Source organism: Miscanthus floridulus, chromosome 10 (genome assembly GCF_019320115.1).
Source record: "Miscanthus floridulus cultivar M001 chromosome 10, ASM1932011v1, whole genome shotgun sequence".
NCBI classification, from domain to species: Eukaryota; Viridiplantae; Streptophyta; class Magnoliopsida; order Poales; family Poaceae; genus Miscanthus; species Miscanthus floridulus.
Window position 1 is genome coordinate 49,839,887 of NC_089589.1, and position 71,321 is coordinate 49,911,207.

Here is a 71,321-nt window from a genome sequence, read left to right on the forward strand (position 1 = left end):
CAAAGAGTGAGGAAAAAGAAATTTATTTCAATGCTAGAGCTAAAAATTGCTTGTTTGAATCTTTTAGCATGGATGTGTTTAACCAAGTGTTCACTTTAAATATGGCACATAAAATTTGGTTAAAACTCCAAGAACTCCATGACGGCACAACTAATGTCCGTGAGCAAAAACATTGTCTAGCTAAACAAAATGATGATTCCTTTAAAATGAATGATGATGAGCTAGTTCATGATATGTATTCTCGTTTGAATCTAATTATCAATGAGCTCCATTCAATAGGATTAACAAAGCTAGATGATGTAGACATCGTGAGGAAGATCATCTCTGTGCTACCACAAAAGAAATATGCAAGCATCATCACCATCCTTCACAATATGGAGGACTTGAGCACCATGACCCCGGCTATAGTCATTGGCAAGATAGTGGCATTTAAAATGTCACGCAAGATTGGTCAAGAAGAAGCATCTTCATCAAGCAAAGGCAAAACTCTCCCATGTAGTGAGAAAAAGAAGATGAAGGGCAAGCAAGTTGAGACAAGCTCAAGCTCAAGCTCCTCAAGTAAAGATGAAGAAGAAGATGATGATGATGACGATGAAGAATCAAGTGATGATGATCAATCTTCCTCCTCCACCTCTGACCTTGATGAAGAATCTATCAAGCTTATCAACAAGGTGGAGAAGATGATCCAAAAACTCAATGTCAAGAGTGTGCCCATCCAAATTCAAGATTTCATCTTCACCAATCAAAGAAATGAGCAAAGAAAGAAATGATGCTATAGATGTGGCAAGTTGGGGCACTTTGTGAAAGTTTATTCAAACAAGCCCACGCCCAAGACAAAGAAGAAGGCATGCAAGGACAAAGCTCTCACATCAATAAGGTCATGGGACGATTCTTCAAGTGAAGAAGAAGACCACCACAGGAGGCGCGGGCACAAGCACTCATCATAAAGCACTTCATGTGTGTGCCTTATGGCACGAGGTAACAAAAAGCCTATCCCTAGTGATAGTGACAATGATAGTGATAGTGATGATGAGCTATCTTCTTATGATTTAATTGTGCAACAAAATCTTAACTTTGCTAAAATTTGCACTAGTCAACAAATGAAGATTGAAAAATTAAAAGAAAAAACTAGATATCTCACAACAAGCTTATGCTACTTTGCTTGAACAATATAAAACTTTTGCCAATCTTAATATGTAGCTATCTACTAAAATTGAGCAACTTGAGACTAGTGCAAACATAAATAATTGCACAATCAATGATGGGCAACTTATAAAGAAAAATGAAAAATTAAAGAAAAAGTTAGCTAGCTCACAAGATGATTATAAAAAGTTTGCTCGCTAAAATGGAAACCATATGCAAACATTGTGATGAGCTAACAAATAAAGTGGTTAATCTTGAAGTCGTCGGTACTACCCCCACGGAGGCACCAAAAAAGAAAAGTTTTACCTTTGACATGCCTAAAAAGAATGCCTCTACTTTTTGCAATGATTTCTGTTTAGACTCATCCTTGTGCAACCAAGTTCATATTGAGAAAGTTGTTGTAGATACATCACACAAGAGGTCACAATGGAGAATGAGCAACTCAAGCAAGAAGTGGCTCACCTTACCAAGGACTTGACTCAAGTAAAAGGCAAAACAAAGCAAGCCCAACTTCATCAAGATAACACCATCAAGGGAGTGAAGAAGCTTGATGAAGGACAAACCATGGTTTGCTATATATGCCACAAGGAAGGCCACAAGTCCTATGAATGTAAGGTGAAGAATAGGGAAGGAGCTAAGAAGAAAGAGAAAAAAAGGAAACAAGCAAGCTCTCCAACACCCGCACCAACAAGGTGGACAAAAAGACCTCCACACCTTATATCTTGAAGAAGAAGAAAATGATAAGGTGGTGGCCATCAAGGTGAACAAGCAAGCCAATAATGGGGCCAAACGCATTTGGGTGCCAAAAGAGATAATTTTCAACATGAAGAGCACTAAAAATGTTTGGATCCTGAAAGGGAAGTGAGAAGTCCGATGGACTTTGGGGAATTTGGAGACGTGGCAAAGTATGGGTGCATTTCAAGGGGTGCATCATTATGGACAAGGTAATTGCCAAGTGGGTTAGTGAAAACTATGGACCCGAATTCCCCTTCCCATGTTAGGTAACTAGATATAATTTCTTGCAATTTCAATTAGCATCTAGTTTCTTTTCATGCCTAGGTTTGCATTTGCATGCTTAAATCCTTTGTCATGTATACACTAGGTATATCTTATGGTAGGCTTGCTCGGTCTCATTCTTAACCCTTGGAGCAAACATACATGGTTTAAATTGTTTAGGAGCACGACACATAGCTTGTTTTACAATTATTCATCTAATATGTGTCAAAGTTCAAATTGTAGATAATTTCTCCGGAATATCACCTTCAAAAATAATTCTCACATTCATGTGATGTCATCTTTCAAGTGGTATTTTTTATTCTAAAATCAATGTACATGTCTCCTACAAGTATTCCATACTTGTGTGCATAAATTTAGGGGGATGTTACTCTATAAGTTGGATGCTTTAAGACTAACACCTTTTCAAGCTTATCATGTGTATAGTAGTCTCATTGTAAGAAAAATAGAGTCCCCGGAGTTAAGCATCATACTTCAAATATCCACCACCTATTACAAGTGGTATAAATAAAATTGTTTTCCACATGTGGTATTTCTAAACCGATATCATCATGTTGATTTTACTTTGGTATTTATATGCTTTCTCCATGCATAATATAGATTAAACTCCATTGAGCATTAATTTACCAATTATGCATAAACTATATTCTCCATCATATGTATGTATATATTTAGGGGGAGCTTAGTCTATGTAATGTGAGAGTCAAATTTTGTGACCTATTCCACTCCACACACAAAGAATCATAAAGTTTGACCCTCCCTTGTGCTACTAATTCAGCTCCGAATTACAAATGTAAAGCTATTTCTATTTTCCATGGAAAATCTAAACCCCGATTTCGGCCCACGCAGCGCAACGCGTGCGCGCGCGTGAGCGCGCGGCGGCCCACAGGCGAGGCGTGACCCACGTGCGGAGGCGGCCCGCGACAAGGCGGCCTGCGCGCGCTGGCACATATGCAAAAATGCCCCTGGACTATGAGCAAAACAACCTGCAGTCCATGTAACTATTCCTATAGAAACCACTTATGCAAGAGAACCCTCGGACCATTCTCCTCTTTACAACGGTGAGGCCCTCGGCCATCCTCGCGCGCTCCGGCGCGACGAGCAGTGGCACAGGCGCCTACGCTGTCCATACGGGACCCCCACTGACCTAGCTACGACGCCGACGCTCACCTAAGGTTCGACATGAGATGATGGGCGGCGGTTGCACGAGCCAGGACGACGTAGAAAGACCTCTCCACGATGGCGGACACCCTGCGGCAATGGCACCAACGTTCATGTGAGCTACAGCAACAATCAAGGAAGTAGGGCAGCGGGTGAGCAACGACAACTCACCGGTGACCATACCAAGAAGCCGGTTCGGCCGGAGACGACTTGAGTGAGGCTGGCTGCGTGTGCGCGGCGAGGCGAACGGAGGACAACTAAGGCACGGTCGCGTCAGCGGCAAGGAGGCGTCACAAAAGCTACGACTAGCGTGCGCACAACGAAGAGGAAGCCAAGATGAGCTAACGATGCAAAGGAATTAACACGAGGTAAAGTGGTGGAGACTGACCACGACGCGGGCGGCGACGAGCCTTAACGGCATGGCGGCGGCAAGATTCCAAAATTGGAGCTTGGCGCGATGCGAGTCAAGGCGGGCCGAGGTCGGATGGAGAGGGGCATGAAGGCGGAGACGCGAGCACGAGGAATTGACGAGAGGTGCTTGCTCTCTGGCCTCATCGTGACGCGACACGACGACGACGGAAAGGAGAGGGAGGGAGAGACGCGCGCGGCAGTGGGTTCGGCTCGTCCACGCCTTGGCGGGACTGGGAGGCCCATGTGCCGGCGATAGCCGACGGGCGTGCGCGCCCGACCTGCGTGGCCCGCGCGGCCGAAGTGCCATAAATGGCAAAGCGACGGCAGCGCGCACGGCCATGTGCGGACGGCACCCAACCGGGCTAGGGAGGGGCAGCACGATGCAGCATGCGTACTGGAGCGACACGACGGCAGCAGGAACGTTGCGATGCGAGGCAGCAGTGGCGGACACGACGACAGTGCAGCACGGGATGGGGCAGGGCAACGACGGCGTGATGGCGCATGGTCGGGAGCTAGTGGCGGGGTAGTAGCGCGACAGTGAGGTGGGGCAGCCGCGCGCCAGGGCTGTCGGCCACAGCGGCCTGCTAAGCGCGGTCAGGCGCGCGCGCAGGCGGCCGACGCGTCGACGTCGTGGCTCAGGGGCGCGGTGACCGCGCCTACGCGAGGAAACCGACAGACGACGTGACATGCACGCTTTTTAAAGCGTCCAAAACAACTAATCGGTTGGCCAAACACCCAAACCATCTTCACCCTACTTTAGAGGGTACATAAGGCTACTAAAATAGGCCATGACACTACTATGCTTCTTAACTAAATTTTTCTACAAAAATTGATGAACAAAGCAATGTCTACCCTTTCCAAAGTTGAAGAAATTTTCAAAGTTCTGAGTTGAAATCTATTTTAAATTGTATTTCTAAGCTATTGGAAATCTTAGCTAGTAATATTATTTTCGACCACAGGTATTTAATTGTCATCTACAAAGTTTATACTTTAAACTTTATTCAAGTATCACATACATGTATCTATAGCATTTTTGCTTAATAAAAATTGGTTTTAAACCCTAAGTGATATGACATGACTATGGAATTAACTTTCATATCGCATTTCCGTTGATCATTTTGAGTTACGAAAATTGATCTATATATGCTATTACATACATTAACACATAAATATAATATTCATGACATATTTTTAGTAAACCGAGACGGTTACAATTGAACCACTGAATCCTCCGATGGACCCTCGGCTTTGTCCTCCACGCAATGCGAAATTCAACCATGGAATGCTGCCGTGCCGTCGTCCCCTCTCTAAGGCTGTCCGCACCGGGCACCTGTATGCCGCCCTGCATGTCCGCATAGCGGAAGAAATCGCCGCAGCGCAGGCCTGTATCCTGCACTGGGAAATAAGGGGAGGAGAGAGGAACGCGAAATACAGAGAGCGTACGGCGAAACGGTAAAGGCGAGGTGGGCCCCATGCACGTGCTCGGTGGGAGGGAGGGGAGAGAGGGAGAGGGATTAAAAATTTAGAGAAAATGGGATAGAGTTTGATATAGAGAGAATATGGGTGCGGGAGATGGTACTGTAAGTAGGTGACTAAGACGAGAATATTTCTTTGGAGGTGGAATTTAGAGGGATAGCAGTGCGGACAGCCTAAACGATAATGACTGTTTGATTGAAAAGGAGTCATATACACACACAAACCTTGACCGGGTTTCCGGAAGAATCACAACTGCCTCAAGGCTAGTAGGTCCATGGAAGGAAAGGAAGCAGCAGCCGACAGAGTGGCGAAGAAGCCCACCAACCCAAAACACTTAAGAAAATTGCCCCAAACCCCCCACACACCACGTCGCGTACTGAAAGTAGTTGGCCTTGGCGCGCTGATTCTGCGCAGAATTCGCACTCCACGCGCCAACCCAGCTCATCCCTCCCCCCTCCGCATTTCCCCATCTCCCTCCTCCCCCATCTGATCCTCTCCTCTCCCGCCGCCATGACCATGCCGCCGGCGGAGGACGAGTCGGCGGGGGACCACCCGGGCGTCGCGGAGTGCCTGCGGCTGCTGGACGCGGTGCCCGCCGCGGCGGCCTCCTCCCCGGCGTTCCGCCGCCACTGGCCGTCCATCTCCGCGTCGCTCGCCGCGCTGTCGGCGTCCCTCGCCAGCCCGGCCTTCCCGCCCGCCGCGCCGCTGCTGGCCCCGCTCGCCGCCGCGCTCCGCGCGCTGCTCTCCGTGTCCGCCGCGGGGGACGCGCACGCGCCCAGGCTCGGCCACCTCCACACCGTCTCGCTGCTCTCCTCCACCGCCGCCGAGCTCTCCCAGCTCGCCGCCGACGCGCGCCTCCTCGCCTCCGCGCCCGCGCCGGCCCACTCCTCCTCCTCCTCCGGTTCCGCCGCGGAAGACGCGCTCGTCTCCCGGCTCCGCCTGGGGTCCGCGGCCTCCCGCGCCGCCGCGCTGGAGGAGCTAGCGACCACCGCCACCACTCTGCCAGCGCCATCCGCGGCCGCGGCCGTCTCCGCGGTGGCGGCGCTGCTCGACTCCGCCGCCGGCGGCGGCGGAGGCGACCTCCGCGAGCGCGCCGTGGCCGCGCTGGCCGCCCTCGCGGTCTCCGACGCCGCGCGCCCTGCCCTCGCGCAGGAGGCCGGCGCCGTGGTGCCGCACCTGTGCCGCGCGCTGGAGTCCGGGTCCGCCGCCGAGCACGCGTGCGCGGCGCTGCTCCCGCTGACGTCGTCGTCGCGGGACGCGGCGGCAGCCGTGGCCGCGCGCGGCGGGGTGGCGGCGCTCCTGTCCGCCTGCGCCGGCGGGACACCCGCGGCGCAGGCGTCCGCGGCCGGGGTGCTCCGCAACCTCGCGGCCTTCCCGGACCTCCTGCCGGCGTTCCGCGACGAGGGCGGCGCAGTGCCGCTGCTGCTCCTGCAGCTGGTCTCCCTGGGCACGCCGCGCGCGCAGGAGCAGGCGCTCGGGTGCCTGCAGCGCCTCACCGCGGGGGACGGCGACGAGGCGCAGCGGCTCAAGGTGGACGTCTTCCAGGCGGGCGCGCTGGCGTGCGTCAGGGACTTCCTCGACGGCGGCAGCAGCAGCAGCGGCGACGAGCCGCCGGGGCTGGCACCCGCGCTGGGCCTCCTCCGCAACATGGCCTCGTTCCGGTACATCGCCGAGATTGCCGCTGCGTCCGGCTCCGGCGGCGGCGGCAGCTTCGTGGCGCATGTGGCCGCCGCGCTCGGCAGCGACCGGTCCGACACGCGCACGGAGGCCGCGCTGGCGCTCGCGGAGCTCTGCGTTAACGCAGGAGGTGGCAGGATAGGCAAGGCCGCGCGGCGGCAGCAGCAGCAGCACTACGAGGCCATCGTCGCGGACGCCGCCGTCCCGCGGCTGGTGTGGATGCTGGAGGCGAAGGCCGCGGGCGAGCGCGACGCCGCGGCGCGCGCGCTGGTGGCTGTCCTGGCCGCGTCGAGCGCGTGCCGCAAGGCGTTCCGGAAGGACGAGCGCGGCGTGGTGAACGCGGTGCAGCTGCTTGGGGACCCGTCCGGGTCTGGCGTGGAGGAGAGGCGGTTCCCCGTGTGGGTGCTGCTGGCGGTGGCGCAGTCCCGGCGGTGCCGGAAGCAGATGGTGGCCGCGGGCGCGTGCGGGTTCCTGCAGGGCCTGGTGGCCGCCGAGGTGGAGGGCGCCAAGCGCCTCGCCGAGTGCCTAGGCAAGGGCAAGATGCTGGGCGTGTTCCCGCGGACGTGACGCTGGTGACGGCGTGGTCTGTTCCTCGGTGTTCCTCTAGAGCTGCTGCTCCGGCTGCTCCCTCAGTTCAACTGTATGTATGTGCAGCTACTGCTGCTACTTCTACTGCTATAACCGAATCTGATTCCCCCTGCCCCGGTTCACCTTGTGCTTCTGCTTCTGCTTCTTGTACATGTCGGCGTGCGTGCTGCTGTTGGATAGATTATTACGAGTGTTGATGCTGGAAACAATAAGAAGATGGAAACATTCTTGTATGTAGTAGCAATCTGAATGATTTCTGATTCAGTTTTCTGACCGACTCATATGGTGCGCATGTACTGTTCACTGCTCGTCTTCTCCGTATCGAATTCGAAGCAGCTTCAGTTGGCTACTGGCTGGTGATCTGAAGAAACAAATACTATGCATCTACCGGTGTTTGATACTAACAATCTGCAGCCTGTTTGGTTGTAAATCATCGTAAGGGGTCGTAAATCGTCGTAAATTTTTAGTTATAATAGTATTTTTCTCACGATAATCCACATATACGATCGCATCGCACCAGGCTGCTGGCAGTTGGTTGGTTCTCCTGTTTCATCAGGGTGTCAAATCAAATCATGCGAGGTACTAGTAGCAGAAGTAGTTGTAGCTTTGATTCGGCCAACGATTTCTCCAGGCTGCAGAGGCTATGGCATCCGGTGTCACTGTCGCGGCGATGTGCCGATGTTCATGAAGCTGACCGCACCGCGCCGATAATTGCGGATCAGCAGTAGTGGTTATGGTTAGCGTTTGCCTCCTCGTCTTGACGGTGGTCAGGTCAGCACTCACCACTGCACTGTTCAGCAGGCAGCAGCACCGTTGCTTGGGAGGGCAAGGGCACACAGCACAGGTCCCGACGGCCGGGGCCATTGTGCCTTGCCGCATGAATGAAAAGGAGTCGAGGTTATACGACTGGTGCAGTGTTTAGATTAGGGCTAGGAATCAATATTTGGCACTGTAGCACTATCGTTTGTATTTGATAATTATTGTCCAATCATAGCCTAACTAACTAGACTCAAAAGATTCGTTTTGTAATTTACAATCAAACTATATAATTAGTTATTTTTTTTATCTATATTTAATACTCCATACATGTATCAAAGATTTGATGTAACAAAGAGAGTAAAAAAACTTTCGATGTAAACCAGGCCCGGGTGAAGCCATACAATGGAGTGGTACTCCGTATTAGTACTGGCTTTCTGCAGGCCGGAGTCTTGAATACGTGTCCCCTCATTTGCCTGGCAGGACACACGTCCCTGCCCTGCTCGTGCGTTGACGGACGACCTTGTCGGTGAAGCTGTTACCGTAACCGCCGTGTTAGCTCGGCTAAAGGTCCATCCATGATCCATCCATTGCTAAACCTGTATGGGATGGGACTGGAGTGAACCCACTACTAAGGTACCGTTTACATGGCAAAATTTTTGGCGAAATGACACTTAGCACTTTCGTTGTTATTTAGCAATTAGTATTCAATCATAGTCTAATTAAGCTTAAAAGATTCGTCTCGTGAATTACGTCTAAACTGTGTAATTAGTTTTATTTTTTATTTATATTTAATGCTTCATACATACGTCTAAAGATTCGATGTGACAGAAAATTTTAAAAAAATTGGGATTTTGAAGTGGAACTAAAGAGGGCCTAACCGCTGCTAGTACCATGTGCTAGCAACAGCCCATTCCCATGACGGTGATCCATCCGTCTAGGCAGGCGAGGCGAGCGGCGTTCAATCATGCAGGGGATCATGGCATCAGGGAGCGACATCATGCATGCCCTTCCCTTCATTTCTTGCAAAATTTTTCAAGATTCCTCGTCACATCGAATCTTTGGAATGCATGCATGAAACATTAAATATAAATAAAAAATAAAACTAATTACACAATTTAGATGAAATTCACGAGACGAATCTTTTAAGCCTAATTAGACTATGATTGGACACTAATTGTCAAATAACAACGAAAAGTGCTACAGTGGCATTTTGCAAAAAAATTCGCCATCTAAACATGCCCCATATATCGCGATGGGTTCTGTTCTCGGCTGTCACTTGTCAGCTCCGGAGGACCGTAGCCGTGGCGGTCGCTACCAAGTGCTGTAGCTCTGTCTGTAGCGGCGGCGGCGGCGGCGGCTCATGCTCTGCACCGCAAGGCAACCGCTGCAGCGGTTTCATTGCGCATCCGTGCCTCGTCAAGGGCCTGTATCTGGGCTCCTGCTCCAACATGTGTGCCGGGGTCACCATTTCTGTTGTACTCCTACTAGGCAGGGGAAATGGCCCAACAAGGGAGAGAAAAAACAAAATAAACTCTACAAACCTTCCCCATCCATCTCTATTAGCCTGCTCTGCCGCGCCAAACGTCCATAAATAATAGTCTAGGTTTAGAAAATCAATCGCGCGGAAGCACGAGCGCGCGACACGGTGCATCGTCTTCTTCCTCGCGACCCCGCCACGTCGTCTTCAACCTCTGTTCGGGAATCTATGCCCGGCGGGCATAGAAGGAGGAGTGGGGGTGTGGGGGTGTGTGTGTGTGGTGGTGGGGGGCTTAGGCGGCGGGCAGCCCGGCATGGTGGCAGGTTGACGGATAGCGAGCGAGGCGGCAGGGGACAACTGGATGGGCGGAGCGGACGGTAGGGGCGAGATGCTCGAGCTCTGGCTCCTCCGGAAAGGGGAGGTCGGGCTAGAGCGGCAGGATGGGCGGTGGGCGGCGCGGCCAGCGGTGAGGGAGCGGCTGGCTGGAGGCGGCGATGGAGGCTGGGGGAGCGAGCACACTTGAGCGACAAAGATCCGGACGAAGTTAGGGGAGGGCGGGGTTGATGGACGGGGGCGGGAGGTGGGTGGCGTGGCCAAAGGCGAGGCAGCCGATGGCCGAGGGCGGCGAACGAGAAAGGCGGGCATGGACGCACAAGGAGGAAGACGAAAAGGAGCTGGGATCGCGCACTCCCCTATTATGTGACTGGTTGCATGATATCTGCCTCCTTCTAGGTTCACTCATAAAAAGTTCATTCTTTGAATATCGAACACATAATAAAATTTTGAGGTACGGGAACGGCAGTGCTAGCGCCCGGACATCCGAACAGATGCCGTGTGCTGCACTCCGTTTCGCATGCTCCATGTGGGGCCCGCGCCACCCGAGCGACAAGAGGGGAAGGGGGCAGCGCCTCCAATTCAGATGGACCCAGCTGCAGCATCGTATGGATGCCGTGCCGACGCCGGGAGGAGGACACAATAAGACGATGCAGCAGAAGGCGAGGAGAAGAGGCAACACTCGATCTGCTTTCAAAACATCCAAATACAACAGTTGCAACATGCATCTAAAGGCAGATGAAACACTTGAAAACATGCTTCTAAAACACTTGAAAAAAACACACCAGAAAACAATTGAAAACCACTGCAACCATACGCAACATCCAGATAAATCACATGCAACGTATGTGTGAAACATATGCAACATCCAGATAAACGCACTTGCAACATGTGTCCGTACAACACAGATAAAACATTGGTAACAAATATTTGCAACATACGTGTACAACCATTGCAACATCCTGGTCTACTTTTGCAATATGCATCTGAAACACTTGCAACATACCTTTAAACATTTGAAACACTCGAAAAATACGCTTGCAACATACGTTTTTAGCAAAACATGGCAGTCCGACGGGCGCCGCACGGCACATCGGGATCCTGGCTGTGCGGGCGCGGTGGAGAAGGAAGATGGCACACGGGCGGCTGTGCGGCCCTTGGCGATAGGGCACACGCGGTGCCCGTGATGGAGGCAACAGCAACAGTCGGGTGGTGCGGCCTCGTGCGGTGAGCACACCGTGGCGGTGCGAGCGCGGCGGCGATTGAGAGAAAGGCCGGCGGGAGGCGCGGTAGAGAAGGAGGCGTGTGGGAGCCGTGGTGGAGCCGATCAGGGAGCGGAGGTGACTGGAGGGAACGGATAGAACAACAACTTCTGGACGTCAGGTGCCGTACGTGGGAAAAGCATGTCAAAGTTATGCTCCGGGCCGGCTAAACGAAACCCATAGTTTGGCCAGGGCCTACCGTACTTACCGAGTTCAGACTTTCGCTTTCCTCAATAAAAAATATTAAAGCTTTCCAAAAAAACAAATTATCAGCTTTCGGCTGGGCTTTTCTTAATGGGCTTTCGTATCTTGGGCTTCATCAACAAAGCTTGTCCCCGCTTCATCTGGACCACCACCGTTAGTGGGCACTTGGACAGAGTTGGACCTATCAGCACAAACTAGCAACGCGCTTTTGCCTCCCCACAAAATAAAATAAATATATTAAACACACACACGTAAGGATGAAAACGGTCGAATTCGGTCGAAAAACTCAACCGTTTTCTACTTTTACATTTGAAATACGAAAGCGAAATCGAAAGCGGACAAGCCGGACATGAAAACGAACAAGAATTTACGGAATATCTAGAATTTCGGAAACGAACCAATTCGAGCGGAATTATGTCGAACACGGTCGGTATGTGAAAATTCAATACGAAATACCGACCCACAGTGCATAACATTAAACAAGTGCACGACCAAATACATAACAAGTTCACAACTAACAAGTGCATGATCTAGTTCAAGTGCATAGCATTAAACAAGTGCACGACCAAATACATAATAAGAGAGATGAGGCTGAGCGCCGTCTATAAGAGAGGACAGCTAGCCACCAGTAGAAAGAATGCAGCTGCGTGGTGAGCAGCCTGTAATTGGGCTGTATGACCTGTGCAGTTGGCCAAATTCGGTTTAAAACCGAATTTTGAATTCGGAATGTTTCAAATTAAAAGTAGAAAAGTAGAAAACGGTCGAAAAATGTGTAAACCGTTTTCTACTTTTACATTTGAAATACGAAACATCTCAAATGCGAAAGCGAAAACGGTAAAGTCGGACAAGAAAATGCGGATTCGATCGGATTAAATATAGAAAACGATACGGTTCGGTTCGGGATATTTCCGTTCCATTTTCATCCTTACACACCAGTGCCGTCTCAGAGAATTTGGAGACATCGAGCGAAATTAAATGGGACCTGAATAAGTGTCAAATTAAAATAATAACGATGTTAAATTGTACTGTATTGTATAAAAAAATACTCCATTTGTTTTAAATTGCAGGACGTTTTGATTTTTTTTAGATGCGTAGTTTTTGCTATCCAACACTATGTCTACATATATAACAAAAAGTAATATATCTAGAATAGCTAAAACGTCTTATAATTTGGAACAGAGAAGTTAGAATAGTATGGGTTCAAGGAGGACGAATGATCGTCAATTACAACTAGACCATTCCTTCATAAAAGAATTACAACTGGACCTCAAGTGCCTATTTCCTTGATGCATTTGCCAAGAGCCGAGAAGCACGACACACAGACGTAGAAACTATCAATCGCCACAATACACTGTATTAGACTTTGCTTGGAGCTGTTAGGCTTTACGGATGGATGAGACAAAGTCTAGTACATAACATATACTTATAGTGCACTTATATTATCATGGGTCACCTTGTATTTCGAGGTATCAAACAGTCCCACAACCTGCTCAGCCTAAGGACGCCTCTCACACACACTACTACGTAAAAGATTTGTAGTAGGGACTGAGAAGTCTAGGCTGCCAACTGCCTCTACCTCTCTGTCTCTATAAATTAGCGATTTTTTAGGGTGGTTTGTGTTTTCAGCCACATCTACAAATCAACTTGGTAGATATGGCTCTCACCTCAGCCACCTCTACAAATTATTTTTTAAAAAATTATAAATTGGGCATAAAAATAACAATTTTTTTTAATTTGGGGAAATCACAAGTCACATGCATGATTTTTTGTGCAAAATATGCACATGTGCGGTTGCCATCTTGCTGGGGATAGAAAATCACAACTTCAGGTCTCACGTGTTACTTCCCTTACCACAAAACCTCAAATTCAGCTATCATTGAATAGTAGGTACATTCCTTTTGTATTCACTATACTGAATATTGTAATGCATATTTGAGATCATAAATAAATTTAAATGAAAAAGGTCTGAAATGGAAAGTTGTAGATATCGTTGAGTACTACAACTTTGGTTTTGGTTATTTGTCCATTCGAGGTCATTTAAAACATTTGAATTTAAAATATGATAACTTCAAATACAATTTCCTTGGATAAATGATTTCAAACGAAAAAGTTGACAAGTAAAAAATTGCATAACTTTTTGAAATATACAACATTGGTTTTTTTTTAAATTTCTTCGTCTAAGGTTGTTTGAAAATTTTGAATTTCAAGATGATAGGACTTAAAACTGAATTTTGGGACTGTAGATTATTTCAAATAAAAAGTTGTCAACTTCAATGTTTTAAATCTTTTAGAGATCGATCTATAGCTTTGGTTTTTATTATTTCTCCATCCGATGTCGTTTAGAAAATTCAAGCAATTTGAATTTCAAAATGTGTGAGAACTTCAAACGAAATCTATAGGATATAAATTATTTCAAATGAAAAGTCCCAACTACAAAGTTGTTGCTCTCTTCGAGATATACAACTCCGATATAAAGTTTTTGTCTTCATCCGACTTTGTTACAAAAAGGTGTATAAATTTTACTGTGATGCGACTATTTTTAGAGACGGTTATAAATTCAGCCGCCTCTGTAAAACAATTTCTAGAGACTACTCTCCTCTACTAATTAATTTTTAGAGGCAGCACTAGATCTAACTTCCATTAAAGATAGGGTATTTTTAGAGGTGGTTGAAAGTGCTAGACACCTCTACAAATCAATTTGTAGATATGACTCTCCTCTACAAATCGATTTTTAGAGGCGGCAAGATCCGACTGCCTTTAAAGATAGGGACTTTTTTAGAGGCGACTGAAAATGTCAGTCTCCTCTCGAAAAATGGGTTTCTAGAAGCGGCTTGTTTCAGAAATCATTTTTGAGAGGATTTTAATTAAGCCGCCTCTAAAAAAATGCCTCCATTAAAGGATAGACCCAGTGCCGGAGGCTCCCACATGAGTGGAGTCTGGGAAAGGGAAAAACCGAGGCAAGCCTTCTCTCCGTAAAAATCTACGGAGAGGCTGCTTCGAACCCACGACCTGATGACTCAGTGAGACAGCTCTCACCACTGCACCAGGCCTCCATTGCTAAAAGATTTTTTTCTAGTAGTGTTACACACACTTGATGGCCAAGCTAGCATGCATGAACAAGATTCATTTTAATATTGAGATGTATACAAATCAATCTCGCTCAACCTAAATTATTGTAATGAAACATGTTGAGTAAAGACCAAAATTGTTTCCCCTAGCTTCATGCTACTCTTCCTCCATCCTTATCCTCCTAGCTAATCTATAACAGGCGATCATGGGTCTTTCTTGCCATGCAATTGACCCCTCATGTGATGAATGAGCTGAGTCATCTCAATCTTTAATCAACTTGCACTAATACATTTGGTCGAGTCCATGCGTATGTATCTAACGAGATCAATACAGCAGTCAGTACACGCTATATATAGGAGTATGTGCTACTTGGCTAAGTTTAATTCGATATATATACTGTAAAGTACAGATACGTGCATGTAATGCATGTGTCTCAACTTGACAGCTGGGGAGATCTGGTACGAAGATCTGCAAGCCAATTGACGTATGCGCACACACAAATGACATGGGGACCTACATTCCTCTTGTTCATACATATGCATGCATATGGCATTTCTTGATCCTGCAAAAGGTAGCAACACCCAGTTAAATACTGCACTGGCTTAGAACTTACGCCAGTCGTCTCATCGGTAGATTCCAATGGAATAATATATAGTACTTATTAATATATATATATATATATATATATATATATATATATATATATATATATATATATATGTGTGTGTGTGTGTGTGTGTGTGTATGTATATATATATACTACATCCATCCAAAAAGAATGTAAATATCACTTCACGAAGAGTCAAAAAACTCTTAAATTTAACTAAGTTTATCGAAGATATTATTTATATTTAGATCTCCGATTAGATTTATTATGAAAATATATTTTATGTTTAATCTAATTATATTTATTACGCATCATAAATATTAATACTTTATTATATATGTATGGTCAAAATTAAGATTTTTTTACTTCCTGAGAAGCGAGATTTACTTTTTTTTTTTGGGAACGGAGGGAGCATATTCATATATGTGCATATGCATCGTGAATGCATTGTTCTGTATGTGTATGCCCAATAATATTTGTACTACTTCCTTTTTTTTATGTTGATGATCTCGGCTACTTGTACCACTTGAATAGATGTGAATAGATGAAGATACAGTACACTGCACTGTCACATTTTTTTTTTAATTTCTGAAAAGGAGAAAAACGCCACACTTGAATTCGTCCTGTATGCATGCATCTGTGTACAGGTGTGCGCAAGACATGTTCACACTTCACAGTGATCCAGGTGATGATCTCAAAAGAAAAGATCAATAGCAGCTTTAGCATCCAAAGCATATATCTTTCTAGGGCCATGAGCGACTGTAGAAAAGTGGTCCTTAATAACAACACAGTAAGATACAAACTATTGAGAGAGAGAAAGCCAAGGTGTGGTGAGATTCTTCTTCTTCTTCTTCTTCCGGTGTACGCAAGTGGCCGGAGTGGCTGGCTTCGTCCTAGGCATAGCTGTGGCTGCACTTTGCAATTTGCAACCCCATCTGAACCTTTCAACGTGGCTGCATGCGGAGGTATCAGCTGGTGGTGTTTCTATCTGCAGCAGCAAGGACGATCCGCTTGGCGCTTGCCAATCACCTTGCATGGGATTATCTGGCTCTCGGATCTCCTGCAGTACGTGGCCCTGATCCAACAAATAGTGGCATGTACTATCAGTGGCTAGTCTAATTCAGATTCTACTGTGCGCTTTATATTGATATTATTTTGGTGTCCCTTGCATGGTTGTGCTGATGGGCGGTCTGTTAACAAAAATCACAGAAAAAAAAAAAGAATATCGGGAAAGGCTAGTGCCGGACGCCCGCGCTGCAAGCATGCTTCACATGGGTTCCGCGCCGCTCCGTGTCCTAGGCCTGCTCTGTGTCCCGCTCCGTGTCGATCTGTGCCGACACTCCCCTGCTCGTTTGGGCTGGTCTGGCTTATAAGCCATGGCTGAAAAGTACTGTTGATTGGTTTGGTGTGAGAGAAAAATAATATTCATTGGCTTATAAGCTATAAGCCAGATACGAGCAAGCGAACAGGCTGACAGTTTCCCGCACCTACCGCTTGCGTCCCCTCCACACCCACGCACATATAGTGTAACAGAACCGACCAATTATACGAAATTAAGTAAGAAAATCATCCGTCAGAGCAGACGATTTAGCAAACTTAAGCCCGTATAACCCGGTAGTCCATGAAATCACGAAGGATTTCAAACCAACTCACATACCAGCCAAGATCGTAATAAGTTTAGCGGTCACCATCATAAATTATATAAAATTTCGCATCTCAGATACATCAGAGTTTAAACATAGTTATTACAAAACGAGTTCAAATAGAAGTAGCGGAAGTCATTTGTTCAAAACCACACACACTCACACGGAGTTCAAATACAGTGCCAGCTAATGATCATCTCCAACAAAAGCATCAGACGAGACGTAAGGAATGATCATGCCCATGGTCCTAAGCATCACCCATCGTAGGATAAAGGCAGTTGATACAATAGCCGTAATACATCTACCCATCTGCAACAAGTGGAAATAAAACCCTGAGTACGAGAAGGTACTCAGCTAGACTTACCCGACATAACCGAAAATAAAGTGACACCAATGATTATGAAGGGCTTTATAGTGGGTAGCTGACTCATTTGCAAAAAGAGGTATTTTTAGTATTTCAAGAACCTTTCCAAAAGCATTATTGTCAAGTTAATTATTATTAACCTGTCGACTACATTTGCACCTATACTAAAGCAAGCATGTGATTAAGCAAATAATGATAACCAATGATCATTAACAACTTTCATAATGTCATATTCATTATAATTGTCCAAGTGTTCCATCAACATTACTACGATGAAGTCACTCAAGTCAAGTGCTCACTATCTAGGAGCGATGGCGATTCGAATCGATTCCTAATCAGCTGGTTATTTATTCCTTACATAAACCTCACTCACCCTCTAAAGTAAGGTATCGGTCACCGAGTCAACTATCCAGGAAAATCTCGAGTTTGTCAGGAACCACCTGCACCCGGGGGCCGACCGACTGCCCTTTGGTCTTATCATCGCGCCCCCATGTCCTACCACACCTGCTCCGGTACAGTGCGCTGCGAGCAATCTACTCGGCCTGAATAATCTCCTAGCTTCGCGGTCGAAAGGTACTTTATTCGGCCAGCTAAATGTAAGGCATGCGTTCAACATGACCTGAGGCCCAATAACGATCGGTCCTTAATCGACACAGACAAAAAGCACTACAGTCCAAAACTCTGTAAGTCTCCGTCCGGTCTCAACTTCATTTAACACTTAGTTATACCATGACTACATAGTTCTCCAAACAGATCCAGGTAACCACCTATAGCTCGTAGGTGACAGGAAATCACCCGACTTCTACCAGTCTAAGCCAGCTAAGCATTGACTCGACTACGGATATCAGGGTAACAAGGATATAGTATAACAAAGGTAGACAAGGTATAATGCAACAACGGTTGCAAACAACTCCTGAACGTAATGCATCAATTAAAGTAAAGCATTGAATTAATAATTGCAAACCGGGGAGAAAAATGCTCCGGGGCTTGCCTCTCTCGAAGGAGCTTGGGCGGTGATTGGGGCACTCCGAAAGTTCCTCAACGTCCTCCTCGTCTGCTTCGGTCACTTCCTACGGCTACACCTTGAGCTGCTCCTCGGGCTCCTCGGGTATGACGACTGGGCTCTCGGTTTGCGATCCTTGCTCAAATGGTGTCCCTGCAGTGAGCACTAGGTGCCGGGGAGCGAGGCGGAGCGACGTGTGCTCGATTGTGGGCAATGGTGGACCACCGGCGGCCAATTTTGCCGGCGGGGCTGCGGTGGCGATGGCGGCGCGAGCAGAGCTCGGTGTGGGGCGAGGCAGAGACACAGCGCGGGAGAGGAAAAATGAGAAGTGCTGGGAAAAGCGGAGCTGCGGTGGCTTGAAAACGGCGAGGCGCGCTTGCTTGCGGGGGCCATGGGACGCCACCCGGCCGGCGTCGTCGGCATGCGCTCGCCACGCGGCGTGGCGTGCCTGACGCGGTCGGACGCGTACGTGCGCGAGGGGAAAGAAGGAAGATAGCGCGCGAGGTGGGCTGGGCCGAGGCAAAGGCGTGGGCACAGGGAGGATTGCTGGGCCGGCTTCGGCTGGTGGGCCAGAAGTGAGGCGGCGGCCCGTTAAAAGAGAGAAACAATTTTTCAAATTCTAATTTCAATGAATTTTCAAATATCAGTTTTCAAGTACCCTTTTGAGCAAGAAAATGACTTCTTTTGAAAATGGCCCAAAAATAAAAGTTGCTTAGAATTTAATCCTCTACAACTTTGCTTTAGGGACCAACTAAAAATGCATAGATTTTGAATTGGGAAGCAAAAGCTAAATAGAGGGGATTTTTGACCTTTTCCAATAATAATTTCAAAAGCATATTTTGTCAAAAGTTTGAATACAAACTTTGCTCCAAAAATTGTGCTAAATAATTCTAGATGATTTACAATTATAGCCAAACATGTTTTACTAACCTAGCAAGCACAATTAGGGCAAAATAACTCTAAACAAGTGTGTGCAACATTCATGTTTCACGAGCATGTTTCATATGTTTCGAAGCACTGTTTCAGTTACTATTTACATGATTAGGCATGTATGATTAGGATGCTTGATGATGCATAATATGCATGATTTGCAGTGCCTAAATGCTTGCATAACACCGGGGTGTTACAGCCCTCCCCCCTTATAAAAATCTCGTCCCGAGATTTGGGTTACGGACTATTTGTTATAAAAATCTTCATATGCTTTTTGTAGATATTCTCCCGTTTCCCAAGTTGCATCTCCCTCATCATAATGATTCCACTGTATTTTGTATGTTTTCACCACACTATTCCGAGTAGCACGTTCTTTAGTGTCTAACACACGGACCGGTTGCTCACGATACACCAAATCTGATTTGAGTTTGATGCCCCGAGGTTCTATTCTTTCCTCCAGAACACGCAAACACTTCTTGAGATGTGATACATGGAAAACTGGGAAGACAGTACTCATTGTCTCAGGTAACTCTAACTTATAAGCTACTGGACCTCTTCTTTCCAAGATCTTGTATGGTCCTATGTATCTAGCGGCAAGCTTTCTTTGGACTCCAAATTATTTCTTCTTCATTGGCGTGACCTTCAGATAAACATAGTCACCAACTTCAAACACAAGGGGTCTCCTTCTTCTGTCTGCATAACTTTTCTGATGCGATTGGGTCGCCTTCATATTTTGTTGAATAATATGAACTTTCCTCTCGGCCTCTTTTACAAAGTCAATGCCATAATACCTTCTTTCTCCTGGCTCGACCCAATTTAGTGGTGTTCTATATTTTCTGCCATACAAAGCTTCGAATGGAGCCATCTTGATACTTTCTTGATAACTATTATTGTAGGCAAACTCAGCTAATGGTAACCATGACTCCCATGAACCCCCTAGAAGACAACACGCATGCTCTTAACATATCCTCTAGAACAACATTAACTCGTTCAGTCTGACCATCTGTTTGAGGATGATAAGTGGTACTACGAATCAAACTAGTTCCTAAGCCTTTGTGCAAATGTTCCCAAAAGTGAGCCATGAACTGTGGCCCTCTATTAGATACTATAGTCTTTGGTATACCATGCAACCTCACAATATCTGCAATATACTTCTCAGCATATTGAGGTGGTCAATAAGTTGTCTTGACAGGTAAGAAATGAGTGGTCTTGGTAAGACGATCCACAATCACCCAAATCGAATCATGTCCCTTTTGAGTAGTGGGCAAACCCGAGATGAAATCCATACTTATATCATCCCACTTCCAACTAGGTACGGACAAAGGTTGCAACAAACCGGTAGGTTTCATATGAATAGCTTTCACTCTACAACACGTGTCACATCTGGCAACATATGCTGTAACTTCTTTCTTCATTTTGGTCCACCAATAACGAGGTCTTAGTTCTTGATACATCTTACTACTTCCCGGATGGATAGATAGCTTAGAAAGGTGAGCTTCATCCATGAGTTTATTCATAAGCTCTCGATCCTTGGGAACCACAAGACGGTCGTCAAACCACAACATGCCCTATTCATCCACTTTAAAGTGCTTAGACGGCTTTTCTTTTTATTTTCTCTTTGATGTGGAATATTCCCTTGTCTGTTTTCTAGCCTTCTATTATCTTACTCTCCAAAGAGCAACTAATCTGAATACTATGTAACACAGTAGGATGCATCAGATCGGACCCATATTCAAGTAATGGCTGCACATTCAAGCAATGTGACTTTCTACTCAAAGCATCTGCCACTACATTAGCCTTTCCAGGATGATATTGCACATTCAAGTTATAATCTTTGATCAATTCCAACCATCTACGCTATCTTATGTTCAGCTTGGGTTGGGTAAAGATGTACTTAAGACTCTTGTGATCTATGAAAATATTGCACACATTACCAAGTAGATAATGTCTTCAAATTTTTAGGGCATGCACAACTGCAGTAAGTTCAAGATCATGTGTCGGATAGTTGCCCTCATGCTTTCTCAATTAACGTGAGGCATAAGCAATGACTCTTCCTTCTTGCATAAGAACACAGCCCAAACCAGTTTTTGATGCATCACAAAATACATCAAATGGTTTCTCAATGTCCGGTTGTGCGAGAACAGGAGCAGTGGTCAAATAGTTTTCGCAAGGTGTGGAAAGCTGCTTCACACTCCTCTGTCTACATGAACTTGTGATCTTTTTGTAGCAGACTTGTCATTGGCTTAGCAATCTTCGAGAAGTCCGGTATAAAATGACGATAGTAACCGGCTAATCTTAAGAAACTTCTAATCTCAGGAACTGTGGTCGGTGCCTTCCAATCCATAACCTCTTGCACCTTACTTGGATCGACTGAAACTCTATTTTCTGACAGAATGTGACCAAGGAAAGGAACTTTCTTCAACCAGAATTCATATTTGCTAAACTTAGCATATAGCTTATGATCTCTAAGTCTAGTCAAGACAATTCTCAGATGCTCTTCATGATCCTTCTCGTTCTCGAAGTACACCTGAATGTCATCAACGAACACAACCACGAACTTATCCAATTCTGGCATGAAAACTGTATTCATCAAAAACATAAAGTATGCATGAGCATTTGTCAAGCCAAAGGACATGACAAGATACTCATACAACCCATATCTGGTGGAAAATACAGTTTTCGATATATCTTGTGGCCTAATCATGATCTGATGATAACCGGATCTCAAATCTATCTTTGAGAACACCTTAGCCTTGGCTAACTGGTCAAATAGAATATCAATATGAGGTAAGGGATACTTATTCTTGATGGTTACAGTGTTAAGTGGCCTATAATCTACGCATGTTCTCAACGTGCCCTCTTTCTTCTTCTTCACAAACAAGACGGGATATCCCCATTCAGACTTGCTTGGCCGGATAAACCCCTTTTTTGATAACTCTTCTAGTTGCTTCTTTAGCTCAACTAATTCATCTGGAGGCATCCGATAGGGTCTCCTTGAAATCAGAGCTGTTCCGAGGATTAACTCAATTCCAAACTCAATATCTCTATCTGGTGGAAGACCAGGTAGCTCATCCGGGAATACATCCGGAAACTCACACACTACCGGAATTTGATGAATAGGAATAACTTTAGTAGCACATGTCACACTTATAAGGTCTGTTCTCCGAGGCAATGGTACTTGGAAAGTACCCTCACCTAGGGGATCCTTAAGGGTAAGTACCCGACTTCCGGTATCTATAACTGCTCCCCAATCCTTCATCCAATTCATCCCTATAATAACATCCAGAACTAGTCCAGGCATAACTATCAAGTTTACTCGAAACTTTCTACTACCTAATTCAAGGGTTGCCCCTCGAACCATCCGATTGGTCAAAACATCAGCCCCTGCTGAACTTATACGGTAACCATAACCCAATTTTGTGCATAGTTGTTCATGTTTTTGTGCAAATGCTTGACTCATAAAAGAATGTGATGATCCAGAATTAAATAGAACAACTACAGGGTTTTGGTTGACAGGAAACTTACCAGCGGTTACGGGCTCTCCCTCAGGAATCTCATCCATAGTCGTACTATGCACCCGAGCATTATAGATCTGCTGCTTCTTCTTGGGCAGATAAGGACAGAACCTTGAGAAGTGGTCGGGTTGATCACAATTGTAGCAGGGTCTCCTTATTGTACCAGCAGATCCCACAACTCCCTTGGAACTGCCCTGTACCACAGTTGCGGCTGCCTTGTTAGACTATACTGCCATCTTGTAAGGCTTCTGGGGTCCCCAGAAATTCTGACCTCTCTACTATGGTGGCTTGAACCTAGCGCCAGGTGCAGATGGACGATAGGGAGGACGACCTCTCGTAGGTGCTCTTGCTTGGGACAGACCACCTTTTAGGGCTTTCTTGTGAGTTTTGGCTGCGGTGCTGGCGTTGTTGTTCTTTTCCTACTACAGGCAATCACTGATGAAGTCATTGAATCTAGCACGGGTTTTGGTACCCACATGCTTCATCATCTTTGGATTGAGTCCTCTCTTGAAACTGGCAATTCTCTTAGCATCAGTGTCAACCATGTCGGGTGCATAACGACACAAGTTATTGAAAGCATGCAAATATTGCGTCACAGTCTTGGTGCCTTGATTCAACGCCAAGAACTCTCTCAACTTCATCTCGGTCAGGCCGGGGGGATATAAACTCCACGAAAGGCCTCAGCGAACTCTCTCCATGTAATCTGAGCATTTGGAGGGAAGGTTGTGCGATGGTGCTTCCACCATATTCCCGCTGGTCCTTGCAACTGATGTGCAGCATACTCAGTTTTCAATACCTCAGTCATCCTCAACACACGGAATTTATCTTCCATAGTGTTGATCCATTCTTCAGCATCGAGTGGTTCTGTTGCTTCCTTGAATATTGGTGGCCTAGTGTCCATAAAATCTTTGAAGCTGCTATACTGATTTACCCCATTGCCACCACCCTGATTGTTACCGCGCTGAACATTGTTGGTCATAGTACGCAGAAAATCCTCCATGTTCTTCTGGGACTGTTCCGTGTTGCGCTGACTCCCGAGCAACTGTACGAGGAACACCTCTGGGGTGAGCAGGGGAGGAGGTGGCAAATGCGGTTCATGGGAGGCTCATTGTTGTTGCCGTGGTTTCCACCACCACCGCTGGTCCCAGCACCATTAGCACCAGTCTCAGCGGCCTCATACGTGGTACGGTGAGTATTTATCATCTACATATTTCCACAACAAGTAATGATTGAGTGAAGCTGTAATAATTATGAGTGAAGGAAAAATTATGCCATACTGAATTTACTGGAGAGAATAAATTCATATAATAAAACAGAGGCACAATAATCGCATCCCAATTAAAACAACATCACTAATTAAATTACTTCAAAAACAAACATCGCGTCCATACAACCAAATTGCCAGCATACATACACTGGACTTTTATGCGTTTAGATATCGCATTACTAGCCAAGTTCCAATCACATGCCAAGTCTCATAAGTTTGAAGCAAGATACATTAGGTTACATGCCAACAAAAGAAAGGTCATCGCGACAGGACCTAAACACTAGCGTAAGGCAACTAGCCTACTCCTTGGGGCCGTCGTCGGGGTCGAAGACGTCACCATCGCCCCCAGGTGAAACTACAGGCTCGTCCTCGTCGTCGTCGTCGATGTCCATGCCAGCGGCGTCTAGAGGAGCATATGGGCTAACCCCATTGTAGAGCGCGTGAAACTCCTCGTGTAGGTTGACGTTGTACTCCTCTAGCTCATCGACCCTCTGCAGCAGAAGGTTCCTCTCGTCCTAGGCTTTATTCCTTTCCTGAACCAACTATCCAATCATGCGGTCTATATTGTTGTTGGCTTGAGTCAACGTATGCGCCCGCTGCATAGCTCTATCACCTCTCTCTACCGCCTGGTCCCGCTGTAAGCTCATATCAGCCAGCTGCTCCTGCAAACTAGCTATAGCACGTGCCTGCTTCTTCTTCTACTTTCTTACCTTGAGTTTATCATGACTACGTAAGCCAGTCAAAGTCTAGTAGTTACTCTCAAGACCCTCATATGCTCTGATGGCGGCAAACATAGCACTCATAGCATGGTTGTCGCTAGTCTGTCCCTCAGCTAGACCTCTGACCAAGGCACTTCCCTGAGGCTAAACCCAAATAGCATCACGAGGATCATCTCTAGGAAAGGTGCTAGCTAGAGCTGCTGCAAGCTCACTAGGAAATCTGCTCATGATATCCCTGATGACATGGAAAGCTACTCCCTCTGCACCCTCAACAGGAGTGCGACCCTCAAACTCCAAGTGCCAACCATCCCATTCTTGAGCATCACCAAGGGCAGGAACCGTGATCTCTACCACTGCAAGTCCATCCTCTGCTAACTGGCTCTCATTCCAAGAGTACACCGGCTCTTGACCCTTTGGGTACCCCACATCATGGAGCACTCTCCAAAGCAAGGTTGGCATGCCAAACTCGCTCAAGAATGTGTCCATGGTGCGGTGCTCCCTCATGGTCAACTGACGTCAAGGTGCTCTTCCTCTGGTGGACTTACGGGTGGTCTACTTCGTGCGGGCCATCTGTAGCAAAATTTCTTTTATTACTCCATGGGAACATATTTTAGGTGATACAACTTTTATCAAAATGAGATAATCAATTTATAAGGGGAGGAATGTATGACATGAATGAAATGCATAAGTAATATGATGTATGTATGTGCCATACGTTCTCACAAACTTATGAAATAAATAATTTCTAGCAACGAATTCGGTGGCATACAAATGATCTCTCAAATACGTATCTAATACATTCTACATGATAACGTTGTTATGTACCTATAGAAGATTCATCTTAGCCCAATTCCCAATGAATGCATAAAAATAGTAAATTTTATCTACACGCTCTACACGAATCCCCAGATATGTGTACAACGGTAGTAACTACCCAAACTATCGTCCTATTGACGGCATCGCCTCAATAGACGGAATACCCACACATGAGATACCTTTGTAAAACAAGCGTAGAACATGTAATTACTCCAGCATCATATAAGCATTCACCCTAGATCAGTGGTGTATCCGATCATGCTCTCACAACTCACACTTACCGAGGCGTAGAGGCAAATGATCCATACACTACCACTCAAACAAGTGGCACTCATACAATAGCACACCGTATGAGCAATGAAAGAGAAATATGATGCAAGAACTCCAAGTCAGTACTTAATTAAGCCACCTAGAGTCCTTAACTAGGCATAAAGGATATGACCACTGGCACACTTTTTAGTTTGGAAATCACGTTTTTCAAATGCCTTTTTGTTTTAAATACACTTGTGAATAGTAACACGCTAAACCATGCTCTGATGCCAGCTGTAACAGAACCGACCAATTATACGAAATTAAGTAAGAAAATCATCCGCCAGAGCAGACGATTTAGCAAACTTAAGCCTGTATAACCCGGTAGTCCGTGAAATCACGAAGGATTTCAAACCAACTCACATACCAGCCAAGATCGTAATAAGTTTAGCGGTCACCATCACATATTACATAAAAGTTCGCATCTCAGATACATCAGAGTTGAAACATAGTTATTACAAAACAAGTTCAAATAGAAGTAGTGGAAGCCATTTGTTCAAAACCACACACACTCATACGGAGTTCAAATACAGTGCCAGCTAATGATCATCTCCAACAAAAGCATCAGACGAGACATAAGGAATGACCATGCCCATGGTCCTAAGCATCACCCATCGCAGGATAAAGGAAGTTGATACAATAGCCGTAATACATCTATCCATCTGCAAAAAGTGAGAATAAAACCCTGAGTACGAGAAGCTACTCAGCTAGACTTACCCGACATAACCGAAAATAAAGTGACACCAAGGATTATGAAGGGCTTTATAGTAGGGTAGCTGACTCATTTGCAAAAAGAGGCATTTTTAGTATTTCAAGAATCTTTCCAAAAGTATTATTGTCAAGTTAATTATTATTAACCTGTCGACTACATTTGCACCTATACTAGAGCAAGCATGTGATTAAGCAAATAATGATAACCAATGATCATTTACAACTTTTATAATATCATATTCATTATAACTGTCCAAGTGTTCTATCAACATTACTACGATGAAGTCACTCAAGTCAAGTGCTCACTATCCAGGAGCGATGGCGATTCGAATCGATTACTAACCAGCTAGTGATTTATTCCTTACACAAACCTCACTCACCCTCTAAAGTGAGGTATCGGTCACCGAGTCAACTATCTAGGAAAATCTCGAGTTTGCCAGGAACCACCTGTACCCGGGGGCCAACCGACTGCCCTTTGGTCTTATCATCGCGCCCCCGTGTCCTACCACACCTGCTCTGGTATAGTGCGCTGCGGGCAATCTACTCGGCCCGAATAATCTTCTAGCTTCGCGGTCGAAAGGTACTTTATTCGGCCAGCTAAATGTAAGGCATGCGTTCAACATGACCTGAGGCCCAACAACGGTCGGTCCTTAATCGATACAGACGGAAAGCACTACAGTCCAAAACTCTGTAAGTCTCCGTCCGGTCTCAACTTCATTTAACACTTAGTTATACCATGACTACATAGTTCTCCAAGCAGATCCAAGTAACCACCTATAGCTCGCAGGTGATAGGAAATCACTCGATTTCTACCGGTCTAAGCCAGCTAAGCATTGACTCGACTGCGGATACCAGGGTAATAAGGATATAGTATAACAAAGGTAGACAAGGTATAATGCAGCAACGGTTGCAAACAACTCCTGAACGTAATGCATCAATTAAAGTAAAGCATTGAATTAATAATTACAAACCGGGGAGAAAAATGCTCCGGGGCTTGCCTCTCTCGAAGGAGCTTGGGCGGTGATCGGGGCACTCTGGAAGTTCCTCAACGTCCTCCTCGTCTGCTTCGGTCAGTTCCTGCGGCTGCACCTCGAGCTGCTCCTCGGGCTCCTCAGGTATGACGACTGGGCTCTCGGTTTGCGATCCTTGCTCAAATGGTGTCCCTACAGCGAGCACCAGGTGCCGGGGAGCGAGGCGGAGCGACGTGTGCTCGATTGCGGGCAATGGTGGACCACCGGTGGCCAATTTTGTCGGCGGGGCTGTGGTGGCGATGGCGGCGCGAGCAGAGCTCGGTGCGGGGCGAGGCAGAGACGCAGCGCGGGAGAGGAAAAATGAGAAGCGCTGGGAGAAGCAGAGCTGCGGTGGCTTGAAAACGGTGAGGCGCGCTTGCTTGCGGGGGCCACGGGACACCACCCGACCGGCATCGCCGGCATGCGCTCGCCACGCGGCGCGGCGTGCCTGACGCGGTCGGATGCGTACGCGCACGCGGGGAAAGAAGGAAGACAACGCGCGAGGTGGGCTGGGCCGAGGCGAAGGCGCGGGCGCGGGGAGGATTGCTGGGGCCGGCTTCGGCTGGTGGGCCAGAAGTGAGGCGGCGGCCCGTTAAAAGAGAGAAACAATTTTTCAAATTCTAATTTCAATGAATTTTCAAATATCAGTTTTCAAGTACCCTTTTGAGCAAGAAAATGACTTCTTTTGAAAATGGCCCAAAAATAAAAGTTGCTTAGAATTTAATCCTCTACAACTTTGCTTTAGGGACCAACTAAAAATTTTGCATAGATTTTGAATTGGGAAGCAATAGCTAAATAGAGGGGATTTTTGATCTTTTCCAATAATAATTTCAAAAGCATATTTTGTCAAAAGTTTGAATTCAAACTTTGCTCCAAAAATTATGCTAAATAATTCTACATGATTTACAATTATAGCCAAACATGTTTTACTAACCTAGCAAGCACAATTTGGGCAAAATAACTCTAAACAAGTGTGTGCAACATTCATGTTTTACGAGCATGTTTTATATGTTTCGAAGCACTGTTTCAGTTACTATTTACATGATTAGGCATGTATGATTAGGATGCTTGATGATGCATAATATGCATGATTTGCAGTGCCTAAATGCTTGCATAACACCGGGGTGTTACATATAGGCGGGCCTAGCCGCTACAGTAACAGCAGCAGCTGCAGATGGGTTCCACCGCAATATGTGCAACATCAGATCTACTTTTGCAACATCTAGAGAAAACATTTGCAACATACGTCCGAAACAGTTGAAACACTTGCAACATACGTCTGAAACACATGTGCAGCCATTGTAAAACATATGTAACATCTAGATGAAACACTTACAACATATGCGTGAAAACATATGCAACATTCAAATGAAACACTAGCTTGCAACACAACTGTGAAATATATGCAACACCCGGATAAAACATGTGCAACATCCATCTGAAATAGTTGAAACATTTGGAATAGACGCTTGCAAAATACTTGTATAGCCATTGCAACATATACAACATTCTGATCTACTTTTACAATATCCACATGAAACACTTGTAACATGCATATATATGAAACATGACCGAAAGCACTGGAAACATACGTTTGTAACATGCGCTTGCAAAATCCGAGGAAGGAAGGGAGTGCGAGGTGCAGCCGGAGAAGCACGTTCCGGGTATGGCCACTCCAGATCTCGTGATGTCACGAGCTGAGATCAAGCGTCGTGGTGGCGCTGGCGTCGACCACGGCCACGACCTCCTGGTGGGGAATGGCGGCGTCAACAGAATGTCGATGCAGCGAGGGTCGGGGCATGGCGCGCAAGGGCGGGGACATGGCACGGCGTGATGAGGCGGTGTGGGCGTGGTGGGGGTGGAGCACGGCGTGATGACAGACGTGTCGCGGCTGGACACGGGATGGGGCCGCCACCGCGAGGCGACTTGGGGTGGGCGGACAGCGCGGTGAGCCGCAACGAGCGAAGCAAGGAGTTGAGGATTTATGCCGGTTATCACAGTATAGATGAGAGAGCGTAGATGGACCTGTTGGGCCGATCGCTGTATTGAAGCGAGTGCAGAGCAAAGCGTCTGATTTTTTAAGATTTTGTACTTATGTTCCGTAGCATTAATCTAGGATGGATGGCTGCCATTGCAATCCACGCGTACGTGTATGCATGTCTTGATACCGCATTTCCTGCTTTTCTTTGTTTATACCACGCCTTTAGGAGAAAGCGCTTCTTTGCGGATAAAATTTGGTAACGGATTGGGAGTTCAATCACCATTATTAATATATGCAGCATGTTTGTTTGGTCGTATTTGGTTTATAAGCCATGATTTATCCGTCTACGAATATTATTTTTTTCTCACATCAAACCAACCAACGATACTTTCAGCTATGACTTATAAGCCAAACAAACAAACAAACAAGGCGATAAGCTTTTGCCTTTTGCGTCCTTGTCTCTGTAACATTCATGATCCATCCCAATGTCCTGCTATCTTTATACCTTTTCTCTTGAATAATGCAAGCTGTGGCAGAAGATATTGCTTTTTAGAGCATGGTTAATAACTTAGCCGGCAGTCGGGCTGTATGACATTGCCACGTCATATAAAGCTAATACTGTAGCTAACTGTTATAATAGGCTAACTATTAACCGGCTATTAGGTTGGTTCAACACAGAGTGAGCATTTAATGTGTGCGTGTACATACACGATCTAGTGCGGTCTAGTATCCCGTGTGGCCCTTCAGGCGTGGGAGCTGGGAGGGTAGTATCGGCGCACGGGACCAGGAAGTTGGGACGTGGGTCAAGCAAGCGCCGAGTTATCGCCGGCACCGGGCTGAGAGCAGGCGTTTCCTTCTCTCTCTTATCTTCTCACTGCTCCACTTAGGATTTTGATGGCGTGTAACATGGTGCAGCCTGCTGACTAAGCCTCATTATACTTGCTCTTGGGGGCGTTCCCAGCGGATCGACGACTTCGCTAGCACTAAAAAGAATAAAAAACTAAGAGCCTAAACGCAGCAGTGAACTGGCCCCAGCACAGCAGTGAGGGTAGATGTTTTGGAAACCTGGCCCTGTTTGCCTGGCTTTCTTTGGCTTATAAGGGGCCAAAAATATTATGGGCTGATTTGATATAAAAGAAAAAATATTATTTATTAGTTAAAAAATATGATTTATAAGTTAAATAAATTCAAACTTATTGGGATCCCAAACAGATTTGTACACGTCGCTAGCCACATGGAGAGAGCAAATAAAAAATAGAAGAAAACGCTAGGTACATGTCAGGAAAGAAATGGGGCATGGAGTCATAGACCGAGAATTTCTGGGACAGTGTGCGAGCATGCTGCTTGAGTCCTAGCGCCTTGTTTAGATCGTAAGTTTTTTTATTCTCTCTTCGTCATATCAAATCTTTGACACATACATAAATTATTAAATGTAGATAAAAAATAACTAATTATACAGTTTGATTGTAAATTACGAGACGAATCTTTTAAGCCTAGTTAGACCATGATTGAACAATAATTGTCAAATACAAACGAAGTGCTACAGTGTCAAATACTAATTCCTAACCCCAATCTAAACTAGGCCTAGCTGGTGATCATTAGAGCAACCACAGTGTGTCCATAAGAGCAGTCCATATGACTAAAATATTACCTATCAGCTACCTGAAACATTACGGAATCTATTAATAGAGTGGTCTATAATAAAAGCTACTCATAAGCTTATGGACTACCCATAAGCAATAAAAAATATTATTGTTTCCCACTCGTCTCTCTTTTGTTGGCTGGAATGGTGGAAAGAAGGTTATTATATTTTTAATGGGCCCTCCTTATAGACTATTTGTTGGCTGAACATTGTAAGAATATAAGAATAGCTATGAATTGGTTATGTGGGTCCCATGTATATGAACTACTTGGTTCATATACATTGTGGTTGCTCTTATGTTTCCAGCCTTCTCTCTCATCTGTACAGAATAAAATATGATTTGTGCTAGCTATTTGGATCTTGTTGGAGACGCCCTTATGAATATGAAAGGTTGATGTTTCTCAAATCCCAATTTTCTACTATCATATATATCAAGAACTGACGTAGTGGAAAAAATAGAGCCCAACATTTTCTCTCTGCAAAAATAAAATATTTTCTTTGATTGAAATATATAAATTTTCATTTTAGAACATCCATTTAACCTTTCGAACATAATCAACCCATGTTCCAGCGTGGCCTAGAATCATTATCTTTAATTTCTCTCTTTGTGTCCAAACACAATACTCATTTAGACACTATAATCTTGTATCTAGTTGTGCTAATTTTTTCTGTTTACTCTATATGTGTTTCCATCCATTGTGTATTTTAATATGCATTTAGTTGAAACCTTAGCTCAATTTATATTAGCTCTTCTTTGCCTCTATTCTTTTTAAATCATGAATCTTTAGTTTGCCCTTTCAACTTTAGATTTTATATGTTCTTTCAATTTTCCTTTTATATGTTATTAAAAATACACTTTAGGTTGTAGACTGGATTATTATATATTCATTACAATGGCACAAATAGCCATTTCACTCTACACCATGACAATCAAGATGCTGAATTACTCTTTCAAAGAATTATATAGTGTTAATGTCTTATTAAAAACTTCCAACAATGATGTATCATAATGTTTCAGCCAAAATATATAAACATATCTAAAATAAAAACTTGACAAACTTATTATCAAAGAGTTTTAATATAATTTAAATAAATTGATAGTGTCATTGACATATGGCCTACAATGTTTACTTAGAAAATATGGTGACACATCCCATTTATATTGGTATTTAGATGCTAATTTTTGGAAAATGTTTTAATTTACTATTTTATAATGGTAGAGATGGTAATTTAAATACAAGTGAAATTTGTTCCTTTGTTCTATCTTTCATAGTGACACTTGTGGGTAATCTAAAAGTAAATTTAGGGGTTACTTCATATTATCTTTCATAATGGTAAACGTGAGTGATTTAGATAAAAATGAGGGGGTTATTGTTCATTACCCTTAACAATTGGATATGTGGATAACTTTAAGTCTTTAACACAAATTTATGATTTATTTTTATTTTTTATAATCACAGGGGTGGGATAATTTAGATGCAAAATTTAGAAGGTTACATAATGTATTTTTTAATAACAATAGATGTGCAAAATTTTGTAGAAATAACATAGACTGTTATCAGTCATGATAATTGGCTAGAGTCTACAAATCAAATGTCAGATGTCTGATTATTATGATAATTTCTAGAATTTAACTTTTTTCTAGGCATGCCTTGTGAGGATTAACATGTGCGCTCTTTTGAAAGCTCCAATTAGTAATATTAAGATAAAGGCACAGTACCAAGATAATTTTATAATATTTAGTCTCATAGCTTGGCCAAACATATACAACGCACCTTATAAAAAACATATACACCGTCCATAGTACAAAATATTTGCAAGTCAACTATACTACGGGCATATGTATTGTGTTTCTTTATTATATTGCTTTGTAGCCAAAAACAAAAACATTAAGATCGATTGAGGACAACTCACTGCTCCACTACAATTCTGGTGCTTCTAGATTTGTGCCACGTAGTTTCTCAATTTGCATGGAAGCACATCTCGAGGCAGAGATGTGTAGTACTGAAACTTACAGAGATGTTTTTATCCAAATGTAAATTTTAGAGAGGTTTCATCACAATATTATGATTTTGGTCGTACATTAACATGTAGTATCATTCAATCTTCAGGGCGCCGACTGCAGCAGTAACTAACCTGACCACTAGCTAGACCTCTATCAATCTTGGTTGCCCATACCAATGAATAGCAAGTGAAAATTTTAATAGATGAAGTTGTTTTTAGCTTTTGAGAATGTTTGTGACTTATTAGCGTAAGTACAACAATTGTCTTATAGCCAAACTAATCAATACTCTAGTATCTAATCCTCACAAGGCATGCCTTGTGAGGCACAACAATTGTCTTCCACAAACTATCAATACCATATGCTACCACTCTAGTATCTGGCAACAAACTATTGATCATCTTTTCGTGAAAACATAAACTTGTATGATCACCTAGAATCTCTTATAATTTAGGATAAATCTTAAATGCTTAATGAGTCCTCTAGCAATTTCTAAAATTTGTGACATATTTCCTTTTTCTCCAACACATTTCATTATTAATAAGCATAATTTCTAAAATATATATGCTAAAAGTTTAAAATATGGAGTATAATTACCTCTTAATAAAATATTGAGCAATATATTTTGAAATTGACGAAGTCACCATTGTCGGTATGTGAGTCGCTCACCTTTAAAAGAATAATTCTATTAAATTGTAAAATAAATTTAGAAAAATGTAAATACTTATACGAAATTGGGTGGATTGGTTCCAACCTAAGGAACCTAACAAAATATATTAGTGTTGGAAGCAAGAAAAATTAGTGTTCAACTATGCCCCTTGAATAAAGGAAATTAGTGTTCCAATGAAAAAAAAAATGGTCCACCTAATTTGTTGGAAGCAAAGTTCAAAACTCATGAGAAAATAACCATAATACATTAAATTTCCGATCAAACGGCCAGAGACAGTTCTGAACAAGACGTTGAACTTGGGTAGTGTTTAGTTCCCAAAATTTTTTAAGATTCTCCGTCACATCGAATCTTTGGACGCATGCATGAAGCATTAAATATAAATAAAAAATAAAACTAATTACACAGTTTAGACGAAATTCACGAGACAAATCTTTTAAGCCTAATTAAACTATAATTAAACACTAATTGCTAAATAACAATGAAAATACTATAGTACTATTTTGTAAAAAATTTCGTCAAAACTAAACAAGCCCTTGCTACTCCTATCTGTCAGTCTCGCGCCCTTGATGCTTCTGAATTTAATAGCACTGGCGGTTGCACTTCTCCCACGACGGTGGCCATAGTTTAGTGGCTGCAGTACAGGCTCCACTTGGGGGCGAGGAGGAGGAGGCGGGTGCCGCTCCTGTGGCCTCGCCATGTGCTCTCTCCCCCCGTCCTCGGCTCCTCCTCCCTCCTCGGTATCTACATGACATTATGCCAAGATCTCCCTCTCTGATCTGACCACCGCTGCCATTTGCGTCTGCTCCTCGCAAACCCCTGTGTCGCTTTGCCCTTCGTTTCGCCAACTATAAAACCGGGGGTCCTGCGGTGTGTGACCTTTTTATACCGATGTGCAGTGCAGGGTCAACTTCGTCAGGCTTCCTGGGTCACACTGTAAGTACACTGGGCTGGGGGAGTGAGTGCCTCCTGTTCTTGATTGACTGACTGCTCTTGGATGCTCATCGATCTTGGTTGCTGCTTTTTGCTAACCCCTTTCTGCCGATCTGTTCTGTTCACTCTTTTCTGAAAGTATACTTTTGGTTCAGTTGAGTTGCTATATAGTATTTCAGAGTGTGGGGGCCGAGATCCACGAGACCACAACATGTTTGAAATACCTGCAATTATTTACTAATATACTGTCGAATTCTTTGATATGATTTCCAAACTTACATGGTATGATGAGCTCGAGTTTAGCTGACTCTACCCAGCTGAAAGTATTAGAAGTTTGTATATTTGATTCATTGTTTAGTTCTTTTCTGTGTTCACTGCATCCATAGTTTAGTTGTTTTCTTTTCTGTGTGATTCTGTTCTCTTCATTTGATTCCTACTGTTGTCAATTCTCAATCGGTCCGAAATGCCACTTCAAAACATTTGATGGTAACTCCACTCTGAATTTCATTACTACTCAGAAACTGTAAAGATGGGGTGTGGCCCATCAATCCCCGAGAAGTACAGCATACGAGGGAAGGGGCGCAAGCGCCGGAGCATCATACACGAGGTTGCTGTGTTCGTGCCCACCATCCGCATACCGGTGGCTTCTGACATAGCTCATCCGCTCAGGGGAATAGTTTCCAAGGATCTCGTCGATCGCCTCTCCACACTCCGTGCTCATGTCGTCGCGCTGGCTGAAGAAATCTGTATGTTCATCACTGATCTGTGGTTACTATACTACTGCTCTGCTCACCAGCGGAACTTGGTTGTTGTAAAAGGTTCTGATTTACTGTTTTAATTGGTGACCTCATCCTATGCAAAGATTCTGCGGACGTATCAGCTGTTCAAGAACTGCAACATGCGTTAGAGGAGTACTTGCCAGTTGTTCTTGGTTTAACAATGAAAGGTTTCAACTTTTTCTTATTCACTTCTATATAATCTCTTCTGTATAATCTTCATGGTTAATTACTCAAAGATTTATAATGACATTTTCATTGATCGGAACAGAGAGCCGTCTTGAATCGTCAGTACAATTCAGATGGAAGACCTTAGACGATGACCAGGTGATAGTTTGGCACCTTTGCTATTTTATTGCGTTGGAATGGAGGGAGTATTATTTGGATGCCTTTACTGATTGAATTACAAGAGGTTTATTTCTTATTCAGGAGTGTTGTTTGGCGAGTGCATGGTATGAGGTGCTCTCAGTGGTCCACATGATGGCCATGCTTGCATTGTTTGAGGCTAATCTATTACTCATTCCAAAGAACAGTCAAGCTGGTGGTGAAAGGAAGGTATCAGAAGGTCTGTTCATCTTTTTGTTACTACTAGCAATTTTTTTTTTCATACTTGTCTCTAATTTCTTGCCAATCTTGATGACGGCCTCAAGTGAAGAAGATAGTTTTGATCACACTGGCAGTATTCAATTACGGACACCGTAGAAAGATTACTGTAACAATAGTACATAATACTTTTGGTAGCAACATAAGGAGGAGTATATCTCCTCATGAATACTTTGTCCCATATGTAAAATTGGGGAAATGACACTTTGTGATTACTTCTGCAGATGCAAAGAAGGATGTTGTCGATTCATTGCTCAGGGCTTCAGGATGCTTAGACTATTCCGTGCATCGCATACTTGCTCAAATACCTGCACAAGTCAAGTATGCACTCATCCTTCAATGCATGTTAGCCAGGAGAAGTTTGAAGTTATCACCTTTGAATGTTCCTTTAAGCAAGTGCTTACTATACCTTGTGCTTTCAACTGCAGAAAGAGTTTTCCTAGTTACTTGCAGGAGGGTATGCTTGAGGCCATCTCAATTCAGGCATTGGCTCAGGCAAGTTCACCTGTTATACTTATATATCTATTTTTTTATATTATGGTGCCGAATTTGTAATTATCTTGTACTGTCCCAACTGCACAAAACAGTGTGTAGAAATACAGCTTGGCTTGGCTTCTGAATGTGAAAAGGCAACATTGTCAGTAAAGAGGAGGCTAGCCTGTGAGCAAGTCAGTTATTTTTCTCAGGTCAGTAATGCATAACAAAGTCCTACAATTGACATTTTCTTCAGTTATTTCGGCGTCAACAATATTTCTACTTATTTATGCTCAGGCTCACTATTGTCTGTCGGGATGCGATACAAGTGACTCGTATGGAAAAAAGCTTCTGCTGTTCCTGAAGTGGAAATGCATGGAGGCTAAGGTTGTCTGAAGACAACATAATCCCTTCAGAGTACCCAAAACTGAATTTCTGATGTTAATTTGTTATCTTGCCCATCAGGCTGTAGCATATTACTACCATGGTCTCGTACTGGACAAGGGCGGTGAACCGGCCAACCATATCAGCGCAGTCTGCTGCCTCTCTGCAGCTGATGACCTACTTTCAGACAGCAAAAGGGCTTGCTTGAGTTTCTGCCTGGCAAATCCTGTCACAAGGTCTGATACTACATTACTACTCCAACATAACTAATAGGTTAAATTAATCAAAATATGTGCTGACGGGATCTTTTACTTATTCAATTGTACGTAGGGTACCTCCTCCTTGGGGTGTCATGAAAAACATGCACAAAAAAATTCCAGATGTGGCTTACAAGAAGTTTCAAGTGTATGGGCATCTGTTTGAGCAAAACAAGAATAGGTAAATCCCCAGATCCCAGGACCAACTCTACATCTGAAATGGCAAAGTTTACAGTTGGAAGGTGGTTGTTTGTTGATTCTAATTGCTTTTGCCCAAAAACAATATTCAGAGCATGTTGAAAATTGAAATGGAAGTCTGCTTGAATTAAGCTCAAGAACATAGATGAACAACCTATATCATTCATATTTATTGTTTTGCTCTAGTGGTAATTTCACTACTTTCCTGGTGCAGCACACTTCAATCGGTTCCTGATCTACCAGAGTTTGCGCTGTCACTGAGACCAGAAGGATATGAGTTGCCAAGCACTGATTCAATCTGGGAGAATGTTAATGGCCAACCTCAGATTCAGAGCCTCAAGGAGCATCTGAACGATGGCGAAGATGAAGTAGATTTAAAATGATAGTTCTCACTTCCAAATGCTTCCTTTCATTGTACCACCAAAGGTAGCAGAAGTTATACTCTAGAATTCAAAATGCTTAACCCAAAATGTTTTGGATTCAGCATATGCCACAACTGCATCTGTATAATTGCAACGATTACCGTATGAAATAGTAAAGTCTTGATGTATAAAAGAATAATAAATAATAGGAAAGAATAGTTGGTTTCTTACTGTAATCGCCTTAATTTTACTTTCCCAACTGGAAGAACAGAGCATCACAGAAAAAAAAAAACTATGGCACACATTTCAATAATAAAACAATAATTGTCCATTAGCCTGGGTGTGCTCATTCATCATGTGCATGAAAGTTAGAACTTGATCTGTAGTAGACAATTTGAAAGGTCAGTCTCAACTGTTTACTAATTGTCGGGGTTATGTAAATGGGATACCCCAAAGCATGGCTTTAAGAGCCGATTAGGCGATGGCCCAGCTGGCCACCAGCCCAGCTAAACACGGCCTGCCTCGACTCCTCGCCCTCGAGCCAAACAAGGCCCACCTCGTACTCTCCCACCTCTCGACCACCTACAGCCTTGGCCGCAAAGGAAAGGACGAGAGGTGGGAAGACACATATAGTACGCGTGCCCTGTCCGGGCACGCACGCGTACACTCCGCCAAGTACAAGGAGGATAGCAGCCTGTCTGACAATTCGGATATAGGGCAGAGCGTCGCCTCGGTCAGCACCCTGTTGACAGACAAGACCACACCAGGGCATCGCTACGTCACTCCCGTGTGGCTCAACACCACCCAAGTCCCGTCCAGCCTGATGGACGGGTGTACGATCACACCCACCATGATGTGGGGACCACAACTGGGGAGTCCGCTCTCCCACTCTGACCGGATCCTATGCCCCCGATCCGACCTCAGGAGGTCGGGGCAACAGGATCCCGACCTCGGGAGCAGGCAGCCCGCGATGGAACAACCACTCTCCCCGTATAGTGACATCGCGACTTCTCTCCGCCACGATGATAGCAAGCAAGCCATACCAGGCATGGGAGTTGGTGATCAACCACCACTCCCGTTGCACCGCCATGGTCGGAATAGTACCGCCACCGTATGCCACGCCTTGGCGTAAGGAGCAAGCTGAAGACGACCATACCTCGACGTGACAACAAGTCCAGACGGACTACTTAACAAGCACGCTAGCTTCTCCACCCTTCGGGCTCCTGGCCACTCGGACTAGGAGAACCCTTACTTTGCATGTAACCTAGCCCCGCGACTATATAAGGGGAGCCAGGCCTTCTTCGAAGGATAGACTCCAAGTTGATTGACTTCCAGTGGATCGACTTCCTACGATAGGTTTCCCCTTTCTCAAACTCTTCCCTCCAGTAGGACTGTAGCTTTGTATACCCCCTGTTGTAAGCCTTTTAGAGCATTTTGGCATTGAGGAACATGTACTCACACGTCTCTGGCACTACACGTAGAGCTTCGTCCCGAACCTGTATAAATCCTTTTGTGTCTTGGGTGCTAGCCATCGAATCCCTTAAGCAGCGCAGCGATAAATTTACTGGTCGGTTCTTAAAACACCGACACTAATCCAGTTGTCGGACAAGGTTATTTTTGTACACTTCATGATCCTTCCGAATGAGTCCAACGGCCTGAACAGTAAATGTGAAGAAATGCTTTAAGGTCTGGATCAACAAAAATGATTCATTTGACTTTCAGATGTATAATATTACATGTAGGAAGAAATATAGTTAGGAAAGTTCTACTCACCCTTTGAAAAAAACATGCTCCATTCAAACATTTTGACTCCAGGACTTCAACTCACGTGCTGTTGGAAGGATCTATGGAAAAGTTGTGATAACTTACTGCCAAATGTTGCCTTATGGGTAAGCATTAGTGACCGAAAGTCAGCCTGTGCGAAGTTTTTGGGCAAATTTTGCTATAGGTCCCACAAAGAATCATGGTATTTGCTATGGGATCCATAGGAAATACCATAATTGTCGAGTGTGCTATCTGCCTTGTTTGAAAGAAACTTTTTGCTACGAGGTTACCACCTAATAATTTCAATCATGTACTTCAAAATGAAGCTGTCTAACAACACAACACATCTGACCCATGTACATACGTAACTCTTCTAGAAGTCTAGAAAATTAAGTAGTTAAAAGTTTTTGAGCTTTGGTTGCTAATTAAGACTAGTGATTTGTGAGTATAGACCACATAATATAAAACAGAAATGCATGAACAAATTATGTAGACTGGATTTTATGAGCATAGGGATGTGGCTCATGTTACCTGTCAAATTGATACAATATGCTAATGATTCAGCCACATCATTGGAGGGCAGAGTTGACTGAGCTCAATCTCAGCCCACTGGTGCCGGTTTGACAGTTATCACAAAATATTTTTTTAAAGAACTTATGTTGTTATTTACCTATTTATAGCGTATAAAATGAATTCGTGAAAAAGTAAAGTTTCAGTGAGTTTTGATTTTGAAATCACATATGGAGTATCTGTGTGCACAAAACATAGAGAGAATGCATCGTAAAACCCAAAACATGTACAAATGGTACAAATTAAAGTCCCCATTCATTGTTTGCACGAATCACCATAGTTTCTTTCGAATCAAGTTCCTTTAATGTTATTTGTACCAACAAATCCACTTTAAGGGCATGCAACTGTTTCCCAACAAATATTTCTTTTGTCCAACATCCAGCTTTGCTGCTAGTATAAAACATAGAGAAAATTTCTCCTTAGTCACTCTAAACTTGCTTGATTGTCTCTCCTATGTGTAACACCTAGCACCCAAGAACTTGCACGGTTGCCTCATTTAAACTTGTGCGGTTTCTCACCTAGCTAGCTCCCTGAAGGACTTGAACAGAAGCAAAGTTTAGGGGGGGGTAAGGTTAAATAATGCAAGATTGCAAGTTTAGGGGCTATGTGTGATAACCGTGTAAGTTCAAGGAGACGAGAAACTAATTAGAAAGTTTAAAGGGCAACTTGAGAAATTCACACAAGTTCAGGGATGTATGGTGCAATTGTCTCTAAAACAATTATCATTTCTTTACAAGTTGGATGATCTACTCCAGGAAGCCTTAGCCGTATCATCATCATAAACAATTGAACACAGCAGACAAAGAGGTTGCGAACACTTGGTGCCAGGTGGTAGCAAACGCCATGTAAAACATAAGTCCGATGGTGTGTATGTAAGCGCTTTGTGCAAAACCAAAATGTACCTTGACTATCAGGCCTACTGAGGCCACTCTGAATGAATGAAATCAAGAGGGGGATCATCTCCCCTTCCGTCGACTTACGAAAAAAAGGTGAAGTTTTACTTGGTCAGAGATAATGTTAACAAATCTAATCTAGACCTTACTCGAAGGCACAACAATTGACTAGAAATCTAGGGGTAACAATTGACTAATCTAATCTAGAACTTACTTCTGAAGAATCAATGAAGGAAAAAATGTTAATCAGACTGATAAAGACAAATTACTTCAACAGCCATCCCTTTTATTTATTCATAGAATCGTGTATAAAAAGCCTCCCTCTCCACCATCTGTGTGGCAAACAGTTCTGAGGTTTGCAGCAATGGCGGCACAGTTTGCAGCAGCAGGAGTCCTCATCGGGCTTCTCGCTCTTGCAACATTTGCAAGCTGCAACACTGAAGGTATACCGATCAAATAACAGACGCTATTTTCAATCTTAGTCTTTTCTGAAACATGCATGCTGTTGTCACTTGAAGGTGACATACTGTACAAGCAAAGGTTGGCATGGAAGGACCCAAACAATGTGCTGCAGAGCTGGGATTCGACGCTTGCCAATCCCTGCACCTGGTTCCATGTCACCTGCAACAACAATAACTCCGTCATCCGTGTGTATGGCACTCTCTATTCTTCCTCTATGATAGTTTTGGGATCAAGTATAATCATTCCTATCTGTACCTTTCCAGAATTCAGAATCTCTGAAACATCATCAGGACGTATGCAGTAAACTAGTCCTGTATCTACCACTGAGGACTGAAAGATACAGTACTTATCTAAAAACCTTGTCAGGCTGAAGTCATTGTTTCTTGCTTCCTGCAGGGATTTGGGCAATGCAGGCATCTCCGGCCCTCTGCTTCCAGATCTTGGAGAACTTGAGAACCTCCAGTACATGTATGAATCGCATAACCTGTAGCAAGCAATTACTGAAAGCATCATAGAATGGCAATTTCCTGAACATGTACTTGCCATGCATGTTTGCAGTGAGCTGTATGGCAACCGCCTGAACGGTTCGATTCCAGAAACACTGGGCAACCTGACTAATCTCATCAGCTTGGATCTCTGGGTCAACCTGCTTACCGGCCCAATACCATCTACGCTTGGTTCCATCAGCACGCTGCGATATCTGTAATCAACCTTTTAACAAGATTTTCATATGCCCTTTCATAAGACAACCCTGAATTGTGACTACTATTTTCTAAATTGCACATTTTTGGATTAATGGTGTTCTACAGGAGGTTGTACCAGAACAATCTGACAGGGTCTATACCATCATCGTTTGGCAATCTGACTAGCCTTCGGGAATTGAAGCTTCAAGAGAATTCATTGAGCGGCTCTATTCCTGCCTCCCTTGGCAACGTCAAAACATTACAGTTCTTGTATGTCATTGCTCGTAAATTCGCATACCGTATTCTGAATGGCCAAGAAAGATCATACTAGTGTTGTTTACTTGTTCTCTATAGTAAATTTAACTTTTGGTCTTCTTTGCACAGGGAACTAAACGGGAATATGCTGACTGGCACGGTTCCACTGGAAGTCCTCTCCCTTGTCCTTGTTGGGAACCTGACCGAGCTGTGAGTACCGAGTAATATAGCAATTTAATACATCATTAGCACTTCTACATGTATGGATACATTATATCACGAGATGATGATCCTTTTTTTTTCAAAAATTATCTGCATTTAGAAATATTGCTAGAAACAACCTGGATGGCACCGCGACATCGTCCGGACTGAGAGGTACTGACGTGATTGTAAATCTCAATTTTGATAGGTTTAGCTTTTGGTTTTATTTTCACATGCATATACAGTATATATGTAGTGATGCTTACAAGAACTACAATTTGGCAATGTCACAGTGTCTACGATTATCCAGGATATGCTGAAGACTACATGATGGCTTGATGAGTCCTTGGATCAAGGCTTTGTTTTAATTTGTTTCATGCAAACGCGGGAAATAAATGAATAATTCCAATGGGATGCATTGGTCTAGACACCTTGCAGTAGAATATGTTTGTCGAGTTTAGCTCAATTTGTGAGGAAATAATGGATAATGCGAGTTGGACAATTCAATTTCTCTTAAAAAATGGCTTTTGTCCTGAATAAAAATAATCTCTTATATAGTATATATAAAGCAAGAGTTTCCTCTGTGCGTTCTTGTTCCCTCCGGCCTCCCTCTATTCTGAAGCTACTAACATTCGTTCCTAAAGTATAAGTCATTCCAACTTTCTTGAAAGAGTTCAAAGCACTTCAAGTTTGACCAAAATTATAGAGAGAATTATAAAGATTTATGACATGAAATAGGTAAACTATAGAAATATAATCAATGAAGAATCTAATAATACTTATTTGGTATCATAAATGTTATTATTTTATCATATAAATTTGGTCAAACTTGAGATGATTTAACTCTCCAATAAAGTTCAAATGCCTTATAATTTGAGACTTGGGGGAGTATAAAATAACGTACAGCACCGATCGCTACTGCATGGTGACTTGATAAGTGTAGTGAAAAAAAAAAGATTACTAAAGGCCTGACTAAAGGAATATACTAGGTTATACACCATTGAAATTATATAGTTTCGCTTTGGATATAGTATATATCGAAGAAATTTCTAGAAAAGATCACTTCTTTCTTGGAAAAAAGGAATCGCTCCAGCAAACACTTTGGCCCCAAGACTTGGACACAAATGTTGCCGAAACACAGAGTTTACAGAGGTTGCCGAAACTGTACAAAACAGCTTGAGCAAGCACCGCGAACGGAAGAAAGAGGTGTGATCATGTGTGCTACGTGGTCCTTGTGGCGAAGCCAGGATGATCGCCGGCATGGCAATGCCGATTGACCCGAGTGCAGCAATGGAATGGGCACTTGAGACCTGCTGCCATCTATTAGGCGGCGACCAGCCTGAGCATGGAAGAATGACAGCGCCAAGCATGCAGTGGCAAATGCCAGAGGCGGGCTCCCTAAAGATCAATGTTGATGGGGCATACTCCCAGGAACCTAGCACAGGTGCAACGGGCGCGGTTCTGAGTGACAGTAGCGGAAATTTCTTTGCGGCGTCAGCTCGATGGTTGGATTCGTTGGGATCAGCACTCCTGGCAGAAGCTGAAGCGCTTCGGGATGGCGTGCAGCTCATACCAGGAGGCACCAGGGAGCGCATCATATTAAAGACGGATTCTCAGGAGCTGGCATCGCTGTGGAACAACAGAAGAATGCACCGGTCGGAGATAGCTGCAATCCTAGAAGATGTGGAGGAGATGGCGTCAAACTTTATCTCCTTCCAGGTTCTTCACACGAGACTATCAGCGAATTTTGCAGCTCACTTGTGCGCTCAGCACGCTTCTTCCTTTCTAGCAAATTTTGTATGGCTGCAGCCTCCTAGCTTCTTACAGAATTGCTTGCAATTCGATTGTAACAATGCTGTTTAATGAATGAAGCAAATGGTTAAAAAAAAAAAGCACCGCCCAAGCTCCCTCCAGGCACTTGCGCACTCATTTACACAATTACTGACGGTACAAACTCCCTAGTTTTAAGACTCCGACTTGTATCCACAGCCTCGTTTCTTACCGGATCGTCCCTAGCAGCCTATGAATTGGATCTATTTTACTTACGACGTTCGGCGCCAGCAGCGTGCCCGGATGTCCCGTGCCTGCTGCCCGCCCCGTGTCCGACTTTCCCGCGCAGCGCCCGCGCATGCTCCTTCCCCGTGCTGCCGCTGGGTCCTGATTTAACCGTGCATGCTTGTGGGGGGGAATCATCGCGTCCGCTGCCATCAGGAGCACCAGCGACGCCTGACCGCGCACTCCTGCTGCCCGCATGCTAAAGATGGCGCATGATGCTGCTACTAACCGGCCACATCAGCTGGAATGAGGAGAGAGAGCCCAGCGATGCAGCTTGGTGCTCCACGTCTGCCGCCACACTCATAGATATAACTTTGTGCTCCGTGCTTGTTGTCGCACCCGCTTGGCTTCCTACGCGCACGTAGGGACCACCTCTGTCTATGCCCTCTAGCCGCGTCTGCTGATGAAACACTTGCAACATAAATCATTTGTTGTAACGTACGTCAAAAATAGATAAAATATTTACATTATACGCTTGCAACATATGTGTATGGGCATTGCAACATATGCAACGTCCTTATAAAACACTTGCAACATACATTTAAAACAGCTAAAACATTTAAAGCATACACTTGCAACGTGTATAGCCAGTGCAACATATGCAACATCTAGATAAAACACTTGCAACAAACATTTAAAACAACTGAAATATTTAAAACATACACTTGCAACATACGTGTATAGTTATTGCAACATATGTAACAACAGATCTACTTTTGCAATATCCAGATAAAACATATGCAACATACATCTAAAATGCATGAAACATATGGTTACAACATGTGCGCTCATCTACTTGTTGCACCACAATGGAGGCTCGTTCACGCGGAGCTCAACGCCGGTGCAGAGCTCGAGGTCGCCCATGGTAGGCGGATGGATTGCGAGCAGATGTATCGCGGCACGGTGGGAGGCACGAGGCGTGGGTGAGGGTGCTCGAGGCGAGGCACGAGGCGCGCGACGCAAATCTCGAGGGTAGACACGTCCATCCCGTCCTTTGGCGCGAGACATAGGCCCTGTTCGCTGATCTGAAATTTGGCTGAAACTGGCTGAAAAATACTGTTCTGGCTGAATTATTGTGAGAGAAAACACCGTTCCAGCTGAAAAAACAAGCTGAACAAGCCGAATATGGAGTAAGCCGAACAGGACCATAGGGCGTGCGACGCGAGCGGGGGCAGGCACGTCGCGAGGCGCGTCCGTCCGTCCTTTGGCGCGAGGCATGAAGCACGGGGCGCATGACGCGACGCACGGGGAAGGCACATCCGTACCGTCCTGAAAGGACGGACATCCAGAGTATATCGTTATCGTTTTACTGAGTGTTGGATTGATACGACGTCATATTGTGTTGGATTATTTTTATTAGATTAGAGGATTATTACATCTGCATACACCTGGTTGTATTGAAAGGTTACCTTCACACATGTATTGCTCACATATATGTAAAATCAATCAGAAATGCTTTTTTAAGAAAAAACTCAACCTGAAATGTAAATAGAATTCAACGATCAAGCACATGGCCTTTTTAATAAATAAATATGGTCACCGTCATGTACACAACAGTAATAATAAGCATAACATTATTATGCTCTAACGATATATGAAATCATTCATTAATAATATTATTGTATAAATCTAGATAATTTTGTTAAAGGGCTCAATCAGCCTGTTTGCTTATTGGTTTCAGCCAGAGCTTATCAGTTAGTGAACAGTGTTTTCTCTCACAATAAACTAGCACCAACCGAGCTTATCAACCAGAAATCAACCAGCGAACAGACCGAATAAGAACATCTCGAAGGATATCTTATTTTTCCTTAAAAAACATGATGTTTTCTGACTCAAAAAAGTACGAGAGACCACCGATAATTCACTCGGGAGTCGCATCTCCGTAGCCGCCGCCTCCCTGCAGGTTCTACTGATCCTCTGCCTTCCCCTACCAGCGGCAGCCAGCCACGTGGCCTTGTGCCACTTGGCCTCGTCGAGCACAGGACCCCTCACGGGTGAGCACAGGAATCGATCGACCGTGCACCATGGCTTCCCCTTCATTGATTCATGCGTACATACGTGCATGCTCCTCTTCCTCTATCTTTGTCCACAAAGACGCACTGCCCGTGTGCCGTGCCAATTGCCAACGTAGCGCGTGTCACATCGCCTGATCTCGCCGCCACCTCCTTTCCGCGAACGATCGAGTCAATGCCATTCCACTCGCACGCTCGCAGCCACGCGCGGCTGCCGTTTCCGAATCGAAGGCCGGTCGTCCGCTTGCCCTCTTCCCTGGATGGCGACCTTTGGCGCGAAGGAGAACGAGCGGGGAAACGCCGATACACGTGTGCTGCGGTGCACGCAACTTTAAAAGCTAGGGTGTTTTTCTAGGTGCTAAAAGATTAGAAGATAGTTTAAGAGTTGTTGGAGATGAAATTTTTTTTCTATTTTTTCTAAAAAATCATGAATTGAGAAGGACTATAGGATACTCTTGGAGATGCTCAAAGATCGGCTTGAAGCTGTGTGTGTTTTCTTATCCATGTTCTTGTAATTTTGAATAAAAGCATCGGATTTAGATGTACCATCGTGGAAGGTCTACCGGAGCAAAACTCTATATCATAAGCTTAACATCCTTTGGGCCATAGTCCAAATTTTACCTAGCGGGCTCAATATTATTGGTTCTCTAGTTTCTTTACTTTAATTGCCCATTTTGGTTGTGGGCTACACTATTTCTAAGCATGCCTATGTTTAGATGCCACCTCTTTTGGTTCCTGACTCTCATATCTGGTCCCCGTATGAGAGGAAGGATTTGTGTAACAACCCAGGTTTTCGTGCAACAAAAAATATGAGCTTTTTATTTTTTTCATGCAATGTGTGAAGCATGTAGCTTCTAGGTCAAACCTAAGTCAAACCCACTAATAAATTGTTGCACTCATGTAGATTTGATTGTAGGAGTGTGCCTATGTTCTTGAGTTGGTTTTTGGGTCTGAGTTTTGTTTGGAGTTGGAGTGCACAAATCGTAGCAAATCCTCTCGAATCCGTTTCGAATTCATCTCCAATCCCTTTTGAATCTCTCTCAAATTCTTAACTCATAAAAGGAAAAATCATTTTCCTTTTCTTCCTCAATTCAGCCCAGCCGGCCCACTTACCCCCTTCCCCCTGCAACCGCGGCCTAGGTCGCCTCCACCCGCCAGGTCCAGCCACGCCTACTGCCTCCCCTCCATTCTCTGTCGCAGGCCTAACTCGCATCTGCCCCTTTAACGGCCCAACTCACCCTCCCCTCCCCTCTCTGGCACCGGCTCGCTCGCCTCCCTTCATCCCAGCTTGCGGACAACACAAGCGCATAGCCCAGCAGCGTGGCAGCCCGCTAGCCTAGCTGCGGCTCCCGCAGGCCCACGCCAGCCCCCGCAGGCCCGAGTGGAGCCACCCTGCATCCAAACCTAGGGACGCCGTGTCCGCCCCTAGCCGCCGCCAGACCCCGCGCCCCCGCCTCGGTGTCCGTACACGTGCACCCGGATCGGTCACCGCGTGTCCCATCCATCACATCAGACGGCGTGGACGCCGAGATGGCCACCGGAACCCTAGCCCGGCCGCTATAAAAGCCATGGCACCCGCTCCCTTCTCCATTTCCCCATATGCCGCCGTCGCCACCTTGCTCCTCTCATCCTTTCTCCAGCAGTCGCCGTTCCTGTTCCCCATGCCAAGGGCTCCCTGAGTCGCGTTGCCTCGTCCCCGATGTCCGTGGCCGGCGTGTCCTTGATGCCCACTGCTCTGAGCCGGTCCGCTCCGCCACGACGCGACTCCTCCTCTGTTCACGTCTCGGCGGCAGCCATGCTACCGCCCGATGCCATGCCACGCCTCGTTACCGCGACGTCATCCTCCATGGTCGCGTCGAGCTAGAGACCCGCCACCACGATCACGAGCTCCTTCTTCAGCTCCGCGGCGTCCATGTCTTCGCCAAGCCTGCCAAGGCCACCCTGATGCCGCATCCTCCTCTGCGATGCCATGCCACAGCCATGCCGACGCCGAGCCATCCCGCACCCCGGAGCGCCTTGCTAGCCCCTGCGTCCCAGCCGTGCTCGACGTCGAGCCTACCGCCACTCGCCACGGTGCTACGGCCAGGAGCAGCGCCGACTCGTGACCACAACCATGGCACCTTGCTCTGCCTCGTCCTCAAGCCGCTGCACGACGACACCGTCCCTGACCCCAAGCCGGCGCCTTGAACCCCGACATCACCAAAATCGTGCCGTCTCAAGCCCCAGCACCCGCGCCAGGACTGCTTCCTCAACCCCGACGCATCCATGCTCTAAGACCGCGATGCCTACCCGTGGACACCGGGAGTCCCTACCACCCAACGCGTTCCGCCTTCGTCCACGCCAACGCGCCAGCCTCCTGCTGCTCTGCGTCACGACCGTGCCAAGCCACCGACGCCGAGCCTCGTCGTGGCCCTGTCATCCCCGATGCCACCAGGCCACCCCATTTGGCATGTCACCAGCGACGCCACCACGCCTTCCTCTTCATCAAGCCGTGACCCCATGGATGTGCCTCACCTCTCGAAGCTACGACCGCGCCACTGCAACACCGTGCTCCGCCTCCGTCCTCATCGAGCAGCAACTGCGTCGCCCTCGCCTAGCCGTCGTGCCACCATAGCCCCACCTCCATGGCGTCCAAGGCCACGCCTTTCTTGTCCACCGAGCCACGAACGCACAGCTGAAGCGCTGCTCGCCAGGCCAGCAGCCCAAGCCGCACTTCTGTGACATCGACGCGTGTCAACGCCATGCCTCGGTCCGTCACCATGCTGCACCGATCGCCGTTGCCGTCTTGTAGCTCCTCCTCGCCGATCCTCGCCTTCCCAAGCAGCCGGTGAGTCACCAACGCCAAAAACTCCCGCCTTCCCCCTTCCTCGCCATTGTTCCTATCTGAGGCCGGTCTTCGTGTCACGTTCTACACCTTGCAGGAAGGCCGCGCCTTGCTTTTCCCTCGGCGTGGCTGCCCCGTACCGCGCCACCGGATCTCCGACGCCTCCCGAACGCCTACAGCCAAGTTCGGCCAACCGCAGCCAGACAACAGCAGTTGTGGCCAGCTGCAGGTGGACAGCAGCAGGCCGCAGCGGGCCACAGTTGGCTGCAGCAAGCCACAGCTGGCCGTAGCTCGCCTGGACGCTCCATGGCAAGCCTCGCCTTCCCCACCATCGTCAAGGTCGACCCTTTTGAACTCCGTCGATGTCCCATGGTCGGAATAGTACCGCCACCGTATGCCACGCCTTGGCGTAAGGAGCAAGCTGAAGACGACCATACCTCGACGTGACAACAAGTCCAGACGGACTACTTAACAAGCACGCTAGCTTCTCCACCCTTCGGGCTCCTGGCCACTCGGACTGGGAGAACGCTTACTTTGCATGTAACCTAGCCCCGCGACTATATAAGGGGAGCCAGGCCTTCTTCCGAAGGATAGACTCCAAGTTGATTGACTTCCAGTGGATCGACTTCCTACGATAGGTTTCCCCTTTCTCAAACTCTTCCCTCCAGTAGGACTGTAGCTTTGTATACCCCCTGTTGTAAGCCTTTTAGAGCATTTTGGCATTGAGGAACATGTACTCACACGTCTCTGGCACTACACGTAGAGCTTCGTCCCGAACCTGTATAAATCCTTTTGTGTCTTGGGTGCTAGCCATCGAATCCCTTAAGCAGCGCAGCGATAAATTTACTGGTCGGTTCTTAAAACACCGACACTAATCCAGTTGTCGGACAAGGTTATTTTTGTACACTTCATGATCCTTCCGAATGAGTCCAACGGCCTGAACAGTAAATGTGAAGAAATGCTTTAAGGTCTGGATCAACAAAAATGATTCATTTGACTTTCAGATGTATAATATTACATGTAGGAAGAAATATAGTTAGGAAAGTTCTACTCACCCTTTGAAAAAAACATGCTCCATTCAAACATTTTGACTCCAGGACTTCAACTCACGTGCTGTTGGAAGGATCTATGGAAAAGTTGTGATAACTTACTGCCAAATGTTGCCTTATGGGTAAGCATTAGTGACCGAAAGTCAGCCTGTGCGAAGTTTTTGGGAAATTTTGCTATAGGTCCCACAAAGAATCATGGTATTTGCTATGGGATCCATAGGAAATACCATAATTGTCGAGTGTGCTATCTGCCTTTGTTTTGAAAGAAACTTTTTGCTACGAGGTTACCACGTAATAATTTCAATCATGTACTTCAAAATGAAGCTGTCTAACAACACAACACATCTGACCCATGTACATACGTAACTCTTCTAGAAGTCTAGAAAATTAAGTAGTTAAAAGTTTTTGAGCTTTGGTTGCTAATTAAGACTAGTGATTTGTGAGTATAGACCACATAATATAAAACAGAAATGCATGAACAAATTATGTAGACTGGATTTTATGAGCATAGGGATGTGGCTCATGTTACCTGTCAAATTGATACAATATGCTAATGATTCAGCCACATCATTGGAGGGCAGAGTTGACTGAGCTCAATCTCAGCCCACTGGTGCCGGTTTGACAGTTATCACAAAATATTTTTTTAAAGAACTTATGTTGTTATTTACCTATTTATAGCGTATAAAATGAATTCGTGAAAAAGTAAAGTTTCAGTGAGTTTTGATTTTGAAATCACATATGGAGTATCTGTGTGCACAAAACATAGAGAGAATGCATCGTAAAACCCAAAACATGTACAAATGGTACAAATTAAAGTCCCCATTCATTGTTTGCACGAATCACCATAGTTTCTTTCGAATCAAGTTCCTTTAATGTTATTTGTACCAACAAATCCACTTTAAGGGCATGCAACTGTTTCCCAACAAATATTTCTTTTGTCCAACATCCAGCTTTGCTGCTAGTATAAAACATAGAGAAAATTTCTCCTTAGTCACTCTAAACTTGCTTGATTGTCTCTCCTATGTGTAACACCTAGCACCCAAGAACTTGCACGGTTGCCTCATTTAAACTTGTGCGGTTTCTCACCTAGCTAGCTCCCTGAAGGACTTGAACAGAAGCAAAGTTTAGGGGGGGTAAGGTTAAATAATGCAAGATTGCAAGTTTAGGGGCTATGTGTGATAACCGTGTAAGTTCAAGGAGACGAGAAACTAATTAGAAAGTTTAAAGGGCAACTTGAGAAATTCACACAAGTTCAGGGATGTATGGTGCAATTGTCTCTAAAACAATTATCATTTCTTTACAAGTTGGATGATCTACTCCAGGAAGCCTTAGCCGTATCATCATCATAAACAATTGAACACAGCAGACAAAGAGGTTGCGAACACTTGGTGCCAGGTGGTAGCAAACGCCATGTAAAACATAAGTCCGATGGTGTGTATGTAAGCGCTTTGTGCAAAACCAAAATGTACCTTGACTATCAGGCCTACTGAGGCCACTCTGAATGAATGAAATCAAGTGGGGGATCATCTCCCCTTCCGTCGACTTACGAAAAAAAGGTGAAGTTTTACTTGGTCAGAGATAATGTTAACAAATCTAATCTAGACCTTACTCGAAGGCACAACAATTGACTAGAAATCTAGGGGTAACAATTGACTAATCTAATCTAGAACTTACTTCTGAAGAATCAATGAAGGAAAAAATGTTAATCAGACTGATAAAGACAAATTACTTCAACAGCCATCCCTTTTATTTATTCATAGAATCGTGTATAAAAAGCCTCCCTCTCCACCATCTGTGTGGCAAACAGTTCTGAGGTTTGCAGCAATGGCGGCACAGTTTGCAGCAGCAGGAGTCCTCATCGGGCTTCTCGCTCTTGCAACATTTGCAAGCTGCAACACTGAAGGTATACCGATCAAATAACAGACGCTATTTTCAATCTTAGTCTTTTCTGAAACATGCATGCTGTTGTCACTTGAAGGTGACATACTGTACAAGCAAAGGTTGGCATGGAAGGACCCAAACAATGTGCTGCAGAGCTGGGATTCGACGCTTGCCAATCCCTGCACCTGGCTCCATGTCACCTGCAACAACAATAACTCCGTCATCCGTGTGTATGGCACTCTCTATTCTTCCTCTATGATAGTTTTGGGATCAAGTATAATCATTCCTATCTGTACCTTTCCAGAATTCAGAATCTCTGAAACATCATCAGGACGTATGCAGTAAACTAGTCCTGTATCTACCACTGAGGACTGAAAGATACAGTACTTATCTAAAAACCTTGTCAGGCTGAAGTCATTGTTTCTTGCTTCCTGCAGGGATTTGGGCAATGCAGGCATCTCCGGCCCTCTGCTTCCAGATCTTGGAGAACTTGAGAACCTCCAGTACATGTATGAATCGCATAACCTGTAGCAAGCAATTACTGAAAGCATCATAGAATGGCAATTTCCTGAACATGTACTTGCCATGCATGTTTGCAGTGAGCTGTATGGCAACCGCCTGAACGGTTCGATTCCAGAAACACTGGGCAACCTGACTAATCTCATCAGCTTGGATCTCTGGGTCAACCTGCTTACCGGCCCAATACCATCTACGCTTGGTTCCATCAGCACGCTGCGATATCTGTAATCAACCTTTTAACAAGATTTTCATATGCCCTTTCATAAGACAACCCTGAATTGTGACTACTATTTTCTAAATTGCACATTTTTGGATTAATGGTGTTCTACAGGAGGTTGTACCAGAACAATCTGACAGGGTCTATACCATCATCGTTTGGCAATCTGACTAGCCTTCGGGAATTGAAGCTTCAAGAGAATTCATTGAGCGGCTCTATTCCTGCCTCCCTTGGCAACGTCAAAACATTACAGTTCTTGTATGTCATTGCTCGTAAATTCGCATACCGTATTCTGAATGGCCAAGAAAGATCATACTAGTGTTGTTTACTTGTTCTCTATAGTAAATTTAACTTTTGGTCTTCTTTGCACAGGGAACTAAACGGGAATATGCTGACTGGCACGGTTCCACTGGAAGTCCTCTCCCTTGTCCTTGTTGGGAACCTGACCGAGCTGTGAGTACCGAGTAATATAGCAATTTAATACATCATTAGCACTTCTACATGTATGGATACATTATATCACGAGATGATGATCCTTTTTTTTTCAAAAATTATCTGCATTTAGAAATATTGCTAGAAACAACCTGGATGGCACCGCGACATCGTCCGGACTGAGAGGTACTGACGTGATTGTAAATCTCAATTTTGATAGGTTTAGCTTTTGGTTTTATTTTCACATGCATATACAGTATATATGTAGTGATGCTTACAAGAACTACAATTTGGCAATGTCACAGTGTCTGCGATTATCCAGGATATGCTGAAGACTACATGATGGCTTGATGAGTCCTTGGATCAAGGCTTTGTTTTAATTTGTTTCATGCAAACGCGGGAAATAAATGAATAATTCCAATGGGATGCATTGGTCTAGACACCTTGCAGTAGAATATGTTTGTCGAGTTTAGCTCAATTTGTGAGGAAATAATGGATAATGCGAGTTGGACAATTCAATTTCTCTTAAAAAATGGCTTTTGTCCTGAATAAAAATAATCTCTTATATAGTATATATAAAGCAGAGTTTCCTCTGTGCGTTCTTGTTCCCTCCGGCCTCCCTCTATTCTGAGCTACTACATTCGTTCCAAAGTATAAGTCATTCCAACTTTCTTGAAGAGTCAAAGCACTTCAAGTTTGACCAAAATTATAGAGAGAATTATAAAGATTTATGACATGAAATAGGTAAACTATAGAAATATAATCAATGAAGAATCTAATAATACTTATTTGGTATCATAAATGTTATTATTTTATCATATAAATTTGGTCAAACTTGAGATGATTTAACTCTCCAATAAAGTTCAAATGCCTTATAATTTGAGACTTGGGGGAGTATAAAATAACGTACAGCACCGATCGCTACTGCATGGTGACTTGATAAGTGTAGTGAAAAAAAAAAGATTACTAAAGGCCTGACTAAAGGAATATACTAGGTTATACACCATTGAAATTATATAGTTTCGCTTTGGATATAGTATATATCGAAGAAATTTCTAGAAAAGATCACTTCTTTCTTGGAAAAAAGGAATCGCTCCAGCAAACACTTTGGCCCCAAGACTTGGACACAAATGTTGCCGAAACACAGAGTTTACAGAGGTTGCCGAAACTGTACAAAACAGCTTGAGCAAGCACCGCGAACGGAAGAAAGAGGTGTGATCATGTGTGCTACGTGGTCCTTGTGGCGAAGCCAGGATGATCGCCGGCATGGCAATGCCGATTGACCCGAGTGCAGCAATGGAATGGGCACTTGAGACCTGCTGCCATCTATTAGGCGGCGACCAGCCTGAGCATGGAAGAATGACAGCGCCAAGCATGCAGTGGCAAATGCCAGAGGCGGGCTCCCTAAAGATCAATGTTGATGGGGCATACTCCCAGGAACCTAGCACAGGTGCAACGGGCGCGGTTCTGAGTGACAGTAGCGGAAATTTCTTTGCGGCGTCAGCTCGATGGTTGGATTCGTTGGGATCAGCACTCCTGGCAGAAGCTGAAGCGCTTCGGGATGGCGTGCAGCTCATACCAGGAGGCACCAGGGAGCGCATCATATTAAAGACGGATTCTCAGGAGCTGGCATCGCTGTGGAACAACAGAAGAATGCACCGGTCGGAGATAGCTGCAATCCTAGAAGATGTGGAGGAGATGGCGTCAAACTTTATCTCCTTCCAGGTTCTTCACACGAGACTATCAGCGAATTTTGCAGCTCACTTGTGCGCTCAGCACGCTTCTTCCTTTCTAGCAAATTTTGTATGGCTGCAGCCTCCTAGCTTCTTACAGAATTGCTTGCAATTCGATTGTAACAATGCTGTTTAATGAATGAAGCAAATGGTTAAAAAAAAAAAGCACCGCCCAAGCTCCCTCCAGGCACTTGCGCACTCATTTACACAATTACTGACGGTACAAACTCCCTAGTTTTAAGACTCCGACTTGTATCCACAGCCTCGTTTCTTACCGGATCGTCCCTAGCAGCCTATGAATTGGATCTATTTTACTTACGACGTTCGGCGCCAGCAGCGTGCCCGGATGTCCCGTGCCTGCTGCCCGCCCCGTGTCCGACTTTCCCGCGCAGCGCCCGCGCATGCTCCTTCCCCGTGCTGCCGCTGGGTCCTGATTTAACCGTGCATGCTTGTGGGGGGAATCATCGCGTCCGCTGCCATCAGGAGCACCAGCGACGCCTGACCGCGCACTCCTGCTGCCCGCATGCTAAAGATGGCGCATGATGCTGCTACTAACCGGCCACATCAGCTGGAATGAGGAGAGAGAGCCCAGCGATGCAGCTTGGTGCTCCACGTCTGCCGCCACACTCATAGATATAACTTTGTGCTCCGTGCTTGTTGTCGCACCCGCTTGGCTTCCTACGCGCACGTAGGGACCACCTCTGTCTATGCCCTCTAGCCGCGTCTGCTGATGAAACACTTGCAACATAAATCATTTGTTGTAACGTACGTCAAAAATAGATAAAATATTTACATTATACGCTTGCAACATATGTGTATGGGCATTGCAACATATGCAACGTCCTTATAAAACACTTGCAACATACATTTAAAACAGCTAAAACATTTAAAGCATACACTTGCAACGTGTATAGCCAGTGCAACATATGCAACATCTAGATAAAACACTTGCAACAAACATTTAAAACAACTGAAATATTTAAAACATACACTTGCAACATACGTGTATAGTTATTGCAACATATGTAACAACAGATCTACTTTTGCAATATCCAGATAAAACATATGCAACATACATCTAAAATGCATGAAACATATGGTTACAACATGTGCGCTCATCTACTTGTTGCACCACAATGGAGGCTCGTTCACGCGGAGCTCAACGCCGGTGCAGAGCTCGAGGTCGCCCATGGTAGGCGGATGGATTGCGAGCAGATGTATCGCGGCACGGTGGGAGGCACGAGGCGTGGGTGAGGGTGCTCGAGGCGAGGCACGAGGCGCGCGACGCAAATCTCGAGGGTAGACACGTCCATCCCGTCCTTTGGCGCGAGACATAGGCCCTGTTCGCTGATCTGAAATTTGGCTGAAACTGGCTGAAAAATACTGTTCTGGCTGAATTATTGTGAGAGAAAACACCGTTCCAGCTGAAAAAACAAGCTGAACAAGCCGAATATGGAGTAAGCCGAACAGGACCATAGGGCGTGCGACGCGAGCGGGGGCAGGCACGTCGCGAGGCGCGTCCGTCCGTCCTTTGGCGCGAGGCATGAAGCACGGGGCGCATGACGCGACGCACGGGGAAGGCACATCCGTACCGTCCTGAAAGGACGGACATCCAGAGTATATCGTTATCGTTTTACTGAGTGTTGGATTGATACGACGTCATATTGTGTTGGATTATTTTTATTAGATTAGAGGATTATTACATCTGCATACACCTGGTTGTATTGAAAGGTTACCTTCACACATGTATTGCTCACATATATGTAAAATCAATCAGAAATGCTTTTTTAAGAAAAAACTCAACCTGAAATGTAAATAGAATTCAACGATCAAGCACATGGCCTTTTTAATAAATAAATATGGTCACCGTCATGTACACAACAGTAATAATAAGCATAACATTATTATGCTCTAACGATATATGAAATCATTCATTAATAATATTATTGTATAAATCTAGATAATTTTGTTAAAGGGCTCAATCAGCCTGTTTGCTTATTGGTTTCAGCCAGAGCTTATCAGTTAGTGAACAGTGTTTTCTCTCACAATAAACTAGCACCAACCGAGCTTATCAACCAGAAATCAACCAGCGAACAGACCGAATAAGAACATCTCGAAGGATATCTTATTTTTCCTTAAAAAACATGATGTTTTCTGACTCAAAAAAGTACGAGAGACCACCGATAATTCACTCGGGAGTCGCATCTCCGTAGCCGCCGCCTCCCTGCAGGTTCTACTGATCCTCTGCCTTCCCCTACCAGCGGCAGCCAGCCACGTGGCCTTGTGCCACTTGGCCTCGTCGAGCACAGGACCCCTCACGGGTGAGCACAGGAATCGATCGACCGTGCACCATGGCTTCCCCTTCATTGATTCATGCGTACATACGTGCATGCTCCTCTTCCTCTATCTTTGTCCACAAAGACGCACTGCCCGTGTGCCGTGCCAATTGCCAACGTAGCGCGTGTCACATCGCCTGATCTCGCCGCCACCTCCTTTCCGCGAACGATCGAGTCAATGCCATTCCACTCGCACGCTCGCAGCCACGCGCGGCTGCCGTTTCCGAATCGAAGGCCGGTCGTCCGCTTGCCCTCTTCCCTGGATGGCGACCTTTGGCGCGAAGGAGAACGAGCGGGGAAACGCCGATACACGTGTGCTGCGGTGCACGCAACTTTAAAAGCTAGGGTGTTTTTCTAGGTGCTAAAAGATTAGAAGATAGTTTAAGAGTTGTTGGAGATGAAATTTTTTTTCTATTTTTTCTAAAAAATCATGAATTGAGAAGGACTATAGGATACTCTTGGAGATGCTCAAAGATCGGCTTGAAGCTGTGTGTGTTTTCTTATCCATGTTCTTGTAATTTTGAATAAAAGCATCGGATTTAGATGTACCATCGTGGAAGGTCTACCGGAGCAAAACTCTATATCATAAGCTTAACATCCTTTGGGCCATAGTCCAAATTTTACCTAGCGGGCTCAATATTATTGGTTCTCTAGTTTCTTTACTTTAATTGCCCATTTTGGTTGTGGGCTACACTATTTCTAAGCATGCCTATGTTTAGATGCCACCTCTTTTGGTTCCTGACTCTCATATCTGGTCCCCGTATGAGAGGAAGGATTTGTGTAACAACCCAGGTTTTCGTGCAACAAAAAATATGAGCTTTTTATTTTTTTCATGCAATGTGTGAAGCATGTAGCTTCTAGGTCAAACCTAAGTCAAACCCACTAATAAATTGTTGCACTCATGTAGATTTGATTGTAGGAGTGTGCCTATGTTCTTGAGTTGGTTTTTGGGTCTGAGTTTTGTTTGGAGTTGGAGTGCACAAATCGTAGCAAATCCTCTCGAATCCGTTTCGAATTCATCTCCAATCCCTTTTGAATCTCTCTCAAATTCTTAACTCATAAAAGGAAAAATCATTTTTCCTTTTCTTCCTCAATTCAGCCCAGCCGGCCCACTTACCCCTTCCCCCTGCAACCGCGGCCTAGGTCGCCTCCACCCGCCAGGTCCAGCCACGCCTACTGCCTCCCCTCCATTCTCTGTCGCAGGCCTAACTCGCATCTGCCCCTTTAACGGCCCAACTCACCCTCCCCTCCCCTCTCTGGCACCGGCTCGCTCGCCTCCCTTCATCCCAGCTTGCGGACAACACAAGCGCATAGCCCAGCAGCGTGGCAGCCCGCTAGCCTAGCTGCGGCTCCCGCAGGCCCACGCCAGCCCCCGCAGGCCCGAGTGGAGCCACCCTGCATCCAAACCTAGGGACGCCGTGTCCGCCCCTAGCCGCCGCCAGACCCCGCGCCCCCGCCTCGGTGTCCGTACACGTGCACCCGGATCGGTCACCGCGTGTCCCATCCATCACATCAGACGGCGTGGACGCCGAGATGGCCACCGGAACCCTAGCCCGGCCGCTATAAAAGCCATGGCACCCGCTCCCTTCTCCATTTCCCCATATGCCGCCGTCGCCACCTTGCTCCTCTCATCCTTTCTCCAGCAGTCGCCGTTCCTGTTCCCCATGCCAAGGGCTCCCTGAGTCGCGTTGCCTCGTCCCCGATGTCCGTGGCCGGCGTGTCCTTGATGCCCACTGCTCTGAGCCGGTCCGCTCCGCCACGACGCGACTCCTCCTCTGTTCACGTCTCGGCGGCAGCCATGCTACCGCCCGATGCCATGCCACGCCTCGTTACCGCGACGTCATCCTCCATGGTCGCGTCGAGCTAGAGACCCGCCACCACGATCACGAGCTCCTTCTTCAGCTCCGCGGCGTCCATGTCTTCGCCAAGCCTGCCAAGGCCACCCTGATGCCGCATCCTCCTCTGCGATGCCATGCCACAGCCATGCCGACGCCGAGCCATCCCGCACCCCGGAGCGCCTTGCTAGCCCCTGCGTCCCAGCCGTGCTCGACGTCGAGCCTACCGCCACTCGCCACGGTGCTACGGCCAGGAGCAGCGCCGACTCGTGACCACAACCATGGCACCTTGCTCTGCCTCGTCCTCAAGCCGCTGCACGACGACACCGTCCCTGACCCCAAGCCGGCGCCTTGAACCCCGACATCACCAAAATCGTGCCGTCTCAAGCCCCAGCACCCGCGCCAGGACTGCTTCCTCAACCCCGACGCATCCATGCTCTAAGACCGCGATGCCTACCCGTGGACACCGGGAGTCCCTACCACCCAACGCGTTCCGCCTTCGTCCACGCCAACGCGCCAGCCTCCTGCTGCTCTGCGTCACGACCGTGCCAAGCCACCGACGCCGAGCCTCGTCGTGGCCCTGTCATCCCCGATGCCACCAGGCCACCCCATTTGGCATGTCACCAGCGACGCCACCACGCCTTCCTCTTCATCAAGCCGTGACCCCATGGATGTGCCTCACCTCTCGAAGCTACGACCGCGCCACTGCAACACCGTGCTCCGCCTCCGTCCTCATCGAGCAGCAACTGCGTCGCCCTCGCCTAGCCGTCGTGCCACCATAGCCCCACCTCCATGGCGTCCAAGGCCACGCCTTTCTTGTCCACCGAGCCACGAACGCACAGCTGAAGCGCTGCTCGCCAGGCCAGCAGCCCAAGCCGCACTTCTGTGACATCGACGCGTGTCAACGCCATGCCTCGGTCCGTCACCATGCTGCACCGATCGCCGTTGCCGTCTTGTAGCTCCTCCTCGCCGATCCTCGCCTTCCCAAGCAGCCGGTGAGTCACCAACGCCAAAAACTCCCGCCTTCCCCCTTCCTCGCCATTGTTCCTATCTGAGGCCGGTCTTCGTGTCACGTTCTACACCTTGCAGGAAGGCCGCGCCTTGCTTTTCCCTCGGCGTGGCTGCCCCGTACCGCGCCACCGGATCTCCGACGCCTCCCGAACGCCTACAGCCAAGTTCGGCCAACCGCAGCCAGACAACAGCAGTTGTGGCCAGCTGCAGGTGGACAGCAGCAGGCCGCAGCGGGCCACAGTTGGCTGCAGCAAGCCACAGCTGGCCGTAGCTCGCCTGGACGCTCCATGGCAAGCCTCGCCTTCCCCACCATCGTCAAGGTCGACCCTTTTGAACTCCGTCGATGTCGACACAGCTCCCGTTTTACCTTTCATTCATACTTGTCATCTATACTTGTTCATACACGATCTATCTATATCCATGCCTATGTCGTGCCTTTGCGCCGGTCTATCTCTTGTGCTATGGATATGTGCTACTCCTCCGGTTGCTGTGTGTGTTGTTGTTTCGTTGTTGTGTTGTTGGTTTTTGCGTGGTGTTGTTTGTGTGTCTGTGGACCGAGCCTTCGAGCCGGTCAAGGGATCGTACCTTGTTCGAACGTTTCGTTCATGGGTTCATCCCACCATGGCCGTGATGTTGAGCGTAACTCGTCCCCTTGTTCTTAGTTGGCTTTGTAGTGCCGCAATCGTTGGCCCCCTCTACGGCTCTAAGACGTGGCCACCATGGGCTCGATATCATTGCGCCTCCTACCCGCACACGATGTGCCCATCATGACCTAGTCTATAGGAGATGGACTAGGGGACAACCATTGTAGAACTTATGAAAGCCAACTCATGTAGGTAAAGCTCATGGCCGCGAGTTGCCTTGCCATGACCATTGGGCTCTACCTCTTTTGCTCCTTTGTTCTCCTTTGCTCTTTTGTTCTTCCTAACCATCTCATATGCTTGTGCCACATTAACCGCAACATTTCTTTGGTTCACGCGGTGACAACCGCACCGCTATGAACCCTAGGAATAGCAAAGTGCCGATCTAGTTGCACATAGGTTGTGGTACCCTACGAGTTGGTGTGGATAAAGAGACCGCGGGATTTGTCTCTTTTCTTTCAACCCACGCCCATTCCCATGGCGTGTTGGTCGAGAGAATGCGGAGACCGTTCTTCTATCCTCTCTTCTCCCCTCTATCAATCCTCATCAATCTAGTAAGATGTGGATTGATCTTCTTGTTCCTATTTCTTTGGTCCGTGTCTTTTGCTATGACATGTGGATCGAAGCGCCATGGAACCAAAGTCTATTTTTGCATGTTTGTGCCCGTTTGGTGTTCTTTGTTGCTCTCTTGATTCCATTCCTTCGATTCCCGTCGACAGCTGTGTCTTTTGCTATGACACTGTGTATTCTTCCTAGATGTCACTTCAAGCTCCACTGCAATCTTGAGTGATGCGGTGCAGGCTTAAATGGCCATTTATTCAATGAGTAGTAATTAATAGTGTAATCTAAATCATTATTTTTAATAAAATACAAAAACAAGAGTTTTGAATAAAAGCTATAATAAGCATAGGAGGTTCAGCTTAACATTTGGATAAATAAACTATAGCGACTAATAAGATAAAAAACTGGAAGGCAAAATCTAGAATCGTAACGTCAAAAGTCATGGGTGCAACATGACCCACCGCAAGCTAAATTTCGACTAAATGTATATTGAAGATACACATGTACGTGTCATATAGAGAGGAAAACTATGGATATGGATGGTGAAAACATTTAGAATAACTGATAAATTATGTTCATCATAACCATACAGAGAATACTCAGTATCTATATGTGTATTTCATTGAAAAATAAACAAAGAGAAAGGGCAACTACATCGATGTTTGTTAAGATTTTTGTTTAAGCAAAAAGCACGGAGATGGGCTACTACATATAATTGTTTTTTTATTCCTCAAATCTGATAATACAAGTTGTAATATCGCCAGACACACACCCACACACACGATTTATTCACTCACACCAACACACCATTATGGTGTATACTAGACCTAGAACCTATACTAACATTAACACGGGCCTACAAGACATTTACGAAGACTAAGCTTCGCTAGATTGTCTTTATATGAACCATTGGTATCTGCAAAAGTTGGCATTTGTAATTATTGTCGATTCTCAATCTGTTTCCACAACTAAGAATAGAGCTGTATGGTTGGTTGGCACGCAACAGTGTAACTACAATTGACTAAAAAAAATACTAACTCTAATTACCAGCCAAGAATAGTAGTAATTTTAACACAGTAGCGAATGGATTAATAATTTATTATAAACTTACATTCTTCGGCCCATAGTTCAAATTTCAACGATCCAATATTCTTCTCTAGTTTCTTTAATTGTTCCTTGTGGTTGTGGGCCTGACTAATCCTAAGAGCAACTCCAACAAAGCCGTGCTTGAGCCCTTAAAACTAAATTTGAGGCCGTGCTTGAGAATACCAGCCTTGTATTCTCGGGGCAATTTTGTTTTTGTTTTTGTGTGTCCAGCAGGCAGATTCTATATGGCCCATCTATTGGAAAATATGAACAACAGCTGAAGCCTGAAGTTGTCCCCTATTTCATTTCTCTCTCGGTCTCTCCCCCAAAGACTTCATCCGCTGCCGCCAGCCTGCTCCGTGTCATGGTCGGGCGCACGTACACCAGGCGTCGTCGGGCTCGTGACGTGCGCCGCGACGCTGCACGCGCGGAACACGCCGAGATGACGCGCAAGGACGACGCGCTGGTCGCGGTCACCGCGAGTGGCTAGGAGGAAAGCCGATCGGGAGTTTCTGTTTTTAGTTCCTTGATTTCAGGAGTGTGTTGCTCCATACGTTGGGCCTTTGGCCATATTTTGGGTGGACTCGGAACAATTAAGGATTAAGCAAGATTATTATCGTCCATCCTCCCTCTTCCTCTCAACCAACAAGCCTGCGGCAGAGGGGTAAACCTCGCCGGAGAAGACGGACCGCGGCTACGAACTCCGCAGCCAAGGGCCAGCTACCCTAGGGCTCGACGCCCTTGACAACCTGGTATCTAGGTCCAGGCGATCCTCGTCGTCACGCTCATCATCTCCCCAACCGTCCGCCACATCTCCACCACCAACAACCGCCGCACCGCCATATCCAGCCGCCACCACCCTGCCTAGCCCGTCGTCTGCCTCCTCTGCCTCCTCGTCCTATGCTAGCACGATGGGAGACGATCTCAAGTCCACCATGGAAAAGCTGGCCGCCGCTGTGCAGACCCTCCAGGCCACCATGGAGGCAAACGCCAAGGCGATTCAGACGCTGTCCTCTGATAGCACGTCCACCTCCGGCGGGAAGTCAACCGCCAGCGAGCACCACACGGACCGGCCGCCGAAGTTCCAAAAGATGGACTTTCCGCGGTACGACGGCACGTCCGATCCGCTCATCTTCATCAACCGGTGCGAATCGTACTTCCACCAGCAGCGAATCATGGAGGAGGAGAAGGTGTGGATGGCGTCCTACAATCTTAAGGACGGGGCGTAGCTGTGGTACATCCAAGTCCAAACGGACGAGGGTACCCCGTCATGGCGTCGTTTCAAGGAGCTCCTCAACCTTCGCTACGGGCCACCCGTCCGTGCCGCCCCTCTCTTCGAACTCGCGGACTGCCGCCGCACGGGAACGGTTACGGAATATCAGGACCGTTTTCAAGCGCTCCTTCCCCACGCCGGACCTCTAGACGACGCGCAGCGGGTGCATCTGTTCACCGGTGGACTTTTGCCGCCGCTTAGCCTCGCAGTGCAAATCCAAAACCCACAATCACTCGCCGCCGCCATGAGCCTTGCTGGCAGATGGAACTCATGGAGCAGTACACTGCTGCACCGCCTAAGGCTGCAGTTCGGGGCATCCTCCCGACGCCTGCACCGCGCCTCGCCCTGACTCACCAGCAGGCACCCAAAGTCGCGACTCCCACTGCCACCGTCGGGGGCCGGCCGGTGAAGCGTCTCAACCAGGCAGAGCAGGACGAGCGTCGCCGCCTCAGCTTGTGCTTCAACTACAATGAAAAGTACAGCCGTGGCCATAACAAGGTATGCAAACGCTTGTTCCTTTTGGACAGCGTCGTGGACGACGACGACGCCGACGGCGAGACCACACCAGACACGGAGGCCCCGGTGTTCTCCCTCCATACAGTGGTAGGCGTGCCCATCCACAACACTCTGTAGCTGTGGGTGGCCCTGGGCGCTGCTTCTCTTGTTGCGCTCGTGGACACGGGTTCGACCCACAGCTTCATCGGGGAGACAGCAGCCCAGCGCACGGGGTTGCCCATCCAGCAGCGCCCGCAGCTGACCGCCACCATCGCCAATGGCAAGAAGGTCTCATGTCCTGGTGTCATCCGCTAGGCGCCCATCTTCATCAACGGCAGGAAGTTCCTCGTCGACCTCTACGTGATGCCCCTCGCTGGGTACGATATGGTCCTCGGCACGTAGTGGATGGCAATGCTCGGACGCATCGCCTGGGACTTTGCGGCAGGCACCATGGCGTTCCAGCAGCAAGGCCGGGAGGTCTGCTAGCACGGCGTGGCGCAGCAGCACGGGTCGGGCCTCCATGCGGCCGCGGACAGTGACTCCCTCCTCGACGGCCTGCTGGGCTCCTTCACCGATGTCTTCGTCGAGCCCACTGGTCTACCTCCACCACGCGCTCGCGACCACCACATCGTTCTTAAGCCCGGCACGTCCCCGGTGGCTGTGCGGCCGTACAGGTACCCGGCGGCGCACAAGGACGAGCTAGAGCGGCAGTGCGCCACCATGATCGAGCAGGGCATCGTCCGCCGCAGTGACTCAGTGTTCTCCTCCCCGGTCATCCTCGTCATGAAACTGAACAGCTCATGGTGGTTCTACGTCGACTACCGCGCATTGAATGCGCTCACGGTCAAGGACGCCTTTCTGATTCCGGTCGTCGACGAGCTCCTCGACGAACTCCACGGCGCGCGGTTCTTCTCCAAGCTCCATTTGCGCTCTAGGTACCACCAGGTGCGCATGCGCCTGGAGGACGTCCACAAGACGGCGTTCCGCACTCACGGCGGCCTGTACGAGTTCCTGATGATGCCATTCGGACTATGCAACGCCCCAGCGACGTTTTAGGCTCTCATGAACGATGTACTTCGACCATTCCTCCGTCGCTTTGTACTCGTTTTCTTTGATGACATTTTGATATATAGCAAGTCATGGGCGGACCACCTTCGTCACCTCCGCGCCGTCCTCTCCGAGCTGCGCCATCACCGCCTCTTCGTCAAGCGTTCCAAGTGCATGTTCGGCGTTCCATCGGTCTCCTACCTTGGCCACATCATCTCAGAGGCGGGCATCGCCATGGACCCGGCCAAGGTGCAGGCCATACACGACTGGCCGGTGCCTCACTCGGCACGGGCGGTGCGTGGTTTCCTCAGCTTGGTGGGCTACTACCGCAAGTTCGTCCACAACTATGGGGCGGTGGCAATGCCGTTGACAGCCCTCCTCAAGAAGGAAGGTTTCTCCTGGGGTGAGGAGGCGGCCGTGGCCTTCACTGCACTCAAGGCCGCGGTCACCACGGCGCCGATCCTCGCCATGCCGGACTTCACCAAGCCCTTCATCGAATAATGCGACGCGTCGTCCCATGGCTTCGGTGCCGTGCTCATCTAGGAGGGCCACCCGATCGCCTTCTTCAGCCGGCCCGTGGCACCTTGGCATCGTGCGTTCGCTGCAGACGAGCGTGAGCTCATCGGGCTGGTCCACACCGTGCACCACTAGCGCCCGTACCTCTGGGGCTGCCGTTTCAGCGTTAGCACGGACCATTACAGCCTCAAGTACCTGCTGGACCAGAGGCTGGCAACCATTCCCCAACACCATTGGGTAGGGAAACTGCTTGGGTTTGACTTCTCTGTCGAATACAAGCCCGGGACAGCAAATGCAATGGTCGACGCGCTGTCCCGCCATGACACAATAGAAGATGGGGCGCTGCTCGCACTCTCGGCGCCACACTTCAACTTCCTCACACGACTCTGGCAACTCCACGACACCGACCCCGCCCTCGTTGCCTTACACGAGGAGATCACCGTCGGCTCCCGCAGCGCACCGTGGACGTTCATCGACGACATGGTCCAGTTCGCTAGATGGCTATACATTCCCCCTACCTCTCCCTTGGTCTAGGAGATCGTGGTGGCAGTGCACGAGGATGGGCACGAAGGGGTTCAGCGCACGCTACACTATCTCCGCCGAGACTTCCATTTTCCTAACATGAAATAGCTGGTGCAGGATTTCGTACGCACATGCGTCGTCTGCCAACAATACAAATCGGAGCATTTGCATCCAGCTGGCTTGCTTCTCCCCTTACCGGTGCCACAGGGTGTCTGGACGGACGTTGCACTCGACTTTGTGGGGGCCCTCCCTCATGTCCGGGGAAAGTCTATCATCCTCACCGTGGTGGACAGGTTCAGCAAATACAACCACTTCATCCCGCTGGCGCATCCCTACTCCGCCGAGTCCATTGCTCAGGCCTTCTTCGCCGACATTGTGCGCCTACACGGCGTGCCATAGTCCTTGGTGTCAGACCATGATCCCATTTTCACATCGATGTTTTGGCACGAGCTCATGCGCCTAATGGGCACAAAGCTGCACATGACGATGGCATTTCATCCTCAGTTGGATGGGCAATCGGAGGTGGCAAACTGCATCATCATCATGTACCTGTGGTGCCTTACCGGTGATAGGTCACGCCAGTGGCTTCGCTGGCTACCATGGGCGGAGTTTGTCTTCAACACTGCCTACCAGACGTCACTACGAGACACGCCTTTCCACGTCATCTACGGGCGCGATCCTCCGTCCATCCAGTCCTACGAGCTGGGTGACACGAGGGTGGCTACGGTCGCCAAGACCATGGAGGAACACGCGGAGTTCCTGGCCGACGTACGCTATCGTCTGGAGCAGGCACAGGCGACCCAGAAATTGCACTATGACAAGGTGCATCGCCACGTCGCGTATCAAGTGGGCGATTGGGCACTACTTCGGCTCCGGCAACACGCTGAATCATCGCTGCCCTAGGCCATCTCCGGCAAGCTCAGACCGTGTTCCTTTGGGCCATACCGCGTCATCGAGTTGATCAACGACATCACTGTCCGCCTCGCCCTGCCTTCCCATGCCTGCCTCCACGACGTGTTCCATGTCGGGCTACTCAAGAAGTTCAACGGGACCCCGCCAGATGCTCCGCCTCCTCTGCCACCAATTCACCATGGCGCTGTCGCACCAGAGCCCACGCACGCTGTACGCTACCATCTTGCTCGCGGGGTGCGCCAGGTGCTTGTTCACTGGAAGGGCCAGTCGCCGGCATCAGCTACATGGGAAGATGTGCAGCCGTTCAGCGCCAAGTATCCAGAGTTTTAGCTCGAGGACGAGCTGCCTCTCAAGGGGGGGGGGAGAGATGTCATGGTCGGGCGCACGTACACCAGGCGTCGTTGGGCTCGTGACATGCGCCGTGACACTACACGCGCAGAACGTGCCGAGATCACGCGTGAGGACGACGCGCTGGGCGCGGTCACCGTGAGTGGCTAGGAGGAAAGCCGATCGGGAGTTTCTATTTTTAGTTCCTTGATTTCAGGAGTGTGTTGCTCCATACGTTGGGCCTTTGGCCATATTTTGGGTGGACTCAGAACAATTAAGGATTAAGCAAGATTATTATCGTCCAACCTCCCTCTTCCTCTCAACCAACAAGCCTGTGGCGGAGGGGTAAACCTCGCCGGAGAAGACGGACTGCGGCTATGAACTCCATAGCCAAGGGCCAGCTACCCTAGGGCTCGACACCCTTGACAACCTAGTATCTAGGTCTAGGCGATCCTCGTCGTCACACTCGTCATCTCCCCAACCGTCCACCACATCTCCACCACCACGTCCGAACCGCCACGCGCGTGCTCTAGTGTGACCATGCCACCGCGGCGCTCTCCTCCGCGTGCATGCTCCAGCGTGACCATGTCGCCGTGGCACCCTCCACCACGCTTGACTGGCTGCCGCCCTCTCTCTACACCATGCTCCAGCGCTGAAAGCTCTAGTTTGGTTTTGGTGAATTGATGAAACCCTAAGTGCTAACCTAGTTTATCAAAGTGATCATGAGATATGTAACACTATTCCAAGTGTTGGAGCAATGGTGAAGATCATGATGATGGTGTGATGGTCTTGGTGATCAAGTGTTCGGCTTGGAAAACAAGAAAGAGAAAAATAAAAAAGGCAAAGGTGAAACTTAATAGAAGCTTTTTGGTTTAGTGATCGAGACACTTAGCGAGTGTGATCACATTTAGGATTGATAGTCGTACTATTAAGAGGGGTGAAACTCATATTAAAATGCGGTTATCAAAGTGCCGCTAGATGCTCTAACTCTTTGCATATGCATTTAGGATCTAGTGGAGAGCTAACACCCTTGAAAACATTTATGAAAATATGCTAACACACGTGCACAAGATGATACACTTGGTGGTTAGCATATTTGATCAAGGGTGACGAAGTTAGAGAAGTAGAGGGGTTGTCTTTCACTGATCGGACGTCGGTTTCGAAGTGAACGGACTCGCTGGTTGTGCGTCCGGTCAATTATAGTGAAGACGGTGCACTCAGGCTTGGTCTATTCAGTGACCGAGCGCTGCATAGTCATTGTGACTAGACATGCAGGGCCTGTGTCCGGTCAGGCTGTGACATATGCTGACACAAGCATTGAGCTGAGGCAGTGCTGACCTGATGCGGTGGTGCGTCCGGTCATGCGTGACAAGACACGTTAGGTTGTGGGAATTCGGCTCTGGACCCTCTCTGGAACTAATCTAACGTCGGGAAGCTACGGGAATAGCGCGTCTAGTCAAGGCTTGGCTTTGGAGCACGTGAAGGATAACTGACGTGATCGGTGCGTCCCGTCCTTGTGACCATGCGTCCGATTGTCACTAAGGCGCTGGCGCGACAGAAGTCGACCGTTGGAATCGGGCGATCGCGGTTGGACCACAATGACATGTGGCGAGCATTCAAGGACCGGATGCAGGCCTAGGTGCATCTGATCGTCCCGACCTGTGCGTCCGGTCGATGTGCAGTGGGCTACTCTGTGAGCCAAACGGCTCTGTTCATGGGGGCTATCTATTTAAACCCTATGGTCGGCTCAAGCTCACTCTCTTGGCCATTTGCATTGACATAGCAACCTTATGAGCTTAGCCAAATCCCTCCCACTCATCTTCATCATATATTCATCATCTTTGTGAGTTTGGAAGTGAATCCAAGTGCATTGCTTAAGTGATTACATCTAGAGGCACTTGGTGTTCGTGTTTCGCTACGAGATTTGCTTGTTACTCTTGGTGGTTGCTGCCACCCAGATGACTTGGTGCAGCGAGGATCATTGAGCGAAGGAAGGTGCTTGTCTCTGGCTCTGATCATGGTGATTGTGAGGGATTCTTGACCTTTTCCCGGTAGAGAGCCAAAAGCTACTCTAGTGGAATGCTCGTGGCTTGTGGATCCCCATCTTATGTTGGTTGTGCGGCACCCGATTGCTGGTTAGGCGTGTGAGGCCTATTAGTGCGTGAACCTCCAAGTGGGTGAATCACCACAACGGGGACTAGCTTGCCGGCAAGCAAGTGAACCTCAGAGAAAAATCTTGTGTCATCATTTGTCTTCGGGTATTCTTGTGATTGATTGGCTCCTTTGGTGATTGGTTCATTCCTCGACACATCGGTATAATCACCTTACCCTCTCTTGCACTTTCTTTTCCTAGTGTAGCTAAGCCCTTTAGTGTAGCTAGTTTTGAGGGCTAGCAAGTGTCATGTCTAGTGGTTAGGGAGGCTCTTTAGTTAGCCTTTGAGAGCTCACTAACTTAGTGTAGTGACATAGCCTTTGTGTGCTTAGAGACTACAACAACTAAAATTGTAGTAGGTGGCTTGCATTTTAGTAGGCTAGCGCAACATTTGCTTCGCCTCATAATTGTCTAAATAATTTGCTTAGTGTTGTTGTAGAAAATTTTTATAGGCTATTCACCCCCCTCTACCCATTAGGACCTTTCAAGTGGTATCAGAGCAGTGGTCACCATGATTTGAGGCTTAACAACCTTCGATGTCAAAATGGCTCAAATCAACAACACCAAGAAGTCACCCCAATTCGATGGCTCCAACTATCCTTATAGGAAAGCTAAGATGACAACATATATCAAGTCAATCAATAGGAATGTTTGGAAGGTGGTGGAGACCAAGATTAAGATTGCAGATGAGGAGGCTCCGACCGCCGCCGAAGAAGTGCTACTCCAAAACAATGACATTGCTCTTAGTGGCATTCATTGTAACAGAACCGACCAAATCATAAGAACGTAAGTACAAAAACAATCACCGAAGCGATCAAATTCCTGTACTTAAGCTCCCATAATCCCGGTAGTCCAGAAATCACGAAGGATTTCAACCAACTCTCGACATACAAACCCAGATCGTAGTGATTCAACACAACACATCATCCGTTACAACATTTCATAAGTAGCATTCGGATTACATCCATCAGAGTTTAAATAGAATATTACAAACCAAGTTTGAGTGTGCGGAAGCAACATAGTTTAGTACAAAACATCATAGTTTTCAAATACATCGACAAGTCTGAGTCATGTCCCACAAAAGCATTACCAGGTACGAGAACTAGTAGAGACCGTGCCCAACGGTCTAGTCTTCATCCCTAGCCGGGAGAAGGCAGTACTTGCAGCAACCAAAGTAGAACTGGTCATCTGCAACAGGTGGGAGATAAACCCTGAGTACGAGAAGGTACTCAACTAGACTTACCCATCAAAACCAGAAATAAAAGACACCAAGGATCATGCAAGGCTTTTCAGGTGGGCTAGCTTGACCA

General features: G+C 46.6%; 6 protein-coding genes across 6 annotated transcripts; all 6 read left to right on the top strand.

Moving 5' to 3' along the window:
• Positions 1–5,581: 5,581 nt before the first annotated feature.
• On the top strand, positions 5,582–7,837 carry LOC136490192 (uncharacterized). Its single transcript, XM_066486669.1, has one exon. The coding sequence runs from the start codon at positions 5,716–5,718 to the stop codon at positions 7,447–7,449; it is 1,734 nt and encodes a 577-aa protein (XP_066342766.1). The 5' UTR covers positions 5,582–5,715; the 3' UTR covers positions 7,450–7,837.
• Positions 7,838–34,471: 26,634 nt separating this feature from the next.
• Positions 34,472–37,943, top strand: LOC136490193 (uncharacterized). Its single transcript, XM_066486670.1, has 12 exons — positions 34,472–34,696; positions 35,212–35,439; positions 35,556–35,639; positions 35,741–35,796; positions 35,899–36,034; positions 36,297–36,393; positions 36,501–36,567; positions 36,660–36,758; positions 36,844–36,933; positions 37,012–37,166; positions 37,261–37,368; positions 37,600–37,943. Exons 2-12 carry the CDS (start codon positions 35,223–35,225, stop codon positions 37,766–37,768), a joined length of 1,278 nt encoding a protein of 425 aa, XP_066342767.1. The 5' UTR covers positions 34,472–34,696; positions 35,212–35,222; the 3' UTR covers positions 37,769–37,943.
• Positions 37,944–41,294: 3,351 nt separating this feature from the next.
• Positions 41,295–43,127, top strand: LOC136490194 (disease resistance protein BAK6-like). The gene is made up of 8 exons (XM_066486671.1): positions 41,295–41,417; positions 41,493–41,625; positions 41,833–41,904; positions 41,995–42,138; positions 42,246–42,389; positions 42,504–42,584; positions 42,697–42,749; positions 42,869–43,127. The coding sequence occupies exons 1-8, from the start codon at positions 41,339–41,341 to the stop codon at positions 42,904–42,906; spliced, it is 744 nt and encodes a 247-aa protein (XP_066342768.1). The 5' UTR covers positions 41,295–41,338; the 3' UTR covers positions 42,907–43,127.
• Positions 43,128–43,835: 708 nt separating this feature from the next.
• LOC136488604 (uncharacterized) lies at positions 43,836–44,438 on the top strand. Its single transcript, XM_066485481.1, has one exon. The coding sequence runs from the start codon at positions 43,836–43,838 to the stop codon at positions 44,436–44,438; it is 603 nt and encodes a 200-aa protein (XP_066341578.1).
• Positions 44,439–52,295: 7,857 nt separating this feature from the next.
• Positions 52,296–54,136, top strand: LOC136490195 (disease resistance protein BAK6-like). The gene is made up of 8 exons (XM_066486672.1): positions 52,296–52,418; positions 52,494–52,626; positions 52,834–52,905; positions 52,996–53,139; positions 53,247–53,390; positions 53,505–53,585; positions 53,698–53,750; positions 53,870–54,136. The coding sequence occupies exons 1-8, from the start codon at positions 52,340–52,342 to the stop codon at positions 53,905–53,907; spliced, it is 744 nt and encodes a 247-aa protein (XP_066342769.1). The 5' UTR covers positions 52,296–52,339; the 3' UTR covers positions 53,908–54,136.
• Positions 54,137–54,830: 694 nt separating this feature from the next.
• Positions 54,831–55,433, top strand: LOC136488605 (uncharacterized). The gene has a single exon (XM_066485482.1). The coding sequence runs from the start codon at positions 54,831–54,833 to the stop codon at positions 55,431–55,433; it is 603 nt and encodes a 200-aa protein (XP_066341579.1).
• The last annotated feature ends 15,888 nt before the right edge of the window (positions 55,434–71,321 follow it).

Bases quoted from the DNA above. Each gene is read 5' to 3' on its own strand.
- LOC136490192 (XM_066486669.1), top strand. From the start codon at position 5,716: ATGACCATGCCGCCGGCGGAGGACGAGTCGGCGGGGGACCACCCGGGC.
- LOC136490193 (XM_066486670.1), top strand. From the start codon at position 35,223: ATGGGGTGTGGCCCATCAATCCCCGAGAAGTACAGCATACGAGGGAAG. The intron at 35,797-35,898 runs GTGATAGTTTGG...TTTCTTATTCAG, and splicing joins AGACCTTAGACGATGACCAG to GAGTGTTGTTTGGCGAGTGC. The intron at 36,759-36,843 runs GTCAGTAATGCA...ATTTATGCTCAG, and splicing joins AAGTCAGTTATTTTTCTCAG to GCTCACTATTGTCTGTCGGG.
- LOC136490194 (XM_066486671.1), top strand. From the start codon at position 41,339: ATGGCGGCACAGTTTGCAGCAGCAGGAGTCCTCATCGGGCTTCTCGCT. The intron at 41,418-41,492 runs GTATACCGATCA...TGTCACTTGAAG, and splicing joins TGCAAGCTGCAACACTGAAG to GTGACATACTGTACAAGCAA. The intron at 42,139-42,245 runs GTAATCAACCTT...GGTGTTCTACAG, and splicing joins ATCAGCACGCTGCGATATCT to GAGGTTGTACCAGAACAATC.
- LOC136488604 (XM_066485481.1), top strand. From the start codon at position 43,836: ATGGCAATGCCGATTGACCCGAGTGCAGCAATGGAATGGGCACTTGAG.
- LOC136490195 (XM_066486672.1), top strand. From the start codon at position 52,340: ATGGCGGCACAGTTTGCAGCAGCAGGAGTCCTCATCGGGCTTCTCGCT. The intron at 52,906-52,995 runs GTATGAATCGCA...GCATGTTTGCAG, and splicing joins CTTGAGAACCTCCAGTACAT to TGAGCTGTATGGCAACCGCC. The intron at 53,586-53,697 runs GTGAGTACCGAG...ATCTGCATTTAG, and splicing joins GTTGGGAACCTGACCGAGCT to AAATATTGCTAGAAACAACC.
- LOC136488605 (XM_066485482.1), top strand. From the start codon at position 54,831: ATGGCAATGCCGATTGACCCGAGTGCAGCAATGGAATGGGCACTTGAG.